Source organism: Nicotiana tabacum, chromosome 22 (genome assembly GCF_000715075.1).
Source record: "Nicotiana tabacum cultivar K326 chromosome 22, ASM71507v2, whole genome shotgun sequence".
Classification (NCBI taxonomy): domain Eukaryota; kingdom Viridiplantae; phylum Streptophyta; class Magnoliopsida; order Solanales; family Solanaceae; genus Nicotiana; species Nicotiana tabacum.
In genome coordinates, this window is record NC_134101.1 from 138,201,914 (window position 1) to 138,274,002 (window position 72,089).

Below are 72,089 nucleotides of genomic sequence, written 5' to 3' on the forward strand. Positions count from 1 at the left end.
CTTTGATTGATTTGTTCAAAAGGTTTTAACATCTTTTGAGTCAAACAAGGAGAACAAAGAGTGTAAATTTGACTAATTAGTTTCTTAGTTAAATAATATCCTTTCTAAGATAAGTTAAATAATGTTCTTTTTATATCACCGTAATTTATGTCAATTCACTTTCTTTTTCCCTCCATCGCATGTCCCGAAATTTTCATTTGAAATGAAGCCATGTTTACAACAAAAATAATTACTGAATTATGCAACATTCTATCCTTGCTCCGTGTCATAGTAATACGGGGAGGGGACAAAAATAATTCTCTCTGTCCCAATTTAGTTTTTTATGTTTGGTAAATTGATTATTTTTTGTTCTTGTTACATTTAAACCACGCGACAACAATAATTTTGTGAAATTGGTTTATGAGAAGCACATGATCTATTATTCTCTCAGTCCCAATTTATGTGATACTCTTTCTTTTTAAGTCAATCCCAAAAAGAATCTTAATTCCTTATTTAAAAATATTTTATCCTTAGTCATATTTTATTCCTAATAAATTGATTTATAGTGACATAAATATTCATAACTTATTTTAGATAATAAATTTTAATTTTTCTTTCTTAAACTCGATGACGAGTGTTAAATTGGGAGAAAGAGAGTAAAACAGAGAAACCATAGAGTCAAGTTTCTAAGAGCCCGTTTGGGTTAGCTGAATTTAAGTAGTTTTTAAGCAGTAAATACTTAAAAGCACTTTTTAAGTGCTGGAGTTGAATTTATAATTAATCAGTTATGTATTTAGATAAAAAAGCAGGATCTGAAAATAAGCAATTGGTGTGTTTGGTAAAAAGTGCTGAAAAGTTCTTTTTCTGTTAAGATGATTGAAATACTCTTAAAATTGTTAAGCGAAAAATGAGTTTGTTATTGCAATAATTTTAAATTTTAAATTAATTCAAACACAAATTAAGTTATATCTCAATTAACTTTAAGTTATAGATTGTTTTGATAAGATTATTTTTAATAAATATAAATTATTTTATAAAGTATTTTTAAAAAAGCATTACCTTTGTTTTTGAAATATACAATAAATTAGAGTCGTCTCACCAGCACAACTTGAAATTTGCCACATAAAAGCCAAACAAAGAAAGGCATCCACAGTGGCAATATTGTCACTGCCCTATCAAGATACTTGTATTGAATCAAATCGCTCAATTACTCCATTATTCTTAAAAGAGGCTACAGAACCATGACCAAAATATCTAGAGCCACATCTATACCTGGTAGAATGTCCAAAACAAAATTGAAAATAGCTAATGCCAATTATCTTATAGAAATTACAAGCGTTCAGCATATTGCCAAATATCATCAGCAATCACGTCACAAGTAGCCATCCAAATGTTGTCACTTTGATTTTTCACCTTTTCTACGTTTACGCTATTAGCCCCAGAGATGTGCCAACATCATACTCAATAGATGGAATATATTTCTCATCCTCGACTGCTCGAAATGCATCATCCACCTTACATTATTTATAATATAATTATGAATGGCCATAGTAATGACGGTATCCCTCTGGATATCAATGTGAAGAAAATAAAAATTCTTCATAAGCTCTATACAATAATATTCTAGCCTAAAAAGTAAATAAATAAAAAATATTTCATCATAAAAGGAAATAGAAAATAGTAGCTTCTAAAATTCTTGATTGTGATAGAAGCTAAATGTAATGGGTGACTAATATTCTTTCTGTAAATAGAGCATCCACATGATGCAAATAATAAAAACTTCCTTTTTTTCCTACAAAAATAATGATAATTTCAACCTCCTAAAGTGCATGTTGCCACATTCTTCCTTACTTTAAATAAAATTCATATATAACAAGTTATCGACGATAGAGCAATACACTTGCACTCAATCTAATTAACGGAAGAATTTGCAGATAAACAATCTATAGCTTCCCTTGCAAAGAATGATCGATCAGCTATACTTTTTCTTCATTTGTAGCCAAACAATGCATTATCTTCGGGAGAAATTCAAAAATAGCCAGATTTACAAGTGATCATTCAAAAATAGTCATAGTTTCAAAAGTAACCGAAATTTAGCCACTTTTCATGTAAAGATAAATCTGAACGAAAATACTATTCAAACTCCGGAAAATACTCCAGCATAATATACTGGAGTTCCAGCATAAGTATATTGGAACTCCAACATATTATAATGGAGTTCCAGCATAAGTATATTGGAACTCCAGCATAATATACTGGAGTTCCAGTATAATATATCGGTCCAGCATAATATGCTTGAAGTTCATACACATGTGCTCCAATCTCCAGTATATTATGCTGGAACTTTTCGCGTGTTGGAGTTCCAGCATAATATGTTGGAAGTTCATACACAGGTACACCGATCTCCAGTATATTATGCTGGACCGGTCCCTGTTACAGCAAAATAGTGGCTATTTTTAATGACTTTGCAAACGTTGACTATTTTTAAATGAACAGTCCAAAAACTGGCTAGCCCGTGCTATTTTTATATTATCTTCCTCGTGAATGCAAAAACTCATAAATTGTTCATAATATTAAATTGTTTATTATTAGAGCAATTATTACTTATGAATTGTACGATGCTATAAAGTGGACTATTTTCTCCAATATGTTCAATTTTATCATAATGGATTCTCTACTATGCAACAGAAAAAAATTGCATCAAATAATGACAACAATATACTCAGGACTATAGTGATTTTATGACTGATATATAATAGAAACAAGGATATACCATAAACATTGCAACTATTCATCCATGCAACGTTAAATTGCTTCAACCATTCATATTAAACTTTCTTCAAATAATAAAAGAAAAAAGAAGGGACATAATTGTTTGGTTAGTAAATCAATAATGATCTTAAAACGAAATAAAACCAAAGTAAAAGAGAGGACCTTATCTTAAATTGATTAACAACGTTGTCTACCAAGCAACTCAACCTCCAAGTTTCTTTACTGCATGTAGACTTTTATCTCCAAACGAGGAAGAGATTGTGAGCTCGAGTGAGAGATGAGGGATTGAGAGATTGCAGCGTAGGAAGGAAAGTTACGTTCTCTGGAGAAAGATTGCAGAAAGAAAACATCAAGATTGACTGGGAAAAGAAAAGAGTCGTAGATAGGGTTTTAACGAGGGTATTTTGGGGTTTATAAAATAATTGAAGGGATAGTAAAGTAAGTTTTTTGGTCAAACGAAAAAAGCTGTTAAGCTAAAAAGAACAAGTTTGGGGTGACTAACTTATGACTTTTAGCTTGTTTTGGCTTAAAACACCTGGACTTAAAAGTACTTAGATGTTGAGCAAACACCAAATTAAGCCAATAAAATGCTTAAGCCCACACAAACACCCTCTAATTAATTTTTCCAACTCGTACCTCAAAAAAAAAAAATTGAATTGAATATCCGTTCAGTGATTGACATGTGTCCCAAGATTCCCCGGAACCACTCATACTTGAGCAAGTGAAGAAAAAAGAAGCCTTCAAAATGATTCATTTTAGGCCTTCCGAATTGGCCTTTTAACCCACTCAAAGACCTCACAATTATTAAAATCCTTTTCTAAGAAATAAAATGATTATTAAAATCCCAAATAACGAAAGGGAGATTTTAACCACACGTGCACCGCACGAGGCAGTCACCTCACAAACCAATGGGCACGCGTTTATCAAAAGTGGGACCCGTCACATGAGAGTCACCAACATCTCCTCATATTCCCCACTGTCTACGCGCTCTTCTCAAGCGCGTCTAAATCACCTCTCCACGACAACAATCTCTGCAACTAGCACTGTAGACTAGAATACAAAATTCGCAGCCAGCCAACCAAAATCAACGCTCACCGATCAATTCCGCCGGTGATGAAACCTCCCCAAAATCCGCACCTACGATTTAATCTACACCACAGGATTTATGCGTACAGTATACAGGTGATTGATATACGTTTATGAGCTCTATGATTGGCGTCTGCCTCCGATTAATCATGGAGCTTTTTGATTCTCAATTGATTACTTTTTTGCTTTTTTAGGTAATCATTCGTTATACCCTTTTCTTCTTCTACTACTTCAATAATTTTGATATTTTTCTTTAATTTGAGTTATTCGTATGTGAAATGGCTTATCTTGATTTTTAGCTTCCTTCTTTATTGTAATTTCTTAAAATTATTTTGTGTGTTTGTGGTTGATGATAATCTGGTGATTATATTAAATCTTTTCCCGTGTGGATAATCCTAAAGGAGTGATTTTTATGTTTGCATGGCTTCATGACTGTAAATTTATCTTTTAATTTTTTTTGATTATCTGAGTAGTAACTCTAATTGGAATTCTCTTGTGGGGCGGTGGGGGTGGGGGAGAAATTGTCTCGAATAACCTATTATCTCTCAGAATTAAACGGTCTGAGCTAAGAACAAATAGGGAAAAAAACAAAGGTTTCATATAGGCATATCAACTAGTTGAAATTAACTTAGTTGATAGAGAACTTGCATGAGGTCAGGAGTTCCCTCGGGGTATTTTTTCATCTCATTAGCAACTAGGAATAAGTGCGAGATTTTAGAGAAACTCTAATTTTAGAAATTAAAGAACCCCTAATTTGTCTTATTCACCAATATTAGAATGAAATAAGTCTGAGTAAAGCAAAATGAATATTAGAGGATTCATACATATAGCCCATTCTAACTAATAGCTTGAGGCATAGTTAATTGATCGAGTTGCCTGTTTTTGTTTAGATTAAATTGGTTGGGAATACAAAGCTTCAATATTGACTCTAAGTCTGGACTTCTTACAGCTCTGCATTCAGTTTATCTGGTTGGGGTACTTAGATAAAGGCGGGCGCTTTAGGTTATAGCGTATTTCTAGTGCTAAATTAGCTTGACATGATCAATTCTAGTCAGAGCAAAAGAAAAAGATGAAGATAGGAGGTTAGTCTCATTCTTTGATTGTTAGGAGGTTAGTCTCATTCTTTGATTGTTAGGAGGTTAGTCCTTTATAGACAGGGTTTAATTAGCAAGTGGGTTCTTCTTGCATTTGGAAATTTACTCATCTCTTATCCGGACGTGACGGTGCTACGCAGCTGTTCAACATTGTCCAACTCAGTGCTACATTAGTTTGTTACTGTCTCACTTAAGTCATTCATTTTTTGGATTGAAACCAAAGGCATACGAGCCTTTTTCTTCTAACACAAGCTATGCTCATGTTTTGTGCTAAATTACTTGATTTTTTTGCCAGTAATCTCGACTCTCATAACTTTGTTCTTGCATGGTTGAATCCTTACTATAGATGCGAGAGAATGAAAGCCTTGATGTCAACATAATGCCTTTCATTCTGAATTCATGGCAGAAATCATAATTCTTCTTGTTTGACTCATCAATGAAATAATCCTGTTGGGATTTCTAATGTGGATAAGTGTGAAAATGCATAATACTTCCATGTGTAGGAGCTGCAATGATGCAATTCCGCTTTATTTTATTCAACATTGCTACAACATAAGATTGTGACTGTGATGAGTTTCTTTGGTTGGCAAGGTTGCAATAGTAGTGTTAAATTACATAGAATTACTATGGTCACAAAAAAGATTCCAGATGTACCATATGTTCTACTTGGCAGTGCCAGTGTCCTGCATCATCGAGCGCTTGGTTGTAAGTTAGCTGTCATATTTTGAAATATGACTTTCATGTGTTGGGTTTTAGCATGTACCTATCTTGCACTGTTTACTGAATTTTCTCCATTGACAAAACTATGCTTGACCATCTAAATTATCCTTAATATGTCAAGACTCTAAGTTTATCTTGTATATTCCTTTTCAGCTGTAGTACCCTTGTTGTTTTCATTCATAATAATCCATGCTACTGCCTATTGATGTTGCTAACCACTTAATCTTTAATATAGTTACTTCTTTTTTATTCTTTCAAATTTTGTGTCCAGTTATGAGCACCGTGGGTGCTTAATAATCCTAAATGCAATGTATGCATCGTATTGGCTTTGAGGTTCTTGGGGTTTTGAATCTGATGTCCTGCCGGTGATGCAGGATCTGGCCGCAGGTGACTAAGAAATTAAAAAGACATTATTTGAGGTGAATATAGCAGTGTGCCGTATTCCTGCACAAAGTTCAAATGGAAGCACGTCCCGCCGTGTCTGTTCAAAGTGTGGTTGCAAGTCAACTCAGTAATTGTGGTGCATCAGGGGCACTTTCTTCTTCTTTCCCTATGCTTCCAACAGTCCTAGGAGAGAAGTATCCTTTGTTGCCAGACTTGCAGCAGGCTTCGACGGAAAAGGAACTCAAGCAACATCCTGGAACTTTTGTTTCTCATTTGCCTTCCAACAGTGGGGCTGTTGGTCTTATGTTTTCATCATCATCAGGATTCTCGGCGGATCTTCATTTCTCATCTGTTCCACCCCAAGAAAGTCACTCAGGACCTGCACCTTTCATTTCTCAGTCAACAAATAGTGAGACATCAATCCTATTACCTCATTCTGGAGTTCTTCAATCCACAGCATCTAGCCAATATTTGAACGAAAACAATGAACCCTGGTGTATAGATCCATTGCCTGATTTCCTTGACTATTCGATGAATACTCCTGTCCAGAATAGTCAGCTAGCTTGTAGCAATAAACAAAGTGATTGGCAGGAATGGGCGGACCTCGTAATCAATGAGGAAGATGCTCTGACTTCTAATTGGAACGAGATCATGGCTGATACAAGCCTTGCCGAGACAGAGGTGAAAGTCAGCTATATTTTTCTGAATTTTAATCCTCATTCATTTACTTTTCTTCTTCTTACTTTTCTTATTGATGATGAAAGAACAAAAGGAGACCCATTCTTATTTTGTTTGTTGTGTGATCAAAGATGCAAGATCAGGAGGAAAAACAACATTCAAATTTCCCAATGCAGCAAGTCCAAACATCACAGCAAATCCCAGCTGTGGCTGTAGAAAATTCAGCTATTGCTCCTGCATCATCCCCTGCAAGTGGTGCTGCAACAAAGCAACGCATGCGTTGGACACCAGAACTTCATGAAGCCTTTGTGGAAGCAGTCAACAAGCTTGGTGGAAGTGAAAGTGAGTTCTCTTGTTGTGCATCATAAATCAATTTTTAGTATTACACTGTTGTCTGACTCAGGATTTTACTTGAACTGCAGGAGCTACTCCCAAAGGTGTGCTAAAATTGATGAAAGTTGAAGGTTTGACCATCTATCATGTAAAAAGCCACTTGCAGGTTTGTGCAACCTCTTGTCCTCAAACTAGTTCCCTTTTGAGATGTACCTGTTGTTTTTCCTTACTGATGAATATGAACTTTTTTTTACTGAAATGCAGAAATATCGAACAGCTAGATATAAACCAGAAGCATCAGAGGGTATGTAAAAATTTCTCATTGTTTTGTGTCTGTCCCAGGAATTGGACTTGTGCTCTGTTTGAGATCTTCTTATGCGTGGTATTTTTGCCATGCTTGGGTTGGGAATTGTTTGAGATATGTTAAGAACTGAATGAGATAATGTAGTGGGAAAGTTATAGCAGCGGAAACTATACAGAGTGTTGGGACTACTTAAGGGAAACCAAAAATTTTGCACACGATTTCCGAAATCATACTTTTCTTTTGTTTTGTATACTTCTCGTAGCCTTGTTTCACTCGTTTAAAAAACTCTTTTCTTATGTGTGTTTTTCCCTCCCTCCCTCCCTCCCTCTCTCTCTCTCTCTCTCTCTCTCTCTCTCTCTCTCTCTCTCTCTCTCTCTCCTTAGCCAAATCTTTTCTTTCAAACTTACACTGCATGCCTTATTTTCGTCTTTACTCCTATCCCTTTTTTCCGATAAGTAAAGAAGAACATAACAAACTGATACTGCACCAGCACAAAACAGTCTACTGGATTCCAAAAGCTCCAGCATACATCAATGTCATTAGCAAAAGAAGCATTACACCAGCATTTCTAAATATGGATACATCTAAATCAGATTCTTACAATTCTTTCTCAGTCAAAAAATAACCTCCCATATCAGAGTACTACTCCATCCATCGTTTTTTTTCCGGTCATTCTTTTGCTTTTTCACTCATTTTAAAAAGTAGCCACATTTTTCCTTATATTTACCCACTTGAACTAAAACCTGTCTTATAAGGACATATTGTGGTGAAGGCTAGTTTTTGAATGAAAAAAATCTTATTCGGAAGTGCGACACTACGTTGGACATCCCAGACAGGAAATAGTGACAAATATTTTAGGATAAAAGAGTATTATGAACTTGATAATGTTTTGTAAAAAAAAGTCAAGCTGTCTTTCTTTACATGAGTCATTGGCTCTTCAAATTAATGGTTAATCAGCATAATTATTTCATTGCTAAATATCCTGTGTATCTCTTGTCATTTCTTATTTCCAGGTTGTGCTTAATAAGTTTCTCCATCCGTTCTTGTCTTCTGATGATTTTGCTTGCTGACGACCTTTTCTTTGATCTCATTGCAGAGTCTTCAGAGAAGAAACATTCTTCAATTGATGATTTGTCATCTCTGGACTTAAAAACGTAAGTTGCCAAGTTCCTGTCCAGAGCTCTATTAATCAGCTATTTACATCCTTTGAAATATTGTTTGATAGGTAAATGCATCCTTTGAATGCATATCATTCTATGTCACTTTGTTATTCTATGCATAAGAAAAACCTTCAACGATATATCTTTTATGAAGTATTAATTTATTCATATAACGAGAATCCTGATATACAAGATGTGGAGAGTGGTAGAGGCTCTTACAAAAGAATATTATTCTCTACGAGGGACTACTATCATATGTGCTTTAAAAGTATTCTAAAAACAAAAACATTATACTAACTTTTACGTGGTTATTCTCTACTTTTTCGAACACTTTTCTTCTCTTTCCATATTGTTTACAAAGCAAAGGAGCTACTTTTAGGGGTACTACAATACAATAAGTTTCTTGGATAAACTAGTGATGTCACTGTCTTCTTCGATGAGCCGACTGTTTGTCATGGAAAATGGTTTCCTTTTGGGCTTGGCCTTGTGATTAATGCATTAGACTGAAGGTTTTTTTTTTGGACTTGGGATGTCTGGTTTTGGTGCTTGAAATCTCAGGCTCTGGATCTTAAGTTTGGGTTATTGGTTCAGATCTAGATTTTGGTGTTTTAATCTTTTCTACATTGTGGATTTGGTTTAATATGTGTTAGGTTGGGTATAGGCTTGTAGGTTTGGTTGTTATTAGAGGGACGCACGTTGTGTCATTTTCGTTGGCATTGGGCCAAGTTATTTTACAATCCTTGGACCAAAACAAACGTTAACATCAATATCAAGTACATACTTGATTTATCCACTTTTTGGGGGCATCCTTTACCTGGTCAATTTGGATTGCTTGTTTGTCCTCTAATTTACGAAAGAAGTGACTGACTATTACCAGCATTATCTTCATCATTTGCAATCACAGGGCAGTTTTAAGAAACAATTACTGCTGGAGAAGTTAGAACATTAACATGGAATGGTGCCCCCCCCCCCCCCTTTTCTACCTTGCTTCATCCTCAAATGGGGCTTCCCAATGTGGATGCTGCATGCAGAGTCTCTGAAATGCATTTACATAACCTTAGCATGTGGTATGTCCCCTTTCATTATGCATCATATTGATGCTTAGGTTCTATTTCTCAACTATCTGATTTAGCTTTCATGATATCAGGGGTGGGGTAGGAATGTGATTTGGAGGTAAAGTATTTATCATATATATGCTCATTCCCAATTTAATCATCTTGTTTCACCTTTCATAGATCAAGCCAACAATATCTGAAGTAAACAGGACATGGATAAAATATCATCCAATACATTATTTAGAGATTACAAACTGAAAATTCAACAACTTGTAAAAATCTTCATTTGAAAATATTCAAATAATTACGGTAGAAACTTTTACATTAAGATTGACTGGTGGAAAGCCCAAATTGACAAATTTTTCTGGAGGGTAAAATTGAGTTGATATCTGAAGATTTGAAATTCTCTTGCACATATTTAATGAGAGCAATTTCTACTTCTCCATGAATCAGGAGTATAATTCATTCATTAGAAGTAACTGTATAATGGACTTCGTTGAGAGTACCATTTCCGCATATGCCCGGGGATTGAAAATATAGTATAAAGAAAAACCCAAACAAAAATATGTTGGGACAAAATAATTTTATTATCGTGGATTGTTACACCACGAACACTTACTTATATAAACATGTTATTAGAAACAAGGAATTTTCTTGGTATGGCATATGTTTATGCTAATTCTGAAAAGGAAAAGGCTGACAATAATACTGGGTGATGTTTAGTAGAAGCAGAGGCGGATCCAGGATTTTGAGACCATGAGTGCACCACTGGCTTTAACGTGGTGCTTGTAAATAGTGTCAAAAAATAATTTGATTCATAATGTCAATTGATGTGAGAACTTTTAGTATTTTATGACTTATTATCAATTTTAAATATTATTTAAAGAGATAATTTATACACTTCTTAAACAACTCAGTTCTAACCATCAAAATTCAAAACAAAGAGGGGAAATAAAATGCTAATGACAATTTAATACTGTAAAATTTGAAACTTGTGAAAATTTTAGTGCAAAAAGAAGCACAAAAAATATTCCAAAAATCTTAACATATGACTAATTCTTTATATGTAAATTACTTACAAAAATAAACTAAAATATTCCTTAAGAAACTATACTAACAATTCAAAATTCTTTGAGGTTAAAGCAATTAAAAACTTAGAAGCAAAAAGGGTAAATAGAAAATTACTTGAGAGATGTGATTGAGGTTGCCATAAATTGGTATTCGGGGGAATAAAACACTGTAGGACGAGAAAAAATTAAAGATTAAAAAAAAAAAAAAGAAAACTGTAGAATGAGATAGTCCAAGAGGAATCGATCCTTTGTCCTTGGATAAGTAAAACAACCATCTAGCCGGTGCACCACTTATCCTTGTAGTGCATGGGTTCCTAAGAATTATATTAGACCATTTATGTAAATTATATACATGAAAAAATTAATTTGCCGGAAGACCATGGGTTCACCGGAACCCAAATTTATAGGGTGGATCCGCCCCTGAGTAGAAGGATGTATTTGTTCCCCCAATAAAGAGAGAGGGAGAGGGAGAGGGAGAGGGAGAGGGAGAGGGAGAGGGAGAGGGAGAGGGAGAGAGAGATGGAGAGCGAGAGGGAGCGAGGGAAAGGGAGAAACAAGTTGAAGGACAAGGTGCAGAAAAGGAAGAGATTCAAATAGTTAAATTGAGGGTTTTGTGACTGAGGCCGGATAGCTGCTTGGTATGGCATATGTTTATGCTAATTCTGAAAAGGAAAAGGCTGACAATAATACTGGGTGATGTTTAGTAGAAGCAGAGGCGGATCCAGGATTTTGAGACCATGAGTGCACCACTGGCTTTAACGTGGTGCTTGGGAGAGGAAGAGAGGGAGAGAGATGGAGCGAGGGAGAGGGAGAAACAAGTTGAAGGACAAGGTGCAGAAAAGGAAGAGATTCAAATAGTTAAATTGTGGGTTCTGTGACTGAGGCCGGATAGCTGTAAGACTTTTGTGCATTTATTATGTGACGCTGGCAATAATGGTTCTCTGAATACAAAGAATGGGTGGTACCTTTAAGGGCTTTATTTATGTAATTTTGAGTTTCCCGTTATATCTTATTGTCGTGTATTCTTATGCAATGGTTTTCATTCAAATATGATGTGTTGGCTGCGATACAGGGGAATTGAGATAACAGAAGCATTGCGACTACAGATGGAAGTTCAGAAGCGTCTGCATGAACAGCTTGAGGTATGATTTCTTGCTTTGAAGTAAAAAGTACTTACAGTTTGATACTTTGATTGGTGGTCATTGCTTACATTCAACAAGGAACTGTATCTGTCACATGAGGAGAATGTCTGTCTGCCTGTGATGTTTTAGTTGGTTGCTTGTGGCCTTTCTGATCTTCCAATCGTGATAAACAGTTCTGAAAATAAGGAGAAGCGCAAGTCATAGTTTCTCCTTTTGTATGTTCTGTTTAATTTATGATGCAAGCAATTCCCTTAGGTTTCTCTTCCTCCTTGTGGAAGACTATTGAGATATAAGCAGTCAATCTTGAGTGCCTCATTTTTGTTGTTTTTAAAAAAAGTAAATCTTGAGTTCCTCATAGTTCAGTACTGGGATACGAATCCTCTCTATCATAGGTAATAGAATAGCGTTCATTGATAATATGAATAGCCAACTCGTCCGGTCTATTATTTGATGGTCTTGTGGTAGCTAAAGATGCATGTGCGTTATTTATGATGTTATGTGCACTTATGGTTGTCATGTCCTTTTGCAGATTCAAAGAAATCTGCAGCTGCGTATAGAAGAACAAGGGCGATACCTCCAGGAGATGTTTGAGAAGCAGTGCAAGTCAATGCCTGGCGTGGACTTGGCTAAAGGCTCATCATCCACAGCAGATGATGCCTTTGCACAATTGTCAGATGCCGTTCAAAGTTCCTCCTGCAAAAATGATCCTGGAGTGTCGCAGGTTGATATTTCTAAAGAGGTTGATGAGAAGCAGAAAAAGCGGGAAAAAGAAGTTGGAGAGCCTGAGACAAATATAACCAGCACATTTGATTCACCACCTTCAAAGCGCTCTAAATTGGATGAATAAGCCTCCCTAGGTCACAAAACCTTTGGTAGGATAGTTATATTTTGATGCTTGGAACATCAAATTCTTGAGTAGAACAAGGTTTGGCTCGCGAAGGAGCTAAAAATGCCATGGTGTTCTTTTCATGGCAATACTTCGATGAACCATGGTGTATCCTCTCATTTGACACAGATCATAAAGAAATATCGAACTTTTGATGTTAGATTTGTCAATATGTGTCATTCTAGAGTCTAGAGCTACCAAAGGTAGAACGAGGAACTGGTGGTCCTCCTGATGTCTATTTCTTGTTCAGTAAGGTTTGAGGTACCAAGATTCTTCCCCCCATCATTTGAAAATTAATGTAGGTCGTTTGAGTTGTCCGGTTACAGTGTATGTATCAGGAATGGAAGTAGTTCTTATTGCTTGGATTCTCATCAGTCGCATTATGTAGTCTTTGTTAAAGATAATGGTTTTATCATGTTGAAGCAGGCTTAGGAATTCCAGAGTAGTGAGTATTTTTCCTAAAAATTGAAAGGGACTTTCGAAAAGATTGCAGCTATTGCGAAGCAACTTAATCATATAACAACAGTTTTAAATTCTCTGACTGATACTACTGATAAAACATTTACAAAATCAGATCAGTTAATTACATGTAAGTTTTAAGGGACAAATTCAAAAATAGTCAGATTTACAAGTGGTCGTTCAAAAATATCCCAGTTTCAAAAGTAATCGAAATTTAGCCACTTTTCATATAAAGATAAATCTGAGCGAAAACACTGTTCAAAACTCGGAAAATACGCCAGTATATTATGCTGGAGTTCCAGCATAAGTATACTTGAACTCCAACATAAGTACACTAGAACTCCAGCATAATATACTGGAGTTCCAGCAAAGTATACCGGTCCAGTATAATATGCTGGAAGTTCATATACAAGTGCTCGAATCTTCAGTATATTATGCTGGAACTTTCTGTGTGTTGGAGTTCCAGCATAATATGCTGGAAGTTCATATACAGGTGCACCGAACTCCAGTATATTATGCTGGACCGGTCTCTATTGCAGCAAAATAGTGGCTATTTTTTATTGACTTGATAAACGTTGGCTATTTTTGAATGACCAGTCCGAAAACTGGCTAGACCGTGCTATTTTTACAAGTTTTAATGATAAGCATTAGCAGTAGTCTGGCGTTACTTAAAGGAAAAGTGACACTATGTAGTTGCTCTCAAAATAATAGTCGAATAAATGTATATATTTTTTTGTATATATACATTACAAAAGTTATAGTACATAAGTTTTATACACTTTTTCGGCTATCGATTGTATATGATTTTTGATGCGGACTAAAAGTGAAAAAAACCTTTGCAACAAATTGAATTTAACTAATATACACTTGACAATGTTAAAAAGATTTTACTATCAGGATATTTAAAAATCACTTATAAGTAACTTTATATCGCAAACATGTTATTCGCAACCTGTAAAATATGGTAAATGACCCATTACAATGCACTTAGGTGTATGTGCAACTGGTTCAGATCATGATCTAGCACAAATACAAAAGCAAGAGAAAGACTTTTACAAGTAAAATTACACTGATATTTAAATACAAATTACTAGTACTCCCTAAATATCCAGATATAAATGGTTGGATACCTTTGTGTCAAAGCTATGTACAGCCTAACCATTCATCATACACTACTACCATCTAATTAGTACTCCGCATAAATAGAGAATACTTTAAAAAAGAACAATTTTATGATCACTACTACCATCTTATTAGGATAAAAAATATCGAGAACAAATTAAAAAGAAATTTTTAAAAAATGAGTCTGCATGTGTAGAGAAATAGCATGTAGAAGAAGCAAGCGTCAAGCTGTCCCTAGTTCCAAGTAACGTCTCTTCTAATCAAACCAATGACCCTTCAACTATCAGTTGGTGAGAAATCTGAACCTCCCACCAAAAAGTAGAACATTTTTTCTCCTTAATATACTCTCTTCTACTCATTCCCTTTCATTGCTCATTCCCCCAATTTGCCTTAGTGGCATTTAACACAATGGCTGGTTCTCATTCTCGCAGTGAACTTCATGTTTTCCACACTGGGGATGATGTAATATTCTTAATTATTTCTTCTTAAAATATACTACTACTCATTTTCTTTTGGTTTCTAACACGATTTAGATCATTTTTATATCAGCAGCGACCTCAGCCAGCAGAAACCAGAGATCAGTCAGAAGCTCGGATGTCTTCTTTGAAGAAAATATGCAAGATTTGTGGAGACGAGATTGGAGTGAAGGAAAACGGGGACGCGTTTGTTGCTTGTAGTGAGTGTGGATTCCCAGTTTGCAGGCCATGTTATGAGTATGAGAGGAGTGAAGGCAATCAGTCTTGCCCTCACTGTCATTCTCGCTATAAGCGTCATAAAGGTGCATGCCTCTCACTTTTATTCTTTCAAAATCTTACGTGCACCCAAGTATAGATTTAGTTTTACCGCTCTATCATCAGGTTAAGTTATGAGTTTAATTTGTTTTTCTTTTTATGTAATGACTGCGTAAAAATATTTACACGATTAGTTCACTTATAAGGTAATTACATGTAATTAATATGTGCATGCATGCATGCATGGCCATCAAAACCTGTTTCATATATATGATGCATTTGATCTTGAAATGATCTGTACCTTACAATAGCTGTATTCTGCAATGTGGTTTAGGTTGTCCTAGAGTTGCAGGTGATGATGAAGATGACTTTGATCATGATGATTTTGACCAAGAATTTCAGATCAAGAATCATCATACTTCTCCCAACCACCACCACTCGGTTAGTTAATACTTATTCATTTCAACAAATCACCAACCTATTCTTTTTTCTCTTTTCTTAGTTAAATGAAACACAACATTGTCCTTTATGTATGTGTCTAACTCTCGTCCAAGTTTAAACGAATTGAATTATTACCTTCTGAATTGAATTCGAAATGATCCATTAAAATCAGGTCAAGTCGTATAAACTACACTCCTTCCGTTCCAACTTATGTGAATCTGTTTGACCGGACACAGAGTTTAAAAAAAATGAAGACTTTTGAAATTTGTGGTCCTAAACAAGTTAAAAAGGGGCACATAGTATTTTTGTGATTATAAAATCTTCTCACTAAGGGTAGAATTGGAAGTTTAAGCTAAATTATTTTCAAATTTAGAAATGGGTCATTCTTTTTGGAACGGACTAAAAAGGAAATAGGTTCACTGGAACGGAGGGAATACTTCTATTGGTCAACATGCAGCCTAAACATACAAAATCAAGTTTAGAGAGTAGGAATTATGTAAATTTGGAAGAACTAAGTTAATACTTGAAAAAAATGAATGAGCTTGCACCTTCTTTTTTTTTCTCAAAAAAGCAAAACAGGAAAAATTAGGGAATGTTGGATGATGTATTGTTAGGGGACTTGGATTATGACCCGTTATTGGACCCATCCAAAAAGACCCAACAAATTTTGAGTGACTTGGGGTTATGAACCGTTTATTGATATAAGGAATTTTTTCATTCCTATACACTATTGAAAACTGTATTATCCTAAATGTTCATGTTTAGTAAATTACCCTACCTACACAAGTTTTATTTACAAAATATATACATTCTACCTTAAAAGACTCTCAATCTATTATTAGTGTCTTCAATTAAGGGATTTAGTTCCACCCTTTTCCTTTTTTTTTTCTCCTCTTCTCTTTCCATATTTTTCAACAATCGTAAACTTAGTTTCATGATAAATCCTCACATTTCAGTAAACTTATTTGTTCATGAACTGATTGCTAAATAACTGTAAGTATTACATATATTCCACATATGCTAGCGGCATGATAATATCGTAAATGTAAAATCATAAAAAAAAAAAAAAAAAAAAACTAAACAATAACCTAAATAACTATTTCTTCAAGTGTTGATTAATTTCCTTTGTTTTTTCTTCTTGTCTGCGACGAAAGTTATATTTTTTGGTTAGAATTCTGTAAATTTCAATTTCACCTTCCATCAGGATGCTTTCTAACAACTTGGATCAAGCTTCTGTAAGTTTTAAAATTTTAATACTTATCTACAACTTCGATCAAAATATATACAATCCACCTTAAAAATAAATTTCATACAACTAATTATATATTATACAATTTATCTATAATTTTCACACATTATTTTTACCCAGTTAAATACAATTAATAACATACAACTTAAATACATATTTTATACAAATATGTCTTTTGTCATAGTAAAAATAAATTTCATACAACTAATTATATATTATACAACTTATCTACAATTTCATACATTATTTCTACTCAATTATATACAACTATAATATCATACAACTTAAGTATAATTTTTATACAATGTTGTTCAACTTTCATACAATAGTTAAATAAACAAAATAAAAATATATAAACAACAGAATATAATTTTTCTACAATTTTACTACAATTTCTGCAGTATACAATATGTCATGTCGTCTTCTTCTTCTTCTTTTTCTTCGAGTTTTACTCTGAAATTCAGCCAAAACCAAGTCTAATCTTCACCAAAACCCCTCAAAATTGAGATATAAACTCCAAATCATATTCCCAATTATTTGCAACAATACCCAATCCAAACAAAAAATGATTTTTGAAAACCCAAATTCGAATTCAAAGCTTCAAAGCTTTTTAATGGCTGTCAGTGGTGGAATTGCTGCTCTCTTTTCCTTTATTTTATATTATTGAAATTAGGGATTGAGAGATAGAGAGAGACGTAGAGAGAATTCTCAATTCTTTGCAACAACATCCAATTCAAACAAAAAAATGATTTTTGAAAACCCAAATTCGAATTCAAAGCTTCAAAGCTTTTTAATGACTGTCAATGGTGGAATTGCTGCTCTCTTTTCCTTTACTTGAGGGAGAGGGATGAGATGTGGAGAGAGAAATGTGGGGGAGTGGAAGATATGTTAGAGTAATTTTAGGACACTAATTATTATCATTAATTCTCTTAAAATGTACATAAATGGTAATTGAGTATATAAAATGTAATTATAGTAAAACTTGAGTAGGGAGAGTAATATAGTTTTATATAGTGTATTTGATCCACTCATTTGGTAAAAATAGCACGGGCTAGCCAGTTTTCGGACTGTTAATTGAAAAATAGTTGGCGTTTGTAAAGTCATTGAAAAATAGCCACTATTTTGCTGCAACACGAAAAGTTCCAACATAATATACTGGAGATTGACTGTGTATGAACTTCCAGCATATTATGCTGGAACCAGGGGGATTCATAGGGTAAAATGTGGGGCACGTGAACCCATGGTCTTTCTTCAAAATTAAATATTTTATGTACATATTTTTTAAAATTGGTATATTATTAAGTGTTGGCACCCATGCTCCAAGAAAGTTGAATGTTGCACTTGGTTGAAAGTTGAGTTATTTATCAAAAGGAAGAGGGATCAATTCCCACTTAATACATTTTTTTCTCTTTTTTAGTAGTGCACTCATATACTAAAAATCCTAAATCCGCCTCTGGCTGGAACTACAATACACGGAAAGTTCCAGCATAATATACTGGAAATTGAAGCACATATATATGAACTTCCAGCATATTATGCTTGACTAGTATATTATGCTGGAACTCTAGTATATTATGTTGGAAGTACAATATATTATGCTGTAACTCCACTATATTATGCTGGAAGTTCACTATATATTGCTAGAATATTTTTCGGATTTTGAACAGTATTTTCATTCAGATTTATCTTTACGTAAAAAGTGGCTAAATTTCGATTGCTTTTGAAACTGTTACTATTTTTCAATTGTCACTTGTAAATGTGACTATTTTTGAATTTCACCCGCTCAAATGTGACCTAATCTGTCCATTTGCAACCTCTAACTCCATACAATATTAGAAATGAAATGAAATCAAGTGTTTGTATGTTGGCAGGAGAATGGAGACTATAATCAACAGCATCACAACGCAAATGGCGCTGCTTATAATCAATCCGTTACTGGAAGCGGTAAATCAATCTATTCTCATCCAAATAAGTAACTGTTGCACTTTATTATTTATTGGAGCATGTCAATGTGACTTTCTTCTCAATGGAAAAATTACAGTGGCAGGCAAAGATTTGGAAGATGAGCAGAAAGAAACTTATGGTGACGCAGAATGGAAGGAAAGAGTTGAGAAATGGAAGAACAGGCAAGAAAAGAGAGGTCTAGTAAGCAAATTGGGTGATGGTGGAAATGATCAAGCTGATGAAGATGATGACTATCTGTAAGTCTTTTCTTTTTCTCCAATTTATTTCTCTCCCTCTGCCTTCACAAGGTCTGCGTACACACTACCTTCCACAGACCCCAATATGTGGGATTATACCAGGTTTGTTATGGTTGTTGTTGTTGTTATTTGACCTATGTATTGTATTAGTAATAGTGGAAGATAATATTACTTCCTCCGACCCTTTTTATCTCTTACTTTAACAAACGAACTTGGTTTAAAACATTTGTTACATTAGAAAATCAAGAATGCATTAAGTTTTTTTTCTTTCTAATTCCACCCTTACTACTCCAAGTAGGCATATAATCATTCAATTACTCATTTAAGGAAGAGATAAAGTTAATTTAGTCAAGTACCCCATATAATGGTGATAATAAATGGTTGTCTTAATAGGTGCCCAAAACCAAGTTGAGAAGTTATTGGTAATGAAGACATTACATTCTTAAAGTTTGAATAGTTGCATGAATTTGAAGTCTTGCTAATTGTTGAAGTTGTATATGTAATATTACTAACAAATTGGGTCAAATACTACAATGGTCCAACATGAAAGGAGTATTTATGAATTGAAACAGATCAAGCATTAAGCATATAAAACTTGCAAAGATTTCAATGTTTTAACCATTTCAATGATTTTCAAACAGTTTGGCTGAAGCTCGGCAACCACTCTGGCGAAAAGTTCCACTTCCATCAAGCCTAATTAGTCCATATCGCATAGTCATTGTACTCAGGCTTGTAATTCTTGGATTCTTCTTCCATTTCCGGATCTTAACGCCAGCCAATGATGCTTATCCATTATGGATTATCTCTGTAATATGTGAAATATGGTTTGGTCTATCATGGATACTTGATCAGTTCCCCAAATGGTCACCCATAAACCGTGAAACTTACCTTGATCGCTTGGCATTGAGGTTTGAGCGTGAAGGCGAGCCGAATCGTTTAGCTCCAGTGGATGTGTTTGTGAGCACAGTTGATCCCCTTAAGGAGCCTCCTATTATCACTGCAAACACAGTTTTGTCGATCTTGGCTGTTGATTACCCTGTTGAGAAGGTCAGCTGTTATGTATCAGATGATGGTGCATCAATGCTGCTGTTTGATGCATTAGCAGAAACGGCGGAATTCGCAAGGAGATGGGTGCCATTTTGTAAGAAATATAACGTAGAGCCTCGAGCACCTGATTTCTACTTCAATGAAAAGATTGATTACTTGAAAGATAAAGTTCAGCCTACCTTCGTCAAGGACCGCAGAGCCATGAAGGTATCTATTAGTACTTCATTTGTCTCATTTTATATGGCTTTATCGGAGTAGACGTGTTGTCTAAATAGTTAATTTGAATTACATCGTTAAAAAGTTAGTTTAAAAGAGAATCCTATTCAAATAGTTTATTGTGAAAGTTGTAGAAATGGAATCGTGTCAAACATTTTCCGACGTCCCATAATGGAAAGTGTCATATAAATTCGGATAGAAGGAGTATCACTTGTCAGGGGTTTAAGTTTCTTTGGCTAAATCATATTTGCTGCAAATTGAAAAGTCATTATCTTGTGGCAGAGAGAATATGAAGAATTCAAGGTAAGAATTAATGCATTAGTGGCAAAGGCTCAGAAAAAACCAGAAGAAGGATGGGTAATGCAAGACGGAACTCCATGGCCTGGTAACAATACCAGAGACCATCCTGGTATGATTCAAGTTTATCTTGGTAGTGAAGGTGCACTTGACGTTGAAGGAAAAGAGCTACCGCGCCTTGTCTATGTTTCCCGTGAGAAACGACCAGGCTATCAACACAACAAGAAAGCTGGTGCCATGAATGCTTTGGTTAGTAATTCGTACTAGTATTAATTTCTGGCTGGCCTTCCTTGACATTCTTTTAAGTCTTCTTCGGCATGTTATATGTAATTGATTCTGTTTTTTCTAAATAGGTTCGAGTCTCTGCAGTGCTGACGAATGCACCATTTATGTTGAACTTGGATTGTGATCACTACCTTAACAACAGCAAGGCAGTTAGAGAAGCCATGTGCTTTTTAATGGACCCACAAATTGGAAAGAAGCTCTGTTATGTCCAATTTCCCCAGAGATTTGATGGTATTGATCGCCATGATCGATATGCCAACCGTAATGTTGTCTTCTTTGATGTAAGTTTAAACGCAGCAATGTGGTTAGCAAAGGGTTTATTCTCAGTATTTAATGAGTTCTTTTTCTTCATGGCGACAGATCAACATGAAAGGCCTGGATGGCATTCAAGGGCCAGTATATGTTGGAACAGGTTGTGTTTTCAACAGGCCGGCATTATACGGCTATGATCCACCTGTTTCAGAGAAGCGGCCAAAGATGACATGTGATTGCTGGCCTAGTTGGTGCTGCTGCTGTTGTGGTGGTTCAAGAAAGCCCAAGTCCAGGTCCAAGAAGAAGAGCATCAAGTCCTTACTTGGGCTATATAGCAAGAAAAAGAGAACAATGAATGGAAAGAACTACACTAGGAAGCCATCTGGACCTGTCTTTGATCTTGAGGAAATTGAAGAAGGACTTGAAGGATATGATGAGCTTGAGAAATCATCTCTTATGTCCCAAAAGAACTTTGAGAAACGATTTGGGCAGTCCCCAGTTTTCATAGCTTCCACACTCATGGAAGATGGTGGGCTTCCTGAAGGGACAAATCCAACAACACTCATAAAAGAAGCCATTCATGTTATTAGCTGTGGGTATGAAGAGAAAACTGAGTGGGGCAAAGAGGTTAGAATCATAATGAGTTATCAATGGTCGCTTCGCTAGCTTCTACTAATTGGTTTGATGGTCGCTTCACTAGCTTCTACTAATTGCTTTTCTTTCTTATTTTCTTGACAGATTGGGTGGATTTATGGTTCTGTCACAGAGGACATTTTGACTGGATTCAAGATGCACTGCAGAGGATGGAGATCAGTTTATTGCTGTCCAAAAAGAGCAGCTTTTAAGGGATCAGCTCCCATCAATCTATCAGATAGATTGCACCAAGTCCTGAGATGGGCTCTTGGTTCTGTCGAAATCTTCATGAGTCGTCATTGTCCCCTTTGGTATGCCTGGGGTGGTAAACTCAAATTGTTGGAAAGGCTAGCTTACATTAACACCATTGTTTACCCTTTCACTTCCATTGCTCTTCTAGCTTACTGCACCCTTCCAGCTGTATGCCTTCTCACTGGAAAATTTATCGTCCCAACAGTAAGCGAACTTTTAAGTCATCTGGTTCAACAATATGTTGAAGATTGATTTTAATTTTCTAAGTCAAAGATCATGTTTCTTTTTGCAGCTTAATAACTTTGCAAGCATTTGGTTCATGGCTCTCTTCCTCTCCATCATAGTCACAAGCGTACTCGAGCTGCGATGGAGTGGAGTAAGCATTGAGGCCTGGTGGCGTAACGAGCAATTTTGGGTCATTGGAGGTGTTTCAGCACATTTGTTTGCAGTTTTCCAAGGCCTTCTTAAAGTTCTTGCTGGTGTAGACACAAATTTCACCGTAACAGCAAAAGCAGCTGAGGACACTGAGTTTGGGGAGCTTTACCTCTTCAAATGGACCACACTCCTCATCCCACCAACCACTCTGATCATCTTGAATATGGTTGGTGTTGTGGCTGGTGTTTCAGATGCCATCAACAATGGTTATGGTTCATGGGGTCCTCTCTTCGGAAAGTTATTCTTCGCCTTTTGGGTTATTGTCCATCTCTATCCTTTCCTAAAGGGATTGATGGGCAGGCAGAATAGGACTCCCACCATTGTGGTCCTATGGTCAATTCTTCTTGCTTCAATCTTCTCACTGGTTTGGGTCAGAATAGACCCTTTCCTACCAAAACAGAAGGGCCCTATACTCAAGCAGTGTGGAGTGGAATGCTAAATACCATGCCTGGTATATGTGTGATGTATTCTTTGCCAATTTTTGTTAGGTAGCTATTTTGATTGCAAGCGACACATTGTATCTTTCTGCTAGTGATTTGCCTAGCAATAAAGTGAAGACTAGGAAAAGGAGAAGGGCACTCTGTAGCATCCAAACTTGTCCATGTATATCAGATTTTTAAGATGCTAAGCATCTTCTCCTATAATCTTTAATGACTTACACCTCAATTTTCATCTCTGTGAGGCTGTATTCAAGCTCATATTTCATACACCTAGTCATTTCCTTTGGAGAAATTGTTATAAAATCACATGGAAATCTAGTGTACTACCAACCTCAGCAGGATTTTGTGGTTTCTTTTGTTTTATTATTTGTTCCTGCTGGAAGTTAAGATATCACTTAGAGAACTTCTAATATTATTATTACTATTATTTTTATGTAGATTTAACTTTTCCCCCCCTTTTTGTCTTATTGGGTATGATGATGATATGATCGAGCCTAAATGAAGAAGTGAGGATTCATATAGTCGACTCCAACTAGCTAATGATTGAGGCATAGTTGTTGTTGGAAGTAAAGATATCAATATAATTAGGATTATAAGACTTTGAGATCTGAGTATCATGCTCAACAGGATGATATTATTTCTTTCTCTCTAGAGAAAAGTGCACCCACAACGTAATAATTCGGCCAGCCCCAATGTTTCATCATTGAAACTATATAGACACTAACACTAGAACTCTGCTGCAGCCTGTACATTTTTCACACCTATACCTCAGGCTTGTCATCTCATACTTTCTGCTATTTCTGGAAACTTGTTAGTTTGCTCACTTCTATTGACCCCAATGGCTGTGGAAGGTAAGGCAAAGTCTGAGCAGATAATTCTTGTGCTACAGAACGCATGGTTGGTCGTGACTCAGGAGTGGTACGTGTGCATGCAAAGGCAATCGTGATAACAAAAACCACTGCTTCTGCCAAGTGGCCAGTGGGCGGTTGAAGTCTTTGGTCAAGAACATCCTTCAAAAGAATTTCCGATGATAAAGTTGTTGCTGCTGATAATGAGGTTAAAAGCTCCCCTGGATGCCTTCCCATCATAATCTCCATAGCCACAACTCCAAAACTATAAACATCACATTTTTCTGTAACGCGCATGGTAAATGCAAGCTCTGCACAACAAGAAACACAAGATGTTAGTGAAACATTCTTCTTTGCTAAAACAAGAATATCAACTATCACAAGCCTGTTTAGCAGAAAATTAGCTGCATCAGGGACACTAAAATCAGAATACCTAATAAGGAATTGCAAGGGTTTAAAAGTGAGTGTCTGCCTGCATTCTTCCAATGAACATACTGAAAAAACCAACAGATATATATATGGATGCATTAGCTAATGAGTAAAATACCTGGTGCCATGTAGCCATAAGAACCAGCAACTGAGGTCCAATTTGATGATTCTGAAGCTAGCAGCTTTGCTGTGCCAAAGTCAGAGAGTCGTGGCTCGAACTCTGACTCAAGCAAGATGTTATTCAGCGATACATCACGGTGCACGATGGGTGGGGAGCAGTCATGGTGCAAGTAAGCAAGTGCATGTGCTATTCCTTGCACAATTTTCACTCTTGTGCCCCACCCCAGTTCCGTTACCATCTCACTGTCATACAGAACTTTCCCGAGGCTACCTTTTTCTATATACTCATAAACCAAGTACATGCACCCATTCTTGGAACAGTAACCAAAGAGCTTGATTATATTCCTGTGTCTCACCTCTGTCAAAGTTCTAATCTCATTCTCAAAGCTTCGACGACTTGTTAAAGGAATGTCACTTGAGTCTGACATGTTGAGTCTTTTGACTGCAACAACCTGCCCAGATGGCAAAATTGCTCTATAAACACTTCCAAAGCCTCCTCTTCCAATGCAGTTTTTCTCATTGAAATCTTCAGTAGCTTTCACAATGTCACCAAATGTAAACTTCCCTTCTCTTTCCCAAATGAGAGACTCTGAATTCTCATACATCTGGCTGGCTTTGATCTCCTCATCGTATTGCTTAGCCTTCCTTCGAGATACAAGGCATGCAACAAAAATGATTGCCAAAAGTATGAGGCAGGCCACCGGTACAAGTACCCCAATAAGAACCTTTTGATTCTTGTTTCTGGACTTCTCATCCGGGGTAGCCAAATTACACGAGGATAATCCTTCTACATTTCCACACAAACCAGAGTTTCCAAGAAAAGATCTAGCAGCCGCTCCTTGAAATACTCCATCGGTTGGAATTGGTCCTGAAAACTCGTTGTAGGAAAAGTCCATTTCCTGAAGACTGACCATGCGAGATAATGACGGAGGAATTCTACCTGAGAGGTTGTTATGTGAGAGGTTGAGATCCTCCAATGAGGTAAGCTTGGCCAAGTTTTGTGGGATTGTTCCCGATAGCGAATTGCCACTGAGGTCCAAAAGAATACTCAACCCCATCAAATTTCCAAGTTCAGAGGGAATACCACCTGATAATGAGTTGTTGCCAAGATTCAAGCTCAAAAGTCTCTCGCACTTCCCAACATCTACCGGTATGTTACCACTTAACTTGTTTGTTGACAAGTCAAGATACTGGAGCTTAGTTAAATTTCCAACAGACTGAGGGATGCCTCCTGTAAGATTGTTTTTGCTCAAGCTGAGATTGTAGAGCTGGCCTAACTTTGCCAGTTCAGAAGGAATTTCACCGGTCAATTCATTTCCTTCCAAAGTTAACACGCGCAGCTCCCTCAGATTCCCTAGCTCAGCTGGGATCACACCAGAAATTTTGTTTCCATCCATTCTTAGACTTGTGAGTTTTTCACATTTCCCCCATTCAGGTGAGAGTTCACCTGAAAATTGGTTGTCAATGAGAGAAAGGAAATCAAGATTCGGGTGCACGCCAAATGCCTCTGCAAGATTACCAGATAAGTTGTTGCCTTCAAGCCTTATTCTTTTTAGCTCTGTGCAATTCTTCAAGCAATCTGGTAACTTTCCACTGAATTTGTTGCCATTTATTGTCAACTCCTCAAGAGCAAACTGGCTACATAATCCAGGAGGCAGTTCACCACTGAAGCTGTTATTTGAAAAGCTGACACTGGACAATTGAGGACTTTTTTTTCCAAAATCCTCAGGAACACTGCCCGAGATATTATTACTATATACAAAAAAAAGGTTCAGACTGCTGAGGTCAGAAATGATGTCCGGCAGCTCACCACTAAGTCGGTTGGTATTGATATCAAGGATCTGAAGAGATGTCAATTTCCCAATCTCAGGAGGAATGGTTCCACTGAGAACATTGCGAAAAAGATGCAACGTTGTTAGATTGGTTAAGTTTCCAATGGATGGAGGTATTGTTCCTGAAAGCTGGTTGTCAGAGAAATCTAGCTCCAACAAGTTTTGCAAGTCTCCAATCTCAGAGGGAATGGGACCAGTGAAATTGTTATGAAAGAGGAAAAGATATTTGAGGCTTTTCAACTGACTGATTTCAGATGGAATATTCCCAGTAAAGGAATTGTTTTGAAGCTGCAAAGATGTCAGCTCAGTCCAATTGGTGATGAAATATGTTGAGATCTCACCAGAAAGAATATTAGAAGACAACCCCAAATCAGATAACTTGGTCAGAGAAGAGAAAGATGGAGGCAATGGTCCTTGCAAGAAATTCTCTGCTAAAGCCAAGACGGTGAGGTTAGTACACAGGCCAAGCTCAGAAGGAATGGTTGAATTCAAACGATTCTTTCGAAGGTCTAGTTGTTGAAGATTTGTGAGTCTTCCTATAGAAGATGGAATATTTCCTAGAAATGAATTGTTGAAAAGTACAACAACTTCAAGACTAGTGATCAAACCAATTTCATCAGGAATTAGGCCAGAAAACATGTTAAGACCAATCCGAAGTTCTTTTAACTTGGACAACTTGGTAAAATTTGGTGACAATAAACCTTCAAATGAATTGGATGAAAGATTAAGGTACTCAAGCTTGTCTAAGTTGGTGAATACTGTTTCTGGGATTGAACCATTCAAATGGTTTAAAGATATATCGAGGTAAGTCAGATTATGGCAACGGAGTACAAATTCAGGGAATTCTAACCTCAATTCATTGTAACCAAAGCTCAGATGTGCCAACAGAGGCATATTCCTCAATTTAGACCAATCAGGAGTTTCTAAGTAATTTGATCCAAGATCCAAGTACCTTACCTTCTGAAGATTGCTAATTTGATAGGGAATAACACCATTTAAATTGTTGTTATAAAAACTGAGATATTCAAGTTGTGTTAACTTCCCAATCTCTTCTGGTATGACACCTTCCAAGATATTGTTACTCAGGTCCAAGAAAGTGAGCATAGAGACATTGCCAATATTCGAAGGTATCGATCCACTGAAGTTATTGCCATTGAGATTAAAACGAGTGAGGTTCAGGAATGAAGTAAAATCAAGCTGATCAAGAGAGCCAGAGAGGGTTGCATCAGAAAGATTGATCTCAGAAAGTGTTCCACCAGTATTGCAAACAATAGCTGTCCAATTACACAAGTTTCTGAGATTGGAAATGGACCAAGAATCCAAAAAAGAAATAGGAGATAAGTTACTCTTCCATTTGATTAGAGCTTCAGCTTCAGTTCTTGCTGAAGATGTGATATTTAATGGAAGTGAACAAAGAAGTAGCACATGTAGAATGTAAACAAAGGTACTATGAAATGTTGTCATGTCTAATACTTGGTTTCAAGAAGAATACAACATTTTTGAGCTTTTACTTCAAAAGGGTTGTCATATATAAGTGGACGACAAAAAGGGATAGTAAAATTAGTGGAAAAACAATCATATCCAAATTAAAGATGTAGTTGAAAGGTACAAGGCTTAATGGTCCAATACAAGATGTCACAATAACACGGTTTCAACTCATTAATAAATAATCTTGCCAATATCATATTCCACCTTGACCAATAATATATAAATACAAGTTTTGAGTGTGAACAGTTTAGTGCGAAAAGTGTAGTAAAATAACTTGCTCGAAAACCAATATTATCCCTACGGATGGCCCAGTTGGTTTGGAGGGCGGTCATCCGTACAAATAACCTGGGATCTATCCCTCCTCAATATCTTCTGGGTCGAGTTTGCGCACACGGCTTGCCTAGTGCGATTTACATTTCCAATATGATTTGCAGGCTATTACATAGCAGGGAGTTTACCCAGTAAGCATAAAGTGCTTACCCGAAGGACAGAGACTATGACAAAGACTGTAACAGCTGCTGATTTTCTGGGGTTTAAAAAAAAGGGAAAACCAATATTCAAGTACTAGTTGCAGTTTCTATGTTGACTTTGAAAGTGGAAATGCCCACAAACCTCTCCACCACTAAAGAAAAATGCAAAAGTCAATGCTTATTTTTTGTTTACTTCAACATGGTGTGAAAACTAACAAAAACGTTTATTGAACATTTGTATCTGACTGTCTGGTTTGGTTTTGACTCTATAGACAAAAGGCAGAAATAGTTGAGTACACACAAAACACTATTATACTTTTATTTAAAAAGAACATTTGTATTCAGTGTGTATTATTTGTCTAATAAGTTGACCTGCAGATGCCATGACAAATATGAGTTGTAATAACTGGATTATTGACCTTTCATAGCTCATTCAACAGCCTAAAATTGGAAAAATCTGCGATTGATAATATAACAGGTCTTCTAAAGGAAACCCATGTGCCAGTGGGTCAAAAATGATGGCTTTGTTTTATTTAATGTTATATTAAAATGTGCACCTACTCGTTCTTCCTTCTCTTGGTTTCTCTGAACCATAGGAAACTGTTAATATACTACACAATTTATTGGCTCATTGATAAGGATGTTGACTAACTTCATTCGTAATATAAAGAAAGAAAATGGTACTAGTCTTTAACTAATTAATAGTATATGACTTAGTGAAATAGCATGATAACCCGAATAATTAATTATAGTGTTGTAATAATGAATCCTTGCAAGAAATGTAATATATATTCAGTGGTGCATTCAATATTTAGATTCTTAGGGTTTTGAGCTTTTGTTATTTTTTTATTTTTTAAATACAGAAAAGTTTGGACTCTGATGACATATTTAATTTTATCTTTGCTTATTTCTTTAACACACATACATAGGGGTGTTCGTCGGTCGGTATGATACGGTATTTAGACATTTCAGTTTAATATTTTCGGTATTTAATTTCTTAAAATGTTATACCAATACCATACCTAATTAAATTCGGTATGGTTCGGGTTTTTTTCTTTCGGTTTATTCAGTTTGGTAAATTCGCTTTGTTCAACTCGAATATTAACAGTGCATAAAGTCATAGACTGTAATATTCTTAAGTAAGGTACCCACCACTACGAAAATAAAAATGTTATAATATAGTAAAAACTATGAAAACTAAAAATGTTAAATTTAGATGGGAGAAAGGTTGAAACATAAGTAGGCAACGAAAGAAAATGGGGGAAAGTCAAGTATAATTGGAGAAATAGGGGATTAATGTTAAAGGAAATTATAAAAAATGACGAAAAATAAAATTTAGAACTTTAATATTCATTTTGTAATCAATAATATGTGTATCGTGTAACTTATTATATATTTCGGTACGATATCGATGTTTCAGTATTTCATTTTTAAATACCAAATACCAATTTTTTTAAGTACTTAAACCAAATACCAAATATAATTTTTTTTGATTTCTGTACGGTAATTCGGTGTTTACCAAATTATGCACAACCCTACACATACATGTATGAAATGCCAAAACTAGGGGTGTATATGGACCGGGTTGGTTCGGCTTTTATCAAAACCAAACCAACTATATCGGTTTGGATTGGTTCGGTTTTGTCGGATTTTTCAGGTTTTTTGTTACTTACATATTATTCCATTCTTACTTTGTCAAATATTTGATAAGTAAATATCTATTTAGTAAAAATATAAAAAAAAATTGACAAACATATTATCGATTAAAATATTCTTATGGGAAAATTCTATTAGTAACGCATAATAGTTATTTTTTTAGTCGTGTGACAATAATTTTTCGTTGATATACACTTTCAGGTTAACCAAATTTAGTAATTAAACATAAAATTCAATATGATACCTAAATATAATAACCACTTCACATTCGAAAAAGATATAAAAATTTAATAGATCTTAATATATGATATGAATATGGAAGAACAAATAGATAGACGCATTTCAATAATATCTGATAAGAGAGTAATCATACAACCCATTATTTAAGGTCAATAAATATGGAGCACTTCATATTCTATTAAAATTTATATCCTGCAAGAGAATCCCAAATATTTCTAGACATTTTTTAAAGAAAATTTTACATAAAGTCTTAAAATATATATATAAATTAGTTTGGGTGTTTTTACTCAATACCAAACCAAACCAAATCAGATTTTTTAATCGATTTGATTTGACTTTTCGGCTTGGTTCGATTTTTCGATTCGGTTAACTATGAATTTTGCCGAAACACTGGATACATAGGCATGTGTCTAAATCAGTGTCACAGTGAAATAGTAACAAAAACTTTAAACATCACGATGAGAGTTTTTTCAAGAAAAAATCATTTCTCTCAATCTCATTATCGGTTTAATCAAATAAAAAAAGGTCAATCGTTATTGATTGTTATCCAACTTACATTTGGCTAAAACCACTAAATTTATAAAATAATTATATTGGTTGGTTTTTGGTGCTCAGACAAGCAAATCTGCTGCCATTTTGATCGTCGCAGTTGAGAATGATTTTGTGCCCCTAATTAAAGCATATCTTTTTCGTAAACCTGGTTTGATTTGATGTGATGCATCCTCCATACGACATTAGTGTCCGAAAAAAAAATTACTCAAACTAATTTTTTATACCAGACAAATAAATACATAAATGTGTCTTTGTATATAAATTATTTTCATATAATCATAATTAAGTGATACTATATTTCTTTACTTTAATTTGTGACCTTATAGTTAAATTGTTTAATTGGTGTAAAATACTAAAGGATATTTCCCTGATGATTAGCACTTCAGATTACAATTTCCCAGATGATATTTGAAATGAGTCAAAATTTAATAGAGAAATTAGTTCATGAACTACTGTAACTGAGTAGAAACATGATCAAATACTAGCTAACAATAAACACACAACACATATATTATAATATAAAAGTCCAAAAAAATAAATAAAAAATCAATTGCATGCTCTTTATAAATTTAAGACATGGCAATATAATAAATTTGAAGAAGATTAGAGGTAATTTGAAGTTTTAACTCCATTGATGTTTGCTTAAGCTTGAGTTAGAAATTCGGGTTATCAAAGTTAGAATTTGTTTCGAGTGGGTGTTGTTGAAATATATTGGGTACATCTCAATGAGTTTGACTCTCAGATTGAGACGATTTTTGCGGAGATCTATGGTGGTTTGAATTGAAATTTGAGCCAAATTTGAAGTTGAAGATCAATATGGAAGAAGATGGTATGTGATCCCATATGTATTTTGTATCAATGTTTATCCACTGTATATTCATGTATACTTGTGTGGGAGATACATATGAGATATATGTAAGATACATTTGGCATAGAGAAAATTATAAACCCAATTTCAACTACAAATTTTGATTCTAAATCGGTCCAAATCACCTTAAATTTTGTATATTGCTGCATCTATGTCTTTTCAACGAATTCCTATCATACAAAAAATATCCTTTTTGCCTATGTTTTTTGAGTATTATATATCAGCGATAATGAATTTTGATTCCAAACCAGTCCAAATTACCTTTATTTTTTCTCAAAATTCTGTATATCTTCTCATCCATGTGTTTTCTAACCATATCTATTGAAAAAAATCCTCTTTTGCCTAGGTTTTTAAATGTTGAATATCTTTGATAGCTTTTTTGACTATTTTGTATAGCATGACTTAATGGAAAATTATTTATAAGTAATATCGATTTGTTGCTATTTCGTTAATTTTCTCTTACTAGTTTTCAGTTGTTGGCCCCAAACCCCGTAGATAATTGATTTTAGGGTGAAAATAGTACGAGTTAACCAGTTTTTGGATTGGTAAGTAAAAAAATAGTCTGCGTTTGCAAAGTCATTGAAAAATAGTCACTATTTTGCTGCAACACGGAAAGTTCCAGCATAATATACTGGAGATTGGTGCACCTGTGTATGAACTTCCAGCATATTATGCTAGAACTCCAACACACAAAAAGTTTCAGCATAATATACTGGAGATTGGAGCACATGTTTATGGACTTCCAGCATATTATGCTGGACCAGTATATTAGGCTGGAAGTCCAGTATATTATACTGGAACTCCAGTATATTATACTGGAACTCCAGTATATTATGTTGGAATATTTTTCGGATTTTGAACAGTATTTTCGTTCAGATTTATCTTTACATGAAAAGTGTTAGAAAACTTACAGAAGATTAAAAGAGAAGTATAGCTTTGAGGCTTGAAATATCACTATCTTTCAAAAGATATTGCCCGTATATTCTTTAGGGTATTACAAGCAATTCTCCGTCAGGATACAACAAAGCCAGAATTACACTTGCAAAAAAATTGAATATCGCTGCTCTTGGAGTCTCCTTGTATTTATAGAATTCAAGAGAAGACTTTTCAGAAAAGTCACACTCCTATACGAACAGTTATATCTGTTTTATTTAAATTCAAATTTAAATTCGAATTTAAATAATCGGAAACTGCTCCAAAAAATAAATATAAAAATAAAACCTTTATTTAAAGATCCGACCCGACCCGCGTCCAAGTCCAAGTCCAAGTCATTTAGATATATAATAATATATATTACACATACTTTTAGAAGTATGTCAAATACTCATTCTATATGACTTAGTGTGCTTAGCCTTTTAAGGCCTCAAAAGTGACTTAAAGTCACCGATGTGGGAAACCCCCACATATACAAACTAACTATGTCTAACAATCCCCCACTAGTTTGTATATGTATCATGATATCGTGTATAATGGAAGTATCTTGTGTAGATTTGAACTTTTCACTAGTGCAAATACCTTAAAGTTGGACGAAGTTATTGGTATCCTAAGATTTCTGTCACGACCCAAACCGAAGAGCCGCGACGGGCACCGGGTGCCTTACTCAACCGAGTACCAACATAACATATCTTTCTTATTATACTATCTTGAGTAAATGAGCCAGAAACCCGTCATAAGACAACAAGAATAAAACATAAGGGAATACTCAACATATGACGACCCAACATGATATACAAAGTTATACATGTGACATACGGGCCTATAAGGCCGACATGACCATTTGTAAACTCAACACATAGGCCAACACGACCATACAAGTATCCATAAACCTGACATCTGTCTACAAGCCTCTAAGAGTACATAAAATCATAAAGGTCGGGATAGGGCCCCGCCATACCAATCAATACATATCCAAAGCATACTGACCAAATAGGCAACTCCGGAGTAAGTGGAGTGCACCAACACCTCCGCTGAGCTGATAGCCTACTCGGAGGAATGTCAACCTATCAATTGGACCTGCGGGCATGAAACGCAGCGTCCCCAGGCAAAAAGGACGTCAGTACAAATAAAGTACTAAGTATGTAAGGCAAGAAAGCATAAATAAAAACAGTAATATAAAAAGAGATAGGGGAGATACAACATGTAACATCTGCGTGCCTCTGGGGGCTACTGACATGAAATGCATAATACATATATATATACATAAACTTTTAAAAACATATGCCTCTGTAGGCATTATCATCATCATCATATCGTACCCGGCCTCAAAGAGGACTCGGTAAAAATGTACCCGGCCATCATAAGGCTCGGTAGAATCGTACCCGGCCATGTGGAGCTCATTAACCCAACTGATCAGTGGTTGCACAATAGGTGCCATACCCGGTCGACTATAGCGCGGCTCGGTAGATTAAAGTAGATACATATATAATGCATGTTGGACTCATAGAATTACGTTCTAAACTTTTCGGAGTGATGTAAGGTCATTGCACCTTCGATTAATATTATGGACATCCCTACCATCAATATGAGACTTAGTAGGATTTAAGGATCATACACACTTGCTTAGAATAACTTTATAAGGAAAGAACAACATGGAAAACCTTAGTTTCTAGGAGTAGATCCGTTATGAATTAGCATACCATTTATGTTCGTTTCACTTTAGATCATGCCAATAGAAAGAAGTAAGTGCCTTAACATACCTTAACCATGGTGAGTCCTTAATACCTCCTAATCTACTCTTCAAACAACTCAACTCAATCTACCATTGCATAAGAAGATTCAAAATCAGTGTTGAATAAAGGCTAAGTCTGCAACTTAAACTTGTAGTTCGTTTATATAAATTCGGGCAGCATCTCCCCTAAAACAAAGCCTCATCCAATACCACATACCAACAATAATTACTAGAGAAATCCAGCAATACATATTTATCAATAACAAGACACCATAAAACAACAACAAGTCATAACTATTTTACGACGAGCAACAAGCTCCAATTGGAATTCGTATACCCGATATCATCCCTTATAGACTTTTTACTTTAACTTAATAGTATCATTAACATGATAATGAAGTCATTTATCAATAATTCCAGTCTTATACCATATATCCATAACAAAGAAAATGATCCACAACTCCAATTATTCTTAATTAGTAACTTTATACACTAGTTCATGTCTAGTTCATCCATTTAACTTAACCAATGCCAAGATAACCTTAAGCGCCTGTAGGAACACAATATAATTACCTTCTACAGTGTATGCAAGTTGAAATCCATGTTATATTTAGACTACAACATCCCAACACACCCCAATCAATTCATACCAAAAACGACGACTATAGTAGTGTCCAACGCCCCGAAAATATTACAAAGAATGACTAATCCATCATTTCGCCATTAGGTGGTATTTCTCCACACAATTTATCTTCCAAAAAGTCCATTAAATAGCAGCAAAATATACTACCCAAAAGCTACACGAAACAGCCCACAAAACAGTCCATTACAAATCAAATAACTCGAACCCACGGCTTCCGATCACCGTCCCGTGAATTCTAACTATTATGAAATAAATTAATCAATATTCCTTGATGTTTAAGAGCTTGGAACCAGAAATTAGGCATTTTTATTAACTTCAAAATACCTTCCAAAACTCAAACTACAAAGAAAAAGAGAGGCAATATAGCAATACTTACGTTGTGGGGATCGTTCTAGTGTTATTACTTCTAGATTTCATGCCCGGGATGATGGTATTGTTTGAAACCCTTGTAGAGAGATTAAAGGTGATGTTAGGGGTCTTATTTGGTCGTGCTCTCTGGAAATATGCAGAAACAGACAAGATAAAGGAGATAATCTCCATTTTGTTGAAAAGTCAAAAGATGCTACTTGGTACCCTATAATTGGCTCGTCTTCCAACGCTTATAACTTTTTATCCGGGTGTCGTGTGAGCAAACAGTTAAGAGTGTTGGAAACTAAATTTCAAGACCTTCAATTTGGTATATAATATGTCCCAAAAAGACCTCATATAGCACACGAAATTTATTACTCAAAAAACTTCATTACAAGACAAATCCTTAGTCGGTTTTTCCGCAACTTAAATCCGATTTTTCTCAAACTTTATACTTCATATACAAACATCATATATAGTCATATCATGACTTTAAACTCATTTAAATCATGATTAAAAAGTCTCATATTCATCTTAACTTGCTTAACACTTCGGCAAACCTTTCTTGTCCTTATAGAAGGATTTCATCCTTTTCGAGTTTATGTTAGATAATCTTATAATGATAGTAACGTATAAAGTACGGGGTGGAACAACATATACCCTTATAAACATTTATATTTGAATATAACTCTTAAAGTCTTGCAAAAAAAATATGGGACATAACACCATTAAATCACTTTATATACTTTCCAAGAGGATCTCATTTCTGAGCTTACATCAACGGACTTACGACGTACTTTCACGTACAAAAACATGGGTTGTAAAATTATTCTCCCCTTTGAAGCATTCTTCCTCGAATGTTGACTGATGCGCTTCTCATTCTCATACCATTTGGCTCTTTATGAATACTTTAATATTGTCCTTTGTCATCTAGGTAATTGTTCTGTGAATAAATTTAAAAACCAGAGCATTCCCCCCTTTAGGCCTATTCTCACCTCGCGAATTATGGCCGGAGTTCTTCCAATCTCGTAACTTCGACGACCTTCTATGATGTATCCTATATGACTATGTCCTTTTATGCACGACTTTTCTCTCTTTCTTTCCTCCAGGTTTTTGCCAATCTCTTGGCTTCAGTTTGTGAATACATATATAGAACTATGACATAATGTCCCTCTAGGCATATATAGGTATACTTAAGCTCTTCGCTTGGTACTTTGATGAATGTACGACTATTGCTATATTTTGTTTTATAGCCTTGGTATTATTACCGAGGTGTGCTACATAACTCTAGGTTACTTTCTCATTGCTTGTCCCATAACGTGCTGGCGCAACCCTGCCACATTAGGAACATATAATCGACCTTAATATTTGAGGACTCCATCTCACCCTGCCACATTAGGAACATATAATTGACCTCGATATCCGATGACTCCATCTCCTGTAATTTGAAAGTCTTCTCCTTTTGAGGGGTTGTATCTCTATAATGATCTAGCACATGATATTCATACTGGCATTCCTTCACTTCAGTTACTAAAGAGGAGGTTTTCATGTCCTAAATAGTAACTCTGGTACCACCTGCATCTAGTAATCGAATTCCAAGATTAGCTAGCAGATGAATCTCACAAGCTATCTCACTCTTCTATGCCTGTAAATATGATAGGCTACACATAGATCTAAGATTGAGGGTGTTGACTACTACATTTACCTTCCTTGGATGATATAAAATATAAACATCATAGTCTTTCACCAACTCCAACTATCGCCTCAGATGTAATACATTGTCACTAAGGCTCACGTCTTATCGGAGAACATCTGAAGTGATTTTCTTGATGCACCTAGGGACGATACTATACTTTAATGACTGCATTTTCATAACATCCTAACGTATTCATCTTAGGGGGGCATTCTAATACCGTACCATCTATGAAATCCTTTTTCTTTAAATCATTACTCAATCGAAGGCCCAAACATCATTCTCTTAACTAACACAATTACACTCTTATTCTAATACCAGGGCAGTATTCCATCTCTTCTAATTGCTCATGTTCTTAGACTCCTCTGAGTTCATTCAGAGTGTACCGAGCTTTCTATAGCTCATGGAAAGCATCAGCTCTCTTGTTTTGACAGGTTTAATCATGAGACCTTGACTATTATTGTCACCTTCTCACTCACATTTACCATACTTACCTTTAAATCTCGCACCGTATCTTCTATCGATTTCATAACCTCCCTTCTACATTGGTGGAATTCACATCCATACCTTAAATCTCTACTATAATACTTGCAACCCTGGTGCATACATAATCTGGTGGGAGCTTCGTATTAACGTCTTATGAGGCTGGTACTCTTCTAATTGCTTTATTATAGAGCTTTATAGAATATAATTGTTGTATTATCTCTTTTATATCTCTGCTATTAAAAGTGTTCCTACTATGGTTTGAGTCACGATTTCTATAATCATCTAGGTCTAACAATCGGACTCATGATGTAACTTTCGAGCTTCCTCTTCCTTCTCAGCCTTTAATTAAGCTTAGGCTATCCTCCAATCTCCAGCTTAGGGTATTAGCTATTACATTAGCCTTTCATGGACTCTATGTAGCATCAATGATATAATCTTCTAACAATTCAAGCCTTTATAGGTGACGTGGACTTAATTCTTTCTTTTAACTTATACCAGAGTCTCCTATAGCTGTATGAATGTCAACATATATGCTGCATGGATATAACTCTGAAGTCTTAAGTGCATTCACAATGTAATTAACACTGGATTATTGATTGAATAATTTCTTTCGTGCCTTCTCAGCATTTTTTTTAAATGTAAGCAATCACTTTTCCTGGTTGTTATGCCACTTGTTGCATGAATACTTGGCTTATCTTATTGCCCACCAATACTTGAATTTCCTATAACTCATATGATCTCAAATATCACTTTTGACTTCCCGTTCATTAGTAACGATAGGTGCCACTTTCTTATGGAGTGTATACCATATTGTAGTGAGACTGTTGTTACAAGACCTTTTCTTCTTTATATCGTTATGCTTAAGTTGAAGCCTTCTTCCTTATTTTCTCAGCTAGTCTTTCTTTGTAGTACTTAAGGAGACCTTCTGGATCTTGTAAAGTTATGATCTCGGTATACTGTATACCCGAAGGAATTTTCGATGTTCTTACTCGCCTACAAACATCCTTAGTTACATACCTCGTGCCCTTGGGCTTGTAGGGTTACTTGTAAACTCAGATTTTTGATTGTTTCCTTAGTGGCACTCTCCATTATTTCCATAACACTTATACGATACCTTTAGTAACCCAACTCCTAGCTGAATATTTCTCAAGGTTACGACATTATATCTGCGAGACTAAATTTACTAGATTAGGATTCACTACGTTTATCATGCATGATCTGCTGATTTGCTTATAAACTCTTGTATAGCCATAACTTGGCTCTTCTTGAATCAACTACAAACTACTCGTTGGTCCATTCCCATATCTATATTCCGCGTAATCTCTCTTTAGTTATTTACTTTGTCTTAAGTTACCTCTTGTATTGGCTCATTATGTATCAAGTGTTCATTTGCACTTATTTATCAATATCATCGGGAGCGCAACCCTTACCGCTTCTCTCTAGTGTCATGCCTGCATAATGTTCTAGAGTCATATCATATCTATAGGATCTGAATAGATACTATCTCATTCCTTTCACCCTTTTACCGCATTTCTCCTTTACTATTCCATAGTTACCTCTTCATCTTGCCATTTTTTTCATATTTTCACTAACATCTTACTCGCCTTGCTAACCTCTCTATACTGGGGATAATTAAATTTATTAAGCACAAGGGTGATACTTAGCGTAACTAGCACACTTACTCCCTTAAGCTTAACTCTGCTCCACGTGCTTGCTTTAGGAAATCATCTTCCTGAATGAACCTTGAAGGTTATTATTTTTTTTGTCCATTCTATTATTGCCGGAATGTTATCTCTGAAATTCTCATGATATCAATCATTATAAAATCCTTCAGTCCCTAATTTATATTTAGTTTATCTTGTTCACCAGCCCATACTGATTTTTATTACTCTGGGGTCTAACCTTTCCTCCTGGTAATCACGTTGAAGTCACCAACTCATTTCTCGAAATAAGGATATGACTTTATGTCTTATACTCTTTTATTGCCTCAAGTCCTGCCACCTCTTGTATTTTTCCTTCACTTGACTATAGACTCTGTCATCGTGTCATATTTTGATTTAATGTTATCACCCATATATTACATCTTACTCAGGATGCTTCATTTACTCTCTTCTTATTCTCCGGATAATATCTTTATCTATCACTTTATTCTGAAAACTCTAACAAAATGTTCTTTCCCTTTTAGCTCCCCTTGCTTCATCTCACTAGCTCTTCGGAATGCCTAACATTCTCCCTTTTTTTTACTCGGGGTTGGAGTCATACTAAGGTAAATATTTATCCCTTCTAGGATCCCACTGCCTATCTTCTGAAATTTCTGAATATTTCAGTATTCATATCTGATTGTACTATTCTAAAGCTCACCATCTAGGTGTCTCACAAGGAGATCTATTACCACATTTGCACTATCCTTCGGATACATTAGTTAATGATAACAATCCATCCATAATTTTTGGTTACTCTAACCCGAATTGGATCTTGATATCACCTTCTTCTTTTAAACTATATTTGTTAGCTCCCATAGGGCACACCTGAGATGTGTGTGGTCAATTGTATATATCACCGTTAACATTGAAGGTAACACCAATACTTACATTTCTCTGCCTGAATTGTAAATACTGATAATCTTCATTAACTAGGTACCTCGTACCCTTCGTCATCTTGCTTGTTTTACTTGCTGAAACTTGTGTCTACTTTCCGATTCACTTATTCCTTTTTACCATACGAGTGGATAGATATTCTTGCCTTATGGCTCCTTATCAAGAAGCTTACACATCTTAGAACACACATGATCTGCTGAAGACCCCACATTTGCTCATCAAAAGCATGGTGCAAAATCGAGTTCCTCTGACTCAACTCTTCCACAACCACAGTCAATGTCATACCAACTGTTTATTTAGATGAGGTATCGTTGTATTACGAATATAATAAAATTTAGAAGTTTGAATTCTTACAATTGAGCTCTACAACACGATCTAGAGCAAGAAAAAAGAGTGACAGTCCTAAATGCCCTGTAGCTTCATGCTTATAAGTGTGGTGCACAACACACCCATAAACAATATTCTACTAGACACGGCTTGTAGACTCCGTAGGACAGAACTGCTCTGATACCACTTCTGTCATGACCCAAACCGAAGGGCCGCGACGGGCACCCGGTGCCTTACTCAACCGAGACCAACATAACATATCTTTCTTATTATACTATCTTGAGTAAATGAGCCAGAAACCCGTCATGACATAACAAGAATAAAACATAAGGGAATACTCAACATATGACGACCCAACATGATATACAAACTTATACATGTGACATACGGGCCTATAAGGCCGACATGACCATTTGTAAACTCAACACATAGGCCAACAAGGCCATACAAGTATCCATAAACCTGACATCTGTCTACAAGTCTCTGAGAGTACATAAAATCATAAAGGTCGGGATAGGGCCCCGCCATACCAATCAATACATATCCAAAGCATACTGACCAAATAGGCAACTCCGGAGCAAGTGGAGTGCACCAACACCTCCGCTGAGCTGATAGCCTACTCGGAGGTGCCAACCTATCAATTGGGACTTGCGGGTATGAAATGCAGTGTCCCCAAGCAAAAGGGATGTCAGTACAAATAAAGTACCGAGTATGTAAGGTAGGAAAGCATAAACAAAAACAGTAATATAAAGAGAGATAGATGAGATACAACCTATAACATCTGCGTGCCTCTGGGGCTACTAACATGAAATGCATAATACATATATATACATAAACTTTTAAAAACATACGACTCTGTAGGCATCATCACATCGTACCCAGCCTTAAAGAGGACTCGGTAAAAACGTACCCGGCCATCATAAGGCTCGGTAGAATCGTACCTGTCCATGTGGAGCTCGTTAACCCAACTGATCAGTGGTTGCACAATAGGTGCCGTACCCGGCCAACTATAGCGCGGCTCGGTAGATTAAAGTAGATACATATATAATGCATGTTGGACTCATAGAATCACGTTCTAAACCTTTCGGAGTGACGTAAGGTCATTGCATCTTCGATTAACATTATGGACATCCCTACCATCAATATGAACCTTAGTAGGATTTAAGGATCATACACACTTGCTTAGAATAACTTTATAAGGAAATAACAACATGGACAACCTTAGTTTTTAGGAGTAGATCCGTTATGAATTAGCATACCGTTTATGTTCGTTTTACTTTAGATCATGCCAATAGAAAGAAGTAAATGCCTTAACATACCTTAACCATGGTGAGTCCTTAATACCTCCCAAGCTACTCTTCAAACAACTCAACTCAATCTACCATTGCATAAGGAGATTCAAAATTTGTATTGAATAAAGGCTAAGTCTGCAACTTAAACTTGTTGTTCGTTTATATAAATTCGGGCATCATCTCCCCTAAAACAAGAGCCTCCTCCAATACCATATACCAACAACAATTACCAGAGAAATCCATCAATACATAATTATCAATAACAAGACACCATAAAACAACAACAAGTCATAACTATTTTACGACGAGCGACATGCTCCAATTGGAATTCGTATACCCCATATCATCCCTTATAGACTTTTTGCTTTAACTTAATAGTATCATTAACATGATAATGAAGTCATTCATCAATAATTCCAGCCTTATACCATATATCCATAACAAAGAAAATGATCCACAACTCCAATTATTCTTAATTAGCAACTTTATACACTAGTTCATGTCTAGTTCATCTATTTAACATAACCAATGCCAAGGTAACCTTAAGCGCCTGTAGGAACACAATATAATTACCTGCTAAAGTGGATGCAAGTCGAAATCCATGTTATATTTAGATTACAACAGCCCAACACACCCTAATCAATTCATACCAAAAACGACGACTATAGTAGTGTCCAACGCCCCGAAAATATTACAAAGAATGACTAATCCATCATTTCGCCATTAGGTGGTATTTCTCCACACAATTTATCTTCCAAAAAGTCCATTAAATAGCAGCAAAATATACTACCCAAAAGCTACACGAAACAGCCCACAAAACAGTCCATTACAAATCAAATAACTCGAACCCACGGCTTCCGATCACTGTCCCGTGAGTTCTAATTATTATGAAATAAATTAATCAATCTTACTTGATGTTTAAGAGCATGAAACCAGAAATTAGGCATTTTTATTAACTTCAAAATACCTTCCAAAACTCAAACTACAAAGAAAAAGAGAGGCAATATAGCAATACTTACGTTGTGGGGATCGTTCTAGTGTTATTGCTTCTTGATTTCGTGTCCGGGATGATGGTATTATTTGAAACTCTTGTAGAGAGCTTAAGGGTAATGCTAGGGGTCTTATTTGGTCGTGTCTCTGGAAATATGCAGAAACAGACGAGATAAAGGAGATAATCTCCATTTTGTTGAAAAGTCAAAAGGTGCTACTTGGCACCTTATAATTGGCTCGTCTTCCAACGCTTATAACTTTTTATCTGGGTGTCGTATGAGCAAACAGTTAAGAGAGTTGGAAACTACATTCAAAGACCTTCAATTTGGTATATAATTTGTCCCCAAAAGACCTCATATAGTACACGAAATTTATTACTCAAAAAGCTTCATTACAAGGTAAATCCTTAGTCGGTTTTTCCGCAACTTAAATCCGATTTTTATCAAACTTTATACTTCATATACAAACATCATATATATCATATCATGGCATTAAACTCATTTAAATCATGACTAAAAAGTCTCATAGTCATCTTAACTTGCTTAACACTTCGGCAAACCTTTCTTGTCTTTGTAGAAGGATTTCATCCTTTTTGAGTTTACATTAGATAATCATATAATGATAGTAACGTCTGAAGTACGGGGGTGTAACAACTTGTACCCTTATAAATATTTATCCTTGAATATTAACTCTTAAAGTCTTGTAAAAAATATATGGGACGTAACACCATTAAATCACTTTATATACTTTCCAAGAGGATCTCATTTCTGAGCTTACATCAACGGACTTACGACGTACTTTCATGTACAAAAATATGGGTTGTAACAATTTGAACCATAACTCCTTTTGTCAAATCGAAAGTATCACACACACAATATTATTAAGTAGCGAAACAATCCAATGTAGAGCTTTAGAACTTTTATGGCTATGTGCTACTCCTGATTTCATGAATATTTATAAGACCAGCCTTTTAAGTCTTATTCGAAGCGGCACCACTTCATATTCATATAGGTGAAATTTAAACTTTATATCTCTGTTACTCAGACATTTGCTAATTCCATTAAGAATTAATTCAACCTCTTCAAAGTAATAGTTTGCACTTTCAAGTTTGTCATTGTAATAGCTCTGTAGCTTCTCATATAACAGTAAGCAGTACATTAGAATTAAGGCTCCTAAGAGAAGATCAGTGCTTAAACAACACAAATAACTTGTTATTACCCTTTGAACTTATATTATTAGAGTGTATACTAACTCAAACTTGGGTTCCCATCACTTGTGTTTTAATTTAAGAGTTTCAGCCCTATTCCTTCACTAGTATGTTGTACAGCTTCTTTTGGCAATGCCTTAGTAAGTGGATCAGCCAAATTTTACATTGTATTATGAGCTACGCACATTGTAGTCTCACTATCACAGAATATAGAAATGGCTGACATATAATTAAATATCTATATAATAATATATATTACACATACTTTTAGAAGTATGTCAAATACTCATTCTATATGACTTAGTGGGCTTAGCCTTTTAAGGCCTCAAAAGAGACTTAAGCCTCATTTATTTTTTTTAAGATTAAGACGTCTAAATCTGAATACACATCTGAATATCAAGATATGTACTAAGATCAAGATATTCGAATTTGAATACACATCTGAATATATTAAGATGTGTATTAAGACCTGAATACTAAAAATTAAGACTGTTTGATTTTTAACATCTGAATGCATAAAATTTATCTTTATTTGAAAAATAATAAACATAAAATTCAAATGAATAGTAACTAATCTAATATTGTATCAATAAAATATATAATTTTTTTAAAAATATGATAGTTGTTGGTGGTGATGGCTAACGGGTGAATGTCGACTAGAGGCGGTGGTTGGTGGTAGTTTTGGTTGATGTGGTTCATGCTAGTAGCTACTAACGATTGATAGTGGTGACGATTACGATTGAGGATGGCGGTGGTGGGTGGTGATAGTTAATAATGGCGGGTGGTGGTTTGTAATTGAGGAAGGTAGTGGTAGGTTATAATGATCGGCGGTGCTAGCTATGGTTGTTAATGGTGTTGGAGTGGTTGGTTGTGGTGGTTGAGGTGGATAAGTTTTGACTATAGGTGAGAATGATGGTGGTCGGAGTGGTGGGGATGGTGGATGGTGATGGTCGATAATGGTGGCGACTATGATTGAGGATGATGGTGGTGGTGGTGGTTGACTATGGTGGTGGTGGTGGTGGTCGAGTATGGTGGTGGTGGTAGCAAGGTGGTAGTTGATAATGGTAGGGGGTGGCGACAGTTAATAATGAATATGTGATAACATCTTAATGAAATTAAGTCTCTATTATAGATTTTAATCATACATACCTATTCTTACCCATTAAGAGGTTGTGAAGTAAAAAAAAATAAACACACTTAATGATTAAGATCTGAATAATTAAGATTCAGACTTTAAAAACAAACGCACTTAATATCTGAGATCTGAATGATTAAGATTCAGACCTCCATTAAGTGCAAACAAATGAGGCCTTAAAGTCACCGATGTGGGAAACCCCCACATATACAAACTAACTATGTCTAATAAAAAGTGACTAAATTTCAATTGCTTTTGAAACCGTGGCTATTTTTCAATTACCACTTGTAAATCTAACTGTGTTTGAGTTTCAGCCGATTTTAGTTCCGTTATTTTAACCAAATCACCAATTTTTGAACAAGAAAATAACCAAGCCTAAAATATCTTCTTCTTTATTTTTTTAGCAAACCACGTCAGAAGTAACGTTTGCCATCTCCCACCCCATTTATTAAACAACAAGCTATGATAGAAGAAGACACTTCTTTAAAAAATTAGATCTATATACGTACATCATTTTAAAAAAATTAAACTTCTGAACAACAGCCAAAGTGATAAGAAAGTCAAAGCATTTAACTGATCAGAAATATGGGGCAAGAAGAAAAAAACTACTACTGTAGTTCACACTGTTAAAATATGTGCCAATGTCTCATCTGAACTTTGAACTTATAGACTAACCAAATGTGGTCAAAGTAAACGTTGGCATTTGAAGTTAAAAATTGTTATTTGCATCATTATTGTATTCCTTTCTTAATTTGTGCTTATCTCGCTTTGATATTTTCTTATTCTTCCAAATCTCACTTTAGCATTTGAGACTGACGTATTGGATGAATTGAATTTGACATTTTGGCAAAGATATAAAAGAAAATCGACAAAATTAGGCTTTTTCTTTAAGGGCACTCAAAAGTGTCTATTTACACTACTTAAAGGAATCATATCTCGCACCACATATCTATCCTTTTCTCTTATTAATTCTCACCCGCTCAAAACCCAATAGCTAGGAGTGACAAGCGTGCGGGTCGGGTCGGATATAATTCGGGTCGAAAACGGGTAAATTATTCGATCCGACCCATATTTAATACGAATAAAAATCGGGTTAACCGGTGGATAATATGGGTAACTTCTTGCATATGATCACTATTGGGAGAATTCTTAGTCTCCCTAACATGAAGCACCGCCTGAGGCTTTACAAATATAAAAGTTAGACCCATTGGTTATCCATTGGTTTACCATTGGTTCTTATCCATATTTGACCCGTTTTTAAAAAGTTCATTATCCAACCCATTTTTAATGGATAATATGGGTGGTTAATTGTGTTTTTTGAACCATTTTGCCACCCCTACCCGTAATGTACGCATGATTTTAAACGAAAAACCCACGACATAGGTTCAAATCCGTCCCGCACCGCACCCGCACCGGTTCATTTGCCATCCCTATTGCCAGTCTGCCATAAGCTACTGGTTCAAGAACACTTTGATACTCACTATACAACATAATAAGAAAAATATAATGCATATGACCCAAAAATAATATAATGCACATGCACTTTTGAATTAATTAGCATGTGTGAAAATGTACAGTAAGTTTTTGGCAAAAGAATTTGAAATATGTCAAAATTCTGCTTTTTGGTGTATGTACTTGGCGCCCCGACAAGCAGATCGGTTTCTGAATCTTTTGCCATTTTTGGGTTGTTTGAAGTTGCGCATGATTTTCTGTCCCTAATAAGGTTTCTCCTTTTCCTAGTACCTAGTCCACTTATACTTGATAGTATGATTTAGTGCAGTTTTTGTTCCCCTTGATAAGACATCACTATCATCCCACTTTCATAAACAATCATCGGGGAGAAGAAAATACGAGGGGCAAATTATGCTAATTTATTATGATTAAATAAATGATATATTGAGATAAGAATATATATATAGATTAACCGTGTATATACTTAAGATATCAAGCTGGGTTATAGCTTAGTTGTGGTGCTTTTATTGCTTACTTGGCGATTAATAAAATGTAATGCACTCATTATTTTGGTGTATGGATTAGATCCTAACAAGTATTTACTTCGTTACGTAATCCATTGTTTTGGTGCATATGGATTGGATACTAATAAGTATTTTCTTCGTAATGGTTGTAGGTAATGCTGACACAGGGATGATGCCAGCTCTATCATGGCACTTTCCAAATTTAGAAACCTTCCAAAGAAAAAAAAAAAAGAACACCAAAGTCAAAGCCTTCAAGTTAGAAATATGGTGAAATATATGCCACCATCTCATGGTTTGAGATTTGAGCATCTAGACTAACCAAATCTGGTCAAAGTAAACGTTGGCATTTAAAGTTAAAAATTGTTATTTTGCATATTAGAATATGCAATGAACAAAAAGAAAGATAAGTTGGAAAAAACAATTGATTGTATCCCTCTCATTCTGCTTTATCTTAATTTAGAATTAGAACATGATTCAAGTAGTTGGGATTTGACATTTCTAAAAGTTGGCTAATTTACTGTTTTTCCAGTAATTTTTGTTTGAATTATTACTGTGTACAAGAATGCATCAGAAATGAATATTAAGTAATCCTGGCTAATGAGTTGATGTGCTGTGTATATTGTTATCAATCTGTATTGCAGTAAATATATTAAGTAATAATCTTTCTGAAAACAGAAACAGAAAGTTAGTAGAAATTAAATTTCGAAAACAGTAAACTTCTTCAAAATAAATTCTGGAAAAACGTTGTAGGAACAAATCGAACCCACTGAATACACAGTGTGTCCTTAAGGAAATTATTCTCCTCAAGTACCCAAGGTTTTGGAATATATCCTCCCAGGATAGAACGATTTAACTCACCAGTGTATCGGTACCTAAAACTCTGGTGATCGGCGAACTACTCAATGGTCGTAAAACACACTGGAATATTTTGTGCAGAAGAAGAAGAAGATTCAGAAAATTTCGTAAGTTAATATTCTGGGATTTGAAGGTCTATTTATAGCCAACTTGGTGATGTTTCTGAAGAGGTTTGCAACCTTTCAGAACAGTCATAGCTGTTGGAACAGGTGTGACACTCTGAAGAGGTTTGCAACCTTTCAGAACAGTCATGACTGTTGGAATTTTTTTTTGAATTTTCTTTAATTAATTTAATTAAATATTTGAAAAGAATTTTGTCTAAAAAGATTAATCAATCAATCTTTTCTTTTTTGAATTTTCTTTAATTAATTTAATTAAATATTTGAAAAGAATTTTGTCCAAAAAGATTAATCAATCAATCTTTTCCAAATCCAAATCCAAATCCAAAGCCGAAGCCGAAGCCGAAGCCGAAGCCGAAGCCGAAGCCGAAGCCGAGCCGAGCGAGCGACGACGATGACGGCGCGAGGCTTGCCTTCTTACTAGCTCTTTAAGAGCTAAAAGATGAGCTTCTCTATATAAACACCAAGACTTTCTTTCTTTCTATCAATGAGGGACAAAGTGCATTAGTGAACTCATTCAAAATTTCACTTCCCTCCATTTCTTTCCCACCATTTTTCATTCACCCTTCTTTTGTTATTAAACAAAATCCAACAATCCCCCACATGAATGGGGAATGACTATAAACTTAAAGGAAAGCACGGACGTGTGTGTGTTTTACAAGCAAGAATTGATTGCCTCTGGATAAGTAGGTTTCCCTTTGAACTTAATCTTTTCCAAATCTGAATCCAAATCCGAAGCCGAAGCCGAAACCGAGCCGAGCGAGCGACGACGACGACGGCGCGAGGCTTGCCTTCTTACTAGCTCTTTAAGAGCTAAAAGATGAGCTTCTCTATATAAACACCAAGACTTTCTTTCTTTCTATCAATGAGGGACAAAGTGCATTAGTGAACTCATTCAAAATTTCACTTCCCTCCATTTCTTTCCCACCATTTTTCATTCACCCTTCTTTTGTTATTAAACAAAATCCAACAATCCCCCACATGAATGGGGAATGACTATAAACTTAAAGGAAAGCACGGACGTGTGTGTGTTTTACAAGCAAGAATTGATTGCCTCTGGATAAGTAGGTTTCCCTTTGAACTTTCCATAGTGAACTTATATCGGATATACTCGGTCAATCGGTAGATTTGATATCTTTGAACCGTAGAGCTTTGTTGTATACCTAGACAACATAAGTCACACAATCAATCATTAACCATTTATGGTTCTCACAGTTGTGTTCGTTTCAGCCATGAACACCGCCTGGTTTCATGAGTGCTTAGAGAATGGGCCTTTACTTTCATTCTCCTTGAAGCGGCTTACACTTCACACTCACATAGGTGATTCCTAAACGTGTAATCCTAAAGACACACTATCTGGTCATATCCTGCCAGACTTAGCAAATCATTAAAAGCTTTAAGCTTTATTGACTCATCAAAAAGCCTTAATGCTTTACCTCGTTTTTGAACATTGTCTTCATCACGAGAATGGGTCAATCTTTTCCAAATCTGAATCCGAATCCGAAGCCGAAGCCGAAGCCGAAGCCGAAGCCGAAGCCGAGCCGAGCGAGCGACGACGACGACACGAGGCTTGCCTTCTTACTAGCTCTTTAAGAGCTAAAAGATGAGCTTCTCTATATAAACACCAAGACTTTCTTTCTTTCTACCAATGAGGGACAAAGTGCACTAGTGAACTCATTCAAAATTTCACTTCCCTCCATTTCTTCCCCACCATTTTTCATTCACCCTTCTTTTGTTATTAAACAAAATCCAACAATCCCCCACATGAATGGGGAATGACTATAAACTTAAAGGAATGCACGGACGTGTGTGTGTTTTACAAGCAAGAATTGATTGCCTCTGGATAAGTAGGTTTCCCTTTGAACTTTCCGTAGTGAACTTATATCGGATATACTCGGTCAATCGGTAGATTTGATATCTTTGAACCGTCGAGCTTTGTTGTATACCTAGACAACATAAGTCACACAATCAATCCTTAACCATTTATGGTTCTCACAGTTGTGTTCGTTTCAGCCATGAACACCGCCTGGTTTCATGAGTGCTTAGAGAATGGGCCTTTACTTTCATTCTCCTTGAAGCGGCTTACACTTCACACTCACATAGGTGATTCCTAAACGTGTAATCCTAAAGACACACTATCTGGTCATATCCTGCCAGACTTAGCAAATCATTAAAAGCTTTAAGCTTTATTGACTCATCAAAAAGCCTTAATGCTTTACCTCGTTTTTGAACATTGTCTTCATCACGAGAATGGGTTGAGTTAGTTAACAATGTTGAACCGTCATTCATAACTTTGTTTGAGCTCTTTGAACCTAGCTCTTGGGATCTCCAGTCTGCTAGGTAGAGTTACCGCCATGATGACTTGTCCTAGGCCTTTAACCCCATTCCCTTTGATGATCTTTCAACTGCCTCTCTAGATAGGCCTTTTGTAAGTGGATCCGACACGTTATCTCTTGACTTTACGTAGTCAATTGTGATAACACCACTACAGAGTAGTTGTCTAACAGTATTGTGTCTCCGTCGAATATGACGAGATTTTCCGTTATACATAACACTCCCTGCCCTACCTATTGCCGCTTGACTGTCACAATGTATACAAATAGATGCCAAAGGTTTGGGCCAAAATGGAATATCTTCAAAAAATTCCGGAGCCATTCAGCTTCTTCACTGGCTTTATCTAAAGCTATGAATTCAGATTCCATTGTAGAACGGGCGATGCACGTTTGTTTGGATGATTTCCAAGACACTGCTCCACCCCCAATTGTGAAAACATATCCACTCGTGGATTTAACTTCAGATGATCCGGTTATCCAATTTGCATCACTATATCCCTCGATCACGGAAAGATATTTGTTATAATGCAAAGCATAATTTTGGGTATGTTTCAGATATCCCAAAACTCGTTTCATTGCCATCCAATGTATTTGATTGGGATTACTTGTAAACCGACTCAGTTTTCTAATAGCACATGCTATATCTGGTCGCGTACAATTTATGATATACATCAAAATTCCCAATACTCTTGCATAGTCCAGTTGTGAGTCACTTTCACCTTCATTCTTTTGAAGTGCATAACTCACGTTAATTGGAGTCTTGACAATTTTGAAATCTAAATACTTGAACTTGTCAAGTACCTTTTCAATGTAGTGAGACTGTGATAATGCTAGACCTTGTGGAGTCTTGCGAATTCTGATTCCTAAGATCACATCAGCAACTCCTAAGTCTTTCATGTCGAATTTGCCAGACAACATGCGTTTTGTAGCATTTATATCTGTCATATTTTTGCTCATTATCAACATGTCATCAACATATAAACAAACAATGACTTCATGACCTAGAGTGTTTTTAATGTAAACACATTTGTCACACTCGTTGATTTTAAATCCATTTGCCAACATTGTTTGGTCAAATTTTGCATGCCATTATTTGAGTGCTTGTTTAAATCCATAAAGCGACTTAACAAGTTTGCAAACTTTCTTTTCTTTACCAGGAACCACAAAACCCTCAGGTTGTTCCATGTAAATCTCTTCCTCCAATTCTCCATTTAAGAAAGCTGTTTTAACATCCATTTGATGGATTTCAAGACCATACACGGCCGCTAGTGCCATTAACACCCTAATAAATGTTATCCTTGTTACTGGCGAGTAAGTGTCAAAGTAATCAAGGCCTTCCTTTTGTCTATAACCTTTGACAACAAGTCTTGCCTTATATTTGTCAATAGTGCCATCAGCTTTAATTTTTCGTTTAAAGATCCATTTCGAACCTAAAGGCTTATTTCCAGGAGGAAGATCAACCAATTCCCATGTATGGTTATCCAAAATTGATTGAATCTCACTATTGACTGCCTCTTTCCAAAATGCTGAATCAGAAGACGACATAGCTGCTTTAAAAGTTTGAGGCTCATTTTCAAGCAAGAATGTCACAAAATTTGGTCCAAAGGAAGTAGATGTTTTTTGACGTTTGCTATGCCTTGGATCTTCTATACTTGGAGTATTTTCCTTTGTTTCTTCCCGAGGTCGTTTAGGTCTTTCACTTAATGACCCGCTTTCAGTTTTATACGGATAGATGCTTTCAAAGAATTCAACATTATCTGATTCCATTACCGTATTAACATGAATCCCGGGATTATCGGATGTATGAACCAAAAACTGACATGCTTTACTGTTTGTAGCATATCCAATAAAAACGCAATCTACTGTTTTTGGTCCAATTTTAACCCTTTTAGGTAAAGGAACCTGTACCTTTGCTAGACACCCCCACACTTTGAAATATTTCAACTTGGGTTTTCTTCCTTTCCATTTTTCATATGGAATAGATTGCGTTTTGCTGTGGGGTACTCTGTTAAGTATCCGGTTAGCTGTAAGGATAGCTTCCCCCCACAAACTCTGCGGTAATCCGGAACTTATTAATAAAGAATTCATCATTTCTTTTAAAGTCCGATTTTTCCTTTCCGCAATTCCATTGGATTGAGGTGTGTAAGGTGCAGTAGTTTGATGGATAATTCCATATTCCGAACATATTTCTGCAAACGGAGATTCATATTCTCCACCTCTATCACTTCTAATCATTTTGATATTTTTATTCAATTGATTTTCTACCTCATTCTTGTATTGCTTGAATGTTTCAATTGCTTCATCCTTACTATTAAGCAAATAAACATAACAATATCTAGTGCAATCGTCCATAAAAGTAATAAAATACTTTTTTTCACCTCTAGATGGTGTCGACTTCATATCGCAAATGTCAATATGAATTAAGTCTAAAGGATTTGAATTCCTTTCAACAGACTTATATGGATGTTTTACAAACTTAGATTCAACATATATTTGACATTTCGATTTATTACACTCGAATTTAGGCAATACTTCTAAATTAATTAACTTCCGCAAGGTTTTATAATTGACATGTCCTAAACGAATATGCCATAAATCATTTGACTCCAATAAATAAGAAGAAGCTGAAATTTTATTCATACTGTCAACAACCATTACATTGAGTTTGAAAAGGCCCTCCGTGAGGTAGCCTTTTCCAACATACATTTCGTTCTTGCTTACAACAACTTTATCAGAAACAAATACACATTTGAATCCATTCTTTACAAGTAAAGAAGTAGAAACTAAATTCTTCCTAATAGTAGGAACATGAAGAACGTTGTTGAGCGTTAACACTTTGCCGGAAGTCATCTTCAGGAATATCTTCCCATAACCTTCAATCTTGGTTGTTGCATTATTTCCCATGGAAATTTCTTCTTCGGGACCAGCAGTAGAGTAAGTCGCAAATGCTTCTTTGACAGCACAAACATGTCGAGTGGCTCCAGAGTCAATCCACCACTCCTTCGGATTTCCAACAAGGTTGCATTCCGAAAGCATTGCACAAAGATCATCAATGTCATCATTCTTCTCCACTATGTTGGCTTGTCCCTTCTTATTATCCTTTTTCGGGAGACGACAATCAGGGCTTTTGTGACCAACTTTTCCACAATTGTAGCAGTTGCCCTTGAACTTCTTTTTGTTCTGCTCCTTAGTTTTTCCAGAAGGCCTCTTCCTCTTCTTACTTTTTGGAGCAGTCTCCTCAACGATATTAGCTCCCATAATCGTTGAATTTCCACGAATCTTCTTCTCGGCTGTTTTGTTGTCTTCCTCGATCTTTAGACGTATCACAAGATCTTCCAACTTCATTTCTTTGCGTTTGTGCTTCAGATAGTTCTTGAAATCCCTCCACGAAAGAGGCAATTTTTCAATCATAGCAGCTACTTGAAATGCTTCATTCACGACCATACCTTCAGCAATAAGGTCGTGAAAAATAAGTTGAAGCTCCTGAACTTGGGTTCCCACAGTTTTGCTATCTATCATTTTATAGTCTAGAAACTTGGCAACCACGAACTTCTTCAAGCATGCATCTTCTGTCTTGTACTTCTTCTTAAGTGCGTCCCATAATTCTTTCGAAGTATTTATTGCACTATACACATTGTACAAGTCATCATCTAAAGCACTTAAGATGTAACCTTTGCAAAGAAAATCTGCCTGCTTCCATGCCTCAACAACCATGAACTTTTCATTATCCGGCATGTCCGCAGCAGGAACTGGAGGCTCTTCACTAGTGAATTTCTGCATACCAAGAGTGGTAAGCCTGAACACCCTTTGCTGCCATCATTTGAAGTTGGTTCCAGAAAATTTCCCCGGTTTCTCGGCCGGAGGAACAACAGTGCGGCTTGACGAGGCTATCGTCGTCGCACCAACAGTCGCGGAAGGAATTCCATTCTCATTTGCCATTTCTTACTGTCAACAACAGAAGAGATCAATTAATGGCAAAACCAAAACAGTAAATAATACTGTAATTAATAAACAGTACGTAATAAAAACAACTGAAGTTTTTATATACTGTTTTTCCGAAAATACGATGAAGTTTTTATATTCTTCAAATCGTTTTCTGAATTTTAATACTGTGATGAAGTTTTTATATCTTCAAACAGAATAATAAAATTCCGACAAAATACAGAATATAATTATTAATTTCCTTAAGATTGTTATCAATCTGTATTGCAGTAAATATATTAAGTAATAATCTTTCTGAAAACAGAAACAGAAAGTTAGTAGAAATTAAATTCCAAAAACAGTAAACTTCTTCAAAATAAATTCTGGAAAAACGTTGTAGGAACAAATCGAACCCACTGAATACACAGCGTGTCCTTAAGGAAATTATTCCCCTCAAGTACCCGAGGTTTTGGAATATATCCTCCCAGAATAGAACGATTTAACTCACCAGTGTATCGGTACCTAAAACTCTGGTGATCGGAGAACCACTCAATGGTCGTAAAACACACTGGAATATTTTGTGCAGAAGAAGAAGAAGATTCAGAAAATTTCGCAAGTTAATATTCTGGGATTTGAAGGTCTATTTATAGCCAACTTGGTGATGTTTCTGAAGAGGTTTGCAACCTTTCAGAACAGTCATAGCTGTTGGAACAGGTGTGACACTCTGAAGAGGTTTGCAACCTTTCAGAACAATCATGATTGTTGGATTTTTTTTTTTTTTTTTGCGGAGAAATTTAAAACGAATTTAAATTAATCTAGGAAAGAAAAGCGGGCCGGACTAGACTGGGTCGCGGGTCATTGGTTATTTCGGATTGAATTTTCTTTAATTAATTTAATTAAATATTTGAAAAGAATTTTGTCCAAAAAGATTAATCAATCAATCTTTGACAAATCCGAAGCCGAAGCCGAGCGACGACAACAGCGCGAGGCTTGCCTTCTTACTAGCTCTTTAAGAGCTAAAAGATTGAGCTTCTCTATATAAACACCAAGATTTTCTTTCTTTCTACCAATGGGGGACAAAGTGCATTAGTGAACTCATTCAAAATTTCACTTCCCTCCATTTCTTTCCCACCATTTTCCATTCACCCTTCTTTTGTTATTAAACAAAATCCAACATTATCACTGCCAAATCACTCAAAAGTGTATATAGTACCTCATCACTTCAAGTATCTAAGGCTCAGCGGTATCGAGTATGAATTTGGATTAGTCAGATCAGTAGAATTCGGATATTGGACAAGAAAAATACCTAAAGAATCATCTCACACTAGAGACTTCTCTTTTTCACATAAGCATTTTAGCGTTTATGGTTTAGTTGCTACAAAGAGATTTTTAAACAATAAATAACAAAAATAATACAATATATTTAAATATATTAAGCATTTTCAGAAATAGACTATACGTATGTTCAAGTAACGTTTTAGGTTATTTCCAGAATTATCAACCTGCAAATAAATTAAGTTGACGGCTAATGGAGTAAACAGAGGCTAAACTATCTTTTACGATCGTTGAAGCTTTGTGAGCTATCCTATCACCCATTCAATTTCCAACTGTATCTGACAGAGTGATACACAATCACTGCATTAGGGACTAGAAAAGTATAGTCAGAAAAAAAAAAAAAAAACTACATTACGTTGCTTATTTCTGCAATTTCCATGCAAGATGCATCTAACCGTAGCCATCTTCTACGACTTACGTAGTAAAGATCTCTACTGCAGTCGCATGTAATGCAAAGTTGGTTAACGACTATGCGATACAATCTTGTGATCTTCACCAATGTGACCATCTAGTTGCTATTAATTTCATAAATCACAGCATCAAGGACCTAGAGATGATATGATTCCACAGAAACACAAAGTGACGAAGATGAATAGATAAATCCAGTACATCACCACTTATCATAGTTACAAAAAAAAAAAAATTACAACAAACAGTTTTCTCATATGCAATTTTCAAATTCACATACACGACAAAATTCATAAACTGTATAGAAATGTAATCACACACAATAGAAATAATAAATGTCTCACAAACAGGTGTGCCAGTTTAGATATACAATATTCAAGCTTTAGAGGCTTATGCAGCACCTTGTTTCAAGGCTCTGTCCAGTCTTGTCTCAAATGGAGTTGAATGCCAATTCACTCTCTTATCCTGCATTGTCACGAGAACCTACTTCTTAATACCTAGTGATTGTGCGTAAGCAAGTCGTATCATTACTGAAAAAGAATTCATATCAACCTTACCTCTCTGTACTTGCTGGTTGAGTTTGGAATGCCTTTAAAAGAAGAAACTGACCCGGAGTCCTTTGTGGATCCAGATGGATTCCAATAGGTCCCAACACTTCCTATGATAGGCATATCATCAGGGCTCCGACTGGGTGATTTCCTTGGGGAGGAAGACGCTGACATCTGTTTCAGCTCCTCAACTGTCAAGGCACCTAAAATCGGTCTGTCTTCAAAGCTCATCATAGAGTTGGAACCTTGTGACATGCTCTTTTCTGAGCCAGCCTTCTTAGTATTGTCAGGTGTAGTAACCAACCAATTTGAGAGACTAGCATCAACTCCAATTTCTTGATCCTTAGACTTTGGCCTGAAACTAGATGACGATGATTGCTTAAATGTCGGTTCTAAACTGAATGAAGCAAGAGGCCCTTCTACTTCTGCGATAAAATTTTCCTTCTGTGGCAGCATCTTCAAGGGTTCTGCCGCTTTAGATTTAATAGTTTTCCACTGACTGAGGTTTTCCACAGGGTTCAACACAGGATGGATATAAGCACTCCTATCTCTTACATATCCTTTTGTTTCGCCCTTTCTCATTTCCTTCTCAGGCACGCCAAACATCGCAGGACTATCCACTTCCTCCTCTTCATTCACTAGATGAAAGGACTTATCATCAGCCTTAGATCCCACTGATGCAGTTACCACAGATTCAGACCACACTTGAAGTCCACCATCACAATCGGAATCCCCGCCGCAGTCTTCATCATCTAGATCACATTCGTCGTCCAAGTCACTGTCAGCAAAATCCTCAGCCTCATCATCACTGTCTCTGCAGTTCTGATACCTGTGGTTTGGAGGGTATGATCCAACACTAGATATGGCTGAACCCCCTTCAGAGGAAGAGTTGGACTGGCTTGATTTAGCAAGGCAACCCTCCTCTTCTTCGTTTTCACCAGCTTTCTTGGTTTCGGGTAAAGAATCTGTACTTTCATAGATTGAAACAGGATCATATGTAGTGACCTTTGAATCAAAGGTAACTCTTTTTCTAGCACTCAAGCTCAGTTGTTCCTCAGACCTATCTCTGCATCACAAAAATCCATATTATTTAAATTGGTAAAATGTGGTGGAGAAGATAGAAAACAAATTAAAGATACTAGTAAAGTCAGTAACTCACTGTGCTTCTGCAACCAAGTTCCGAGACAGATCATCTCTACATCACAACAATCCATATCATTCAACTTAGTAAAATATAGTGGAAAAGATAGATAATAAATTTAAGACACTAGTAAAAGCAGTAACTCACCGTGCTTCCGCAACCAAGTTCTCAGAGAAGGGTTCCTCCTCTATGATGCTTTGTTCAGCGGTGATGGTGCTTTTTGGAGGATCCCTACAGACATGTTTCTGCCGCAAAATATTAGGTTTTACTTTGTTTATATGCATCCCAAAAGAAAAAACAGATACAAATCATAGCTCTACTAATTAGAACTTACAGGACCAAATAGTATACATAATCAAGAAATTTCCATATTATCCACTTAATTAACCCTAATGGGAGTAAAACCATATACTGAACTTGACTATAGAGAATTTCAAGAATTAATTTTTCTTCTACCCTAGGAGTATAACAAGTAATAAAGGGTCAGTCCAAAACACTCACTTAATCAAGAATCTGGAGTAAAATTTTATTTTTAACTTGTTTAAATGGTTCTAAAAGACAAAATCATAGCTCTATCCATTTGCCCAAAAACTGTTAGGATAATTTACGACACTAACCTAGAAATGTCCATCATCATCAGCTTAATTAACCCTAACCCCAGTTAAACCAACTTCCACAATATTACCTAAAGCTGAAATCTTGCTCAAACACAAGAGAATTACAGGAATTCACTTTCCAAGAATTTCATAAATAGAACAACTAAAGAGTAACCAGAAGGGTTATTCTGAAAAACATACTTGGTCTCGAGGGATGACTTTGTGCCTCTGTTTGCGACGTTTCTTGTCCTTATCACCACCAAAACACCCAAGAAAACAACCCATTTAAGCAGCAACCCAAAATTGTTGTGAACTCAAATCTTGGTTTCCAGATTTGGATTCTGTTCCAGCCAAGAATGGTGGAGAAATAACAAAGGGTATTAGCCAAGAATCCTCATGATGCTAGCAGAGGAGGAGCGTTTGGGGTAATTGAAACGGTCAAGAAATTTGGTAGGGAGGCTAATACCGGAAGGGGGAAAAGGGGTTTATTACTTTGAAAAAAGTGCAATGTGACCGTTACACTTGAGTTGATAATTGTGGGGTTTTTGTGTGCGAGAACAGCCTGTATTACCACCGTTACGTATCAGAGCCGTGGATTTTGTTGCTTTATTTTTATTTCTTTCTTAATAAATAATAATAATGGTGGGTTAAAAGAATTTTATAATATGAACTACCTGATAACTATTCATAATAAATGCAATTTATATATAAAAATTTTAAAGTAAACAATTTGCTATAATAGAATAATAAAAAAAATTAGACCATTAGTGCATATAATCTGAATCTTTTTAATAACCTTTTCACTTCTTTTTTCGGAGGGACGAGATTTAAACATTATAACTCAAATCAATCACTAACTCTACTGAAATAACTATAACCAGATTTAATTAGCCTATCTTATGAGATCCGAACCACATTATCTGGTAAATCCTTTTATTATAATTTTTTTTTCTATTTTTGCAGCTCCCTCTAGGTGATAAAGTACTTCCTCTATCTCAACTTGAACAACAACATATTCAGTATAATTTCACAAGTGGGGTTTCGGAGGGTAATGTGTATGCAGACATTACCCCTACCTGGAAAGGTAGCGAAGTTGTTTTCGATAGACTCTCGACTCAAAAGAATTTGGGAACTATTGTTTATTAAAACTAATTTGATCAATTTGATATTAAACAGAGTAGATTAATTTTTAAAAGTAAAATATAAATATTCATAAGTTACATGAAAACATCAGTAAGTTAAAATACTCCTCATATCAAAATGACAATTGAATACAATCTTAAATGTTAGTCAAAATTCGTGTAAATTTTCAAATATTTTAATATAGAGAGATTAGTAATGGCACCCAGTCTCCTTAAAATCAGGCAACACACATACTTTTGACTCCTCAATTATATTTGTTTATTTTATTTCTTGTTCTCCTTCAAAATTTATAGGGATATGCAGTTTCCTCTTCCAGATTTAGCACTATAAATGCATTCTTATACGTAATTGTTTTTTCTCGGAAATCTTTACTTTTTTTATTCTCAATAAGCGTAGACATGTTTTAAATAACAGTACTAAGTTGGATAAGTGTCAAATTACCTAAGTGTGGTTTGTGACTTAACAAAAATTATTGCTTCCATTTCTCCTCAAATTAGTTTGTGAGCAAAAGTTGAATAAGCAATAAAAAGAATTCATAGTCTTGTTCTTCATTTTTCTACATACTCTAGAAGTTCGTGAAAGCTCTTGCTCCCAGATAGTAATTTTATTTGCGGGTTTTGATGAATTCTAGGGGCAATTTGAGCTCAAATTTATCTAACCCGCCCAACCCGTCCAGAGATTAATGAGTTGAGCTATAAATATTTTAGTTCGTGGGTTAATTTGGGCTGAACCTAAGTTAACTCATTACTTTTTGTAGCTCATTTGACACTTTAAGCAGCCCAAATACAATCAATGAAACTTACTCAAAACAAAGGGATCTTACCCCAACTTATCTAGAAATTTACTTAGTTGCCCAAATTTTATTTTATTTTTGTTATATATATTTTTAAAAGATGGAACAAGTTGGACGGGTTGGGTTATGACCCATTGTTTAGCTCATCTTGATCCAGCCCATCTTAGCTCAAGTACGCTTTGGGCTGGGTGGGACAACAACCCATTTATTGACCTAACTCATCTTGACCCGCACAAATTCAACCCAACCCGTCCATTTGCCATCTCTAATGAATCCCTTCATACTCCTCTAACAACACAGAATCTATGTCCTAATGAATACAGAGAGCCAGCTCAGTTGATACTTGTCCAGCAAACCCTTTATAACTGCGAATTGATTGTCCTCGACTAATGTCATGCATGTGTCCTTGTTTCCTATATCATCCACCCTATCAGTATTTTTTCCAAAATTTTGTGTGAATTTAGATTTCTTAGATTCGCAAAAGGAGATATCTGGAGCAGGAATCGACTGATGTGGAATATGGTTGATTCCTTCAGTGACAGCGGAAGTGAAGGGTTGGTAAATCTTCTTCAAATCATTAATGCCGGCCAAGTCAATAGTGACCTTTCTACTACTTGTAGAACTTTCTTCATCTCATATGCTAGCACTTCACCATCACCATCAATGTGGGCCAAATCAATCCCATAACTACTGAAGAATGGTTTAACTTTCCCATACAATTCGTTCTCTAGCTCAAGATCGTCACTTAGAATTCAACCAGCATTCTCTACGTCACGTTTACGAATTAGAACCTCTTGAGAAATCTGCCTAACACTTCGAGGACATTTATCAAACACGTGATGTCATGACCCAAATCCCATAATAGGTCATGATGACACCCAACGATGCTTCTAGCAAGCCAACGCGTGAACCTCCAAACATAATTATCCATTTTAACTTTTAAAACCAGGAATTTCATAAAATAAATAGAATTTATCTTAAACTCATAGAAACATATGTTTTTCTTTACCAAATTATCGAGTATAAATAAATCACAAAGCGAAGTGATAATAATAACAATACTAGGTACAACTGTGAGGATCCACTAGAAACTCTCAAAATTCGGTGTCACAAGTACATGATCAAATACTATGAAGTGTAATATTACTACAACATCTGTATGGAAGTATAATTTTCACGACTAATCAAGTAGCTCGTCGCGTATCTGAAATAACAAGTCTGGTACTTTACGCTAGCCTAGTCTCTTGCTAAAATATAATTTAAGGCTTTTAAAACAGGCAAAGACAACTCAAGTAATACAGTTAAACATGGTATGAGCCTATGTCTACCAAGACATGATTAAAATCTAGCATACGCAGGGACACTCGTCACATCATACGTGCGTAGCTCCTATAACACGTAGCACATAATAAATATAGCACTTACGGGGTAATTTCTCCTTCGCAAGGTTAGACATGAGACTTACCTCACTTCAAAATTTGATAACCGGTTCCAACGTCTCTCTAGCACCTCAAACCAATGCCAAACGATCTGAAGCTAGTAAAATAACGTGCAAACCAATCAAAATATACTCAAAGACTCGTAATTTAACATTTAAAAATAATTTCCAACTACACACGAAAAGTCAATAAAATCAACCCCTAGTCCCACGCTCCCATATACAAAAAATTCTCAAAAATAAATACTACTCATAATAACACAAACTCAAATATATAATTTATTCTCAATTTCATGTCTAATTTCGTGGTCAGAATCCAAAATATCATTTCTAGGTTTTCTTTCAAAATCCCGTAATTTCTACCAATTTTCATGTCAAAATCCATACATGTTCATAAAATAAAATCAAAACTAGGTTAGAAATACTTACCCTCAATAGGTGGATGAAATAGCTCCCCGAAATAGCCCCAAAATCGGCTCCAAAAGAGAAAATGTGATGGAAATGAGCAAATTCCTAATTTGCTGACTTATATTCTGCCATTGTACTTCATCTTCGCAATCGCGGAAACACCATCGCAATCACGAAAGCTAATACTGCCACCACTAGAATTTCCTCCTTCGCGATTACGACCAACAACAACCTAGACCTACGAGAACGCGAGATCAACTCCATGAACGCATAGGCCAAGACTTCCATCTCTCAGAAATTTCCTTCCGTGATTGCGGACACGCCCACGTGATTGTGATTAACAACCTTCCAAACCAGGTCATCCCCACAACACATCGTGTTCGCGACCCTCTCCATGTGAATGCGAAGCACACCTATATCAACCACCGCAATCGCGAACCCCAAGCTGCGATCGTGAAGAACAATTCTTCCCCACTCCCAAAAAACACTACGTGATCGCGATGTACGCCCCTGACACCAGAAACCAACATTCACAAAATAAAGGGAAATGGTCTAAAACTATCCCGAAACTCCCTCGAGCCCTTGGGACCCCGTCTAATCATACAAGCCAGTTACAATATCTTATCCAAACTTGTCCACAAACTAGAAATTCCACGAATTACATCAAAACTAACCAACTTCCTATTAACATTCAAATTTTGTCGATCGCGTCTAAATCACACTTAGATATTCTAGATCACAACCAAACTTCATGCATAAGTTCCAATTAATAAAATGAACCTGTCCAAGGTCCCAGATCAGTGTTTGGATCCGATAATACCAAAGTCCACTCTAAGTTAAACTTAGCAAATTTCGATAATATGCGTTGAATCGCTCCCGGACCATTCAATACTCAACTTGGATATGCGCCCAAGTCTAAAATCACCTAAAAACCTATAGGAACCTTTAAATCCCGATTCTGAGATCGTTTGCTAAAAAGTCAAGCTTTGGTCAACTCTTCTAATAGAATGTAAGGGTCAACCAAACTCTATAGAGAACCAGGTTCTCTATCAGATTCGATAGTATACACACACATCAGCAAATAAATGACGAGGAATTTTACGTGAAAAATTTCCCATTCAACGGGATTAAAAACCACAACCTACCCTTATAGGATTTCAACTTCACTACTGAGCAACTTTCATATTACAACCTATGCAACTTAGGAATTAAACTCTTAATCCCTTATTAACTTATAATACTTTATTACAAGCCAGTTTGTAATAAACTCTATTACAAAGACTTTACAACATGACTAACTCTAACCAAGACTCAAACACACTGGTTTAAGGTTTACAAAGGTGTTCCTACAAAATGCTTCTAAATAAGCTAGATAGGAATTACAATTTGAAGAACTATTCCAAAGTCACAACTCAACTAAGGACATACAATAACTCGATGTGGGAACTGGCCCGTAGTTGCTTTGTTCTTTGTTCTTGAAGCATTTGAAACTTGCTTGCTGAATGGTCACGTGAGTGAGCTTGAGTAAAATCTCTAAGTGTTCAAGTGTTTGTTTTTACCTCACTTGAATGCATATATACATGTGTGACATCACTTATAATGATATAAGCACGGTAGGTAAAAAGTCTTCCCTGGAAAGTTGATTGCAACACTGTTCCTGCACTGTAGCATGTGCAAGCAGCAACTTTTCAGTTGGAAAGTTGACTTCGTACAGTCTCCTCGGGAACTAGTAGGGACATATTCCCTCAGTTGTTCCTTCCACTCTAAAGAGTTGAAACATAACGCACGCTGAATCTCAACCTAGAACCTTGTAATCTTGAGGTCTTGTAAATGTGTAACAAGTTCCTTATTTGGTTCTGAATAGTAAGTTTGTTAGATCATCAAAACATAAAGTAAAGTACTTGTGAGCACGTGATTTTTGCCCTATATGAATTACTCCCATAAATTCAAAACAAAATAACTTCTTTTCATTATTTGCAATTTTGTGGATTTTGTGGCATTTTCTAATAATTGTTTGCATTTGTATGTGCATGTCTATTTTATTTAATTCATGAAAATATAAAAATACACTGCATTTGCATTTAGGATCTAATTTTGCATTAATTAGTTATTTAGTGCTTTTTAAAAAATGGAAAAAATCACAAAATAGTTTATTTTGCACTTTTAATTTTAATTTCGAATTTTGGTGGTTTTTCTTTAATTTGGTATTTGATTAGTTGTGGTAATTATCATTTATAGTTAGTTAATTTAATTTGATAGAATAATTTGATTAGTAATTAATTTAGGCTTTATTTTAATTTTAATTTAAAAAGAAATTAGAAGAAAAATTGAAAAAATGAAAATGAAAAGGAAAAGGGAATAAAAGCAAACTTAGTTCTGGGCCAAGCTTATACCAGCCCAAGTTGTCCCCCATTAACTTGTCCAAACTAAGGCCCAATTACGCCACAACCCGGTCCAAGTGATCAGCCATGGAGGCCATCGAATCGACGTAGTACGAAAGCGATAATACGTCGTTTTGAGTTCAACTCTATTAAACTGATCTCAGCCGATCATTTTTCAGCATCCAACGGTTGTGAAACTCCTTCTCTTTTAATTAAAATTGTCTGAAAGAGTAACCCTGAACCATCTCATTCATCTCTTAGACCTCTCATCTCACCACCGCCCACCACCCACCGGAATTCACCACCGGTGGCAGTGTATCTCCAAACTCCACCAAATCTTGACCCTATCACCCCCGTTGTCTTCCCATTCAGAATCCGCCATTAGTTCTATCCAAAAGTTACTCAATTCATCCAAATCTTAAATCTAAGCCTGCCGAGAACCCGACCTTGTACCATTTCTTTTTTTTCTTTTCTCTTCCTATTTTGGTTTCCCCAGGAGATGGCCATGTTTGACATCGAACTCTCGACAAGGGGATGTCATTGGGTTTGTGCCTCGCCGGCTGCTTGAAGAGTCGAAGTCTTTCGTCCTCTTTTCTTTTCCTTTTGGCAAATGCCAAAAATAGTGCTTGTGTTGCAATTTTCATTGTTGGCCAAGAGTCCTGTTCTTCAAGGTTTGGCCAGCCTTTTAGGTATCTTCCTTGTTTCTGTCCTTCTTCATTTTTTTCTGTTTCTTCGCCACTTCTTCAAATTTCAACCCCAGGCCCAAATAATTGCCCAACCTTCTCCATGACCTTTGTATTTTTATTCTTTTTTCTTCTTTTATTTTCTAAAACTAAATTATAAAAATACTTAAATTATTATTAAGAACTAAATTAAGTTATAAAAGCGCAAATCAACTCCCAATAACAATTAACGCACAATTAAGTAATAATTAAGCATAAAATTGTATATTTGGACATTAAATGCTAAAAATGCAAAAGATGCCTAAAACAAATTTAATTACTAAAAATTGTAGAATTAAATACTACATGCAAAATGCGACATATTTTTGTATTTTTTATTAATTTAACAAATAAACAAGCACAGACAAATACAAATAAATATCCAAAAATGTCACAAAATCTCACAAAATTGCACACCAAGGAAAATCATTTTATTTTAAATTTTTTGGGAGTAATTCTCATATAGGGTAAAAATCACGTGCTTACATGGTGTTCTTTGATCTAAGTGATTGAGTAATTCTTCTTTGAATATAGCATTCATCAACTTATGGTATTATCCAAACATGTTCCATGATTTGATCTGATGCAAGCCACGTTTGTTTTTATATGTACCTGGATCTTCTTGACAAAAGCCACAGTTTCTTGAAGGATCTCATCCTTGGTTCTGAAGTGATGTCTGCCCCTTTTGGACTTGAATGAAGATCTGATATGCTTTCCTTTTGCACAAGCATTGCACACTTCATGTTACTTGTTACTCAACTTGATCAGACCACGAACCAGGTTCTTCAGATCCAGTTTATTTAGTGATAGACAACTTGCAATGCTCTAGTCTTTTGTCCCATAGTTCAGCATTATCTTTAACAGCTTTCAACCAACTTATATCTCCACTCTGTAGAATCTCGAGCATAGCAACATAAGTAGTCTTGTGTCTTTTGGCTACAACATCACCTCACCAGTCATAGGATTTGAGATTGTACATATCCTGGACAAGAATTTCACCTTATTTCCTTTTACCCAAATCTTCCAACTCTTAGAGCGTACCTCCCTTTAGCCATTTTCAAAAGGGTACACTCTCTCCTTGCAGGGCTTTTAGTGAAGGAAAATTGATTGTATTTCCAGTCCTGTCCTTTGAGCAGCCGTTGTTCATATGTCATATTAGCTGCTCCTTTTCACTACTCCCTGCACACGGAAATCAGGAGTTAGATTTAGGAACCCAAATGAGTTTGGGTCCCTTGTTAAAAGAAAGGGATGAATGAGTGCTCTCTTAGTTCAAGCAGGCAAAATGCATTTCCTATTGGACGGACCAGGTCCTCTTGCAGTATTTGCTCTCTTAGCAAAGACTTTATTTCTCTGATGAGACTGAACCCTGGCCATTCAATTTTCCTTGAGGTGCCCATTTTTACCACAGTGGGTACATAGCCAATTGTCAGGTATAGTAACATACTTTCTATGATGGTTGTAGGGAATCTTTTCCCTTTGAAACCCAATCCCCCCCCCCATGTTTCCCCCAGGGTTGGTGTACATGGCAGTGAGAACATCAGAGGACCAGGTCCACTTAAGAGATTTTTTAAGATCACTCTTTACTTTCCCGAGTTTTACCTGAAGTTGTTTATTTTTCTCAATTTCAACACACAGACTAGTCTTTACCAAATTAAACTTATTTTCAAGCTTAATATGTACTTCACTTGCAAATTCATTTCCCTTTTTAGAGTTTCCAGGCCTATTTACCGTTTTAAATTCCTCAATTATTTCTTTTAAGTCTACTACCAGCACTACTAGGTCATCTCTTTCTTGCTCAATGATAGCAAATCTCTCAGTCAAGTTTTCCTTTTCTTTACTTGCACACTCAATAGTTTCTTTTAAGTCCACCACAACCACCATTAGAACATATCTTTCATGTTCTATACTAGTAATTTTCTCTTTTAAGGCATTTTTTTCTTTTTTCAGGTTCTCTATTATTTTTTTCAAATCGACTACAACGACTACTAGGTCATCTCTTGTTTGTTCAGCTTCCCATAATTCCATAGTTAATGCATATTTATCATTGATAAGACTATGGTATGCATCAATTAGCACATTTTCTAATAACATGAGCTTCTTAGGAGAGTAAGATATCAAATTTCTCTGAACATCCAGAAAGTTTACCTCATCCTCATCAGATTGAGCCATTAAAGCAAAGATTGAATCATAATCAGTTGCTTTATTTTCTACTGGCATCATTAAACTATCACCATGGTCGTTTTCTTCTTCAGATTTGCTGGAGGAGTCTCCCCATGCAGCAAGAGCTTGCTTTACAACATTGTCAGCATCATTCTTCCTCTTGAAGCGTTTGTCAGGAACCTGGTTCCTCTTGGCTGCTTTGTCAAAGTTGTTATTATACTGATCTTGCTTTAGAAGTGGGCAATCCTTGATGAAGTGTCCTGGCTTGCCACATTTATGATAGAGGTCATAATTTCTTGACTTGTTGGAGCTTCCCCTTTTTGGACTGCCTCCATTCCTGTGAACCATCTTCTAGAACCTTTTTGTCAAGTAGGTCATGTCTCCGTCTTCACCACTTGAGTCATTGATGTCCGTCTTGAGGACCATGTTCTTCTCTCTCTTGGGCTCTTTTATTTCATTGTCCTTCTTCTTCTTCATTTTGTAGGTTTTCAAGTTTCCAACAAGTTCATCCACGGTCAGTGTCTGCATGTCTTTAGCCTCTGTAATGGCGTTAACATTGCTTTCCCAAGAACTGGGCAGTACACTAAGGATTTTTCTGACAAGCTTGTTTCTGGAATAATTTTACCAAGAACATGAAGCTCATTGATGATGGAGGTGAATCGAGTATGCATATCTTAGATGGATTCATCATCTTTCATTTTGAAGAGCTCATATTCTGTTGTGAGCATATAAATCTTGGATTGCTTCACCTGTGTTGTTCCATCGTGAGCTGTCTAAAGAGCCTCCCAGATCTCTTTTGCTGATTGACAAGCTGATATCTTATTATATTCATCAGGGCCAATGCCACACATAAGAATTTTCTTTGCACGAAAAATCTTTTCTATGGACTTTTCTATCAGCGCCAATGAATTCCTTCCTCGTCTTGGGAATGGCTACAACTGGGTCGCCAAGGTTCTTTGTAGGGACAAAGGGCCCGACACATATGAGATCTCATAACTCAGAATCTTCAGCCATGATGAAGTCGTTCATCCTAGTCTTCAACCACCCATAGTATTGACCGTTGAACCTTGGAGGTCTATAAGTAGACTGGCCTTCTTCAAAGTTTGGACGAGCAGCCATTCTAGGTGTTAACCTAATAGAAAGAACCTGCTCTAATACTAATTGATAGAATGTAAGGGTCCACCAAACTCTATAGAGAACCAGATTCTCTATCAGGTTTGACATCACACATACACAACAACAAATAAATGACAAGAGGAATTTTACGTGGAAAATTTCTAGCTCAACGGGATTAAAAACCACGACCTACCCTTGTGGGATTTCAACTTCACTACTCAGCAACTTTTAGATTGCAACCTAGGAATTAAACTCTTAATCCCTCACTAACTTGTAATACTCTATTACAAGACACTTTGTAATATACTCTATTACAAAGACTTTACAACTTGACTAACTCTAGCCAAGACTCAAACACACTGTTTAAGGTTTACAAAGGTGTTCCTATAAAATGCTTCTAAATAAGCTAGATAAGAATTACAATTTGAAGAACTATTGTAAAGTCACAACTCAACTAAGGACATACAATAACTCGATGTGGGAACTGGTCCGTAGTTGCTTTGTTCTTTATTCTTGAAGCACTTGAAACTTCCTTGCTGAATGGTCACGTGAGTGAGCTTGAGTAAAATCTCTAAGTGTTCAAGTGTTTTGTTTTTACCTCCCTTGAATGCATATATACATGTGTGACATCACTTATAATGATGTAAGCGAGGTAGGTAAAAAGTCTTTCCTGGAAAGTTGACTGCAACAATGTTCCTGCACAGTAGCGTATGCAGACAACAAATTTCCAGTTGGAAAGTTGACTTAGTACAGTCTCCTCGGGAACTGGTAGGGACCTGTTCCCTCAGTTGTTATTTCCACTCTGAAGAGTTGAAACATAACGCACACTGAATCCTAACCTGGAACCTTGTGATCTTGAGGTCTTGTAAATGTGTAACAGGTTCCTTATCTGGTTCTTGATAGTAAGTTTGTTACATCATCAAAACATAAAGTAAAGTACTTATAACCAAAGTACTTGTAACCTATAATCTTCCAAATTAAAGCTTTCGAATTGAGAATTATCATTTCAAATTAACTTTGGACTTCCCGAAAATCAAAACCAACTACATGCGCAAGCCATAATACATAAAGTGAAGCTACTCAACGTATCAAACCATCGAACGACATGCTAGAGCTCAAAACGACTAGTTATTTGGGTCGTTACATTCTCCCCCACTTAAACATATGTTCGCCCTTGAATATGCCTAGAACCGTTCCAAAGTTGCTAAAATATCCAAATAACTCATTGTACACATACTTGTGCTACCTCAATCCATCTAAGCACATTAGCACAACCCCGACGGAAGATCATTCCTGCCATCTTAGCTCACAAGCCTTAAAACCAAATTCCAACATCTGAAATTTTCTATATGGTCTGATTTCCTACATACATACACCGTATCAAACTTAACAAGTTGTACAAAAACATACATATACACCCAAGTTGTAACCACACAATGTACCATGTCGTTAATGTGGCCATAATAATATCATCCAACCATCATGGCTGCAAGTTTCCGAACCAGGTACCAGCAATAAACCTCGTAGCACATAAAAGTTATGTTCTAACCCTTGCAACACTGCTATGTTGAAAACGATATACAGAATCTCATAACCACAGGTCAAAGCAATAAATCGTGGATTTTTTTCATTCGACAAGAACCATTACTGTATTCTAAACTGATTAGCAACACTTCCCTTTAAAAATACATTATACAAGTTTGATTGCACTGATTCCAGGTCTAACAACCTCGTCTCACCTAGTACAAACTGACTGACTAACATGCTACACTAGATACAATCTAAAATCTCATACGACGTCATCAATGCGCCAACGAGTCATGACTCAAATATGACCAATAAGAAAAGAAAACCCAAGTACAGAATTATTCAGCACGCGTGACTGATATAATCGTCGAACAAAATATATGAAGTTATCCCATAAAGGAGAAGTAAAACATATTAAATAGCGTAAGGAATATTAGACAATATCTCACTGTTGCACAGTGCAACCAGATCCACATATAATACCTGTGGCGATATGCCACACGATCCATACATAATCAATCTGAATGTGAATACCCATCGAGCCAAAAATTCTCCTACTCACTCAACATACGTATAAAAACTGCAAGCACGCCAAGCGCATAAACATAACATTAGGAGATGGATAGTATCATGCACTACAAGGCCCAAGAACGGCTAATGTGCAATAAACAAATCAGCAACCCAAGAGTCATCTCACTCATAGAATACCACCACACAAGATCAAAACATACGTGTGAATAATCAATCCACCTCTCAACCCACATGGCATAAATGAGTAACACATGAAATAGACGACGACAGGATAACATCCACTATGCCTGAAGACTCATCCATAGATAAATAATGTGCTATATGAACATATTCGATCTGGTGTAGAGTATACCTTAACATTAGGCCCGCCAATGGACCTTTAAACCGATTATGAGCATCTCAAAATAGGTAAGTATCCTTTCAAGATCCACAATGATCCCATTCATGACACATACACCATCAAATCCTAAACAAACTTTCACAATCCACAACCAAAGGAATAATATGTCTCTCAACTATAAACACTCCAATATGCGATAGTACTATAATCTCCATACCTGACCTTAATCTCTACTACTTAAATGAATGTGTGTCGCACCTACATAATAATCCCATGGGAGGTACTCCCACAATCTCCCACACCAAGCAACAAATTTGAACATCAATGGCCACCAATCATACTATTTATGTAGTGCTAGTCAAGCACCCGCAAATCAATACACATTACTTCTTCCACAAAATAGACCATCCTCAGGCTATCCGAAAATAGTGCCAGCATACTCTAAACATCTTAAGTCTCCCATACCTCCGAGATCGTGACATTCCCATCAAAACTTAATTGCATCCTTGATCCTTCAATTTTTAATTTCATACTGCTCACTGCACCTATCATGATGTTATGCGAGAGTATAAGAATTTCGTTATAACTTCTGAACCACCAGTAGAATAAGCACAATCTTTCACTTAACTCACTTCGGGAGAAAATCACAACACATAAACAACTTCCAATAACCGCAAAAAACCACAAACCTAAAGTCGTGGTCTAAACTACCATAACTTTTTCGGGACCCATTTACATATAACAAATCCATCAGAATTAAATACCTTCAAATCGATCAAATTACGGAGAGTGCCAAGCCCGCAACTATAGCTATGAAATACTTGTATAGCCTTACCACACCGAAGGAACCAATAATTTCACTTACTATACCGATCCAAAATACTACTAAACTGACTCAACTCCCTAGTTTTCTCTTGACTTACCTGAAGAACTAACACCTCACTTTTTTAGCACACAATGGACCTCATTTGACACTCCTCCCGAGTGACCCCAAATCACAAGATCACGTCGTCTCAATATTCCTAAGCCATTTTATACCCTCTTATGCACTCAATGGCACCTCCAACTGATACGTCCGCCCCGATGAGACCTCCTGAAATTCGAAAATATTTCTTCCATCTTTCTAATAATGCACTGCAAAACTGGTTATATTCATAGAAATACTCCCAGTCTCTTTCACACTCCACTGCAAAACTAAATTCTTAGCCATACGACAAACCCGAAAAATCCCTAGGCACCATATTTAAATTCTTGAACACACTAGAATCATTGTTTAAAGTCGCCCACTCTAATCTAGTCACAATATATATTATCGAACAACTAGTGCTCTGTTAGTATTCAAACATTATGAAAGCGAAGGAATCCTTTCCCTTGCTCATCACATCTACAAAGAAATATCTAATCTGAGTCATTCCACAACCTCCACACATCAATAAGGTGAAATGTAGCACACATCCATCAAATTCCTTACTCGAATTACCTCTGATGTCTCTTTCCTCAATCATAATTAATCCATCAACGTATCGACAACCATAAATTGCAAAAACACATAACTGCGCAACCCCATCATCGACGGTAGGCTCCCCTACTTGGCTTTAAGCCATCATCGTAAGACCAAGCACCCACAATGACTTCTCCTCTAGCTACCATGATCTCACATTGTTACTCATCCAAGTTTCTCATAGG

The 72,089-nt window shown here is 36.0% G+C and overlaps 4 protein-coding genes and 1 long non-coding RNA gene across 7 annotated transcripts; 2 read left to right on the plus strand and 3 right to left on the minus strand.

The window, feature by feature from the left end:
- The first annotated feature begins 3,493 nt into the window (after positions 1–3,493).
- Positions 3,494–13,032, plus strand: LOC107817759 (protein PHOSPHATE STARVATION RESPONSE 1). Of its 2 annotated transcripts, none has more exons than XM_016643624.2 (8): positions 3,494–4,031; positions 6,026–6,716; positions 6,845–7,055; positions 7,136–7,212; positions 7,311–7,350; positions 8,447–8,504; positions 11,708–11,777; positions 12,307–13,032. In XM_016643624.2, exons 2-8 carry the CDS (start codon positions 6,111–6,113, stop codon positions 12,622–12,624), a joined length of 1,380 nt encoding a protein of 459 aa, XP_016499110.2. In that variant the 5' UTR covers positions 3,494–4,031; positions 6,026–6,110; the 3' UTR covers positions 12,625–13,032. The 2 variants fall into 2 exon arrangements, with proteins under 2 accessions (XP_016499110.2, XP_075100627.1); XM_075244526.1 differs by having other exon boundaries at positions 3,793–3,933.
- A 1,517-nt stretch (positions 13,033–14,549) lies between these two features.
- Positions 14,550–22,981, plus strand: LOC107817758 (cellulose synthase A catalytic subunit 4 [UDP-forming]-like). Of its 2 annotated transcripts, none has more exons than XM_075243053.1 (11): positions 14,550–14,706; positions 14,794–15,022; positions 15,310–15,416; positions 18,537–18,609; positions 18,707–18,866; positions 19,508–20,120; positions 20,412–20,675; positions 20,780–20,992; positions 21,072–21,590; positions 21,702–22,052; positions 22,141–22,981. In XM_075243053.1, exons 1-11 carry the CDS (start codon positions 14,653–14,655, stop codon positions 22,720–22,722), a joined length of 3,165 nt encoding a protein of 1,054 aa, XP_075099154.1. In that variant the 5' UTR covers positions 14,550–14,652; the 3' UTR covers positions 22,723–22,981. The 2 variants fall into 2 exon arrangements, with proteins under 2 accessions (XP_075099154.1, XP_075099155.1); XM_075243054.1 differs by having other exon boundaries at positions 14,555–14,706; positions 14,797–15,022.
- Positions 22,982–23,281: 300 nt separating this feature from the next.
- LOC107790574 (uncharacterized) lies at positions 23,282–27,472 on the minus strand. The gene is made up of 2 exons (XM_016612518.2): positions 24,119–27,472; positions 23,282–23,882 (listed from the first exon to the last, which is right to left on the minus strand). The coding sequence occupies exons 1-2, from the start codon at positions 27,414–27,416 to the stop codon at positions 23,518–23,520; spliced, it is 3,663 nt and encodes a 1,220-aa protein (XP_016468004.1). The 5' UTR covers positions 27,417–27,472; the 3' UTR covers positions 23,282–23,517.
- Positions 27,473–32,873: 5,401 nt separating this feature from the next.
- LOC142176649 (uncharacterized) lies at positions 32,874–35,038 on the minus strand. The gene is made up of 3 exons (XR_012705351.1): positions 34,914–35,038; positions 33,923–33,981; positions 32,874–33,239 (listed from the first exon to the last, which is right to left on the minus strand). It is a non-coding gene; the product is annotated as an uncharacterized LOC142176649 (long non-coding RNA).
- Positions 35,039–55,731: 20,693 nt separating this feature from the next.
- LOC107790575 (uncharacterized) lies at positions 55,732–58,305 on the minus strand. The gene is made up of 5 exons (XM_016612519.2): positions 58,046–58,305; positions 57,396–57,493; positions 57,267–57,302; positions 56,117–57,173; positions 55,732–56,024 (listed from the first exon to the last, which is right to left on the minus strand). The coding sequence occupies exons 1-5, from the start codon at positions 58,127–58,129 to the stop codon at positions 55,950–55,952; spliced, it is 1,350 nt and encodes a 449-aa protein (XP_016468005.1). The 5' UTR covers positions 58,130–58,305; the 3' UTR covers positions 55,732–55,949.
- Between the last annotated feature and the right edge of the window lie 13,784 nt (positions 58,306–72,089).

Excerpts from the sequence above, each read along its gene's own strand:
- LOC107817758 (XM_075243053.1), top strand. The coding sequence starts at position 14,653 with ATGGCTGGTTCTCATTCTCGCAGTGAACTTCATGTTTTCCACACTGGG. Across the intron at positions 15,023-15,309 it reads TCGCTATAAGCGTCATAAAG|GTTGTCCTAGAGTTGCAGGT; the intron begins GTGCATGCCTCT and ends AATGTGGTTTAG. Across the intron at positions 22,053-22,140 it reads GAAAATTTATCGTCCCAACA|CTTAATAACTTTGCAAGCAT; the intron begins GTAAGCGAACTT and ends TTCTTTTTGCAG.
- LOC107790574 (XM_016612518.2), bottom strand. The coding sequence starts at position 27,416 with ATGACAACATTTCATAGTACCTTTGTTTACATTCTACATGTGCTACTT. Across the intron at positions 23,883-24,118 it reads TTATGGCTACATGGCACCAG|AGCTTGCATTTACCATGCGC; the intron begins GTATTTTACTCA and ends CTTGTTGTGCAG.
- LOC107817759 (XM_016643624.2), top strand. The coding sequence starts at position 6,111 with ATGGAAGCACGTCCCGCCGTGTCTGTTCAAAGTGTGGTTGCAAGTCAA. Across the intron at positions 6,717-6,844 it reads CAAGCCTTGCCGAGACAGAG|ATGCAAGATCAGGAGGAAAA; the intron begins GTGAAAGTCAGC and ends GTGTGATCAAAG. Across the intron at positions 11,778-12,306 it reads GTCTGCATGAACAGCTTGAG|ATTCAAAGAAATCTGCAGCT; the intron begins GTATGATTTCTT and ends GTCCTTTTGCAG.
- LOC107790575 (XM_016612519.2), bottom strand. The coding sequence starts at position 58,129 with ATGGGTTGTTTTCTTGGGTGTTTTGGTGGTGATAAGGACAAGAAACGT. Across the intron at positions 57,494-58,045 it reads AAGTCATCCCTCGAGACCAA|AAACATGTCTGTAGGGATCC; the intron begins GTATGTTTTTCA and ends ATTTTGCGGCAG. Across the intron at positions 57,303-57,395 it reads AACTTGGTTGCGGAAGCACG|AGATGATCTGTCTCGGAACT; the intron begins GTGAGTTACTGC and ends GTTGTGATGTAG.